This window comes from Ixodes scapularis, unplaced genomic scaffold (assembly GCF_016920785.2).
Source record: "Ixodes scapularis isolate PalLabHiFi unplaced genomic scaffold, ASM1692078v2 PGA_scaffold1__304_contigs__length_218370807, whole genome shotgun sequence".
Taxonomy (NCBI): domain Eukaryota; kingdom Metazoa; phylum Arthropoda; class Arachnida; order Ixodida; family Ixodidae; genus Ixodes; species Ixodes scapularis.
The window spans coordinates 3,191,437-3,263,525 of record NW_024609846.1 but is presented as its reverse complement, the minus strand read 5'-3'; the positions used below and the strand labels follow the sequence as shown (position 1 = coordinate 3,263,525).

Sequence of the window (72,089 nt, the reverse complement as noted above, 5' to 3'; positions counted from 1 at the left end):
CTAGGAGGTGTTGAACATGCTCTTCCGTATCTCTCTCTCCACTCGTTGAGTTCTAGCACATCGCCTTGCTGGCACCACGAATCGTAAATGAAGAATCGGCACGAACGCTCCTTTCTGTATGCTACACAGAATAACACCTCACTCCCATTGAAAAAAAAAAAAAAAGAAAAGTGAGCTTTTAATTTAGATTTAAATTGAATATTGCAGCACCTTCCCGGTTTCCCAAAGATTTCAATCCGAAAAAGCTGAGTCATACACAGTGATGTCAGTCAGGTGCCCTCGCCACAGACACCAGGCTCGAGCAACTGATCTTGTGTCTGATCTTATGTCTAGTTAAAAGTTGAAACTATTACATTTTGTGTGAAGTGTGCGACCTATTTGTTGTCATGCTAATTTGTACATTTTAAGCTGTGCGTGTGCTGTTTCTTCTTTTTGTTTTGTGTGCGCCAATGTGAAGACCCGCGTGGTTGTTTTTGGGCACATTCAATAAACAAATTATTATTATTATTATGTCAGAAAACCTGTACGCTCATGTCATTAAGCCTGTCGCAGAAATCCGATACACATACCTGGCCATTAAGAAATACGTCGCAAACTTCCCTCTGCCTTTCGCCATATGGCTGCTCTAACCGAGGGTGTAGCGAAGGGTCTGGCCCATGCGGAGCGCAAGTTCGTCTGCTTCTTGTACAGAGGTTGTGATGATGCCAGAACGCCAAGCTCTTATTGGCTGATTGAAATAAGTATTGGGTTGACCGCAAGGCATCTAGCATTGGGCACATTCAGTAGCTGCTCCCTCAGCTCCGAACGGAGTAACTTGAGTCGGAGTTCTTGGAGCATTTATTGAATGGCAAAAAAGCTAGCGCAGCTCTTCAGCTGCTCCTACGCAGTTTCTGCTTCCTCCCCTGCGGCAGGCGGTCTCCGGGTAAAATGAAAGCAGACGGCGCCAAGCACAAGCACTTTTATTTGACACCGGCATTGAAGAAGTCTAGACACGCTCGTTTGAGAGAAAGCGAGTGACTGTAGACATCAATGCTGCTGTTCGAAGCAATCCAGGGTGATTGAGCCCTTTGTAGGGTGGTGAAAAAACATTGCGACACATGCAAAATATGTGGCCGAGTGAATCTACGCCGCCGGTTACAATACTCTCATACGGCCGGACGTTTGTTCTGCACTTTTTTACAAACTTCCTATAAAATGTATCCATATTCACACGGGAAGTCGGTCGTGTTGGTGGTCACGGTTTTGTCGGCTGAAGCAAGCATCAGCCACTGTCTCATTAACCCCAATTCAGCTACGCAAATAAAACATTATTCGGGATTATTTTCCGTGTGAGTGTCCAACCGCACACCAAAGTCACATTTATACCCTTGCCTTACTCTCTTCGGTACGGAAAGGACTATTGTCGAAAATCACGGGGTTTCCGTCCAAAGGTGATCAAAACACGGCGCCGAATGAACGTTCACGCGGTTTATTAGTATATCCAAAAGAAACGAAATACGCTTTAGGACATTTCCCATAAAGAGTTTGGGCTGGAAACGAAATCTGAATGCGTTATTCGTCTTACCTCGAGCACTTTTCCTTTAGAAAATCGAGCAAACCGCAGACCCACACCGCTGCCGACGTAGCTTCTCCCACTATTTTGTTTGTTTTTTCTCTTTCAGCACTGGAACTTCGTCAGCAATGCGGAAGTATCTTATTGCCGTGCTCTTTACAGTCCTCGCGCATTGTCTCAGGACTTGTTCTACGAGAGCACAACGCCTTTACTCCGAAGTAACGTGCACCAGAAGTTGCTTTTGCCGTCTAGTAGAAGGAGTGCGAGCTCCCTGACTCCTGGGGCGGCTACTGAACGCGCCCATTGAGTTCTACCCACTTAGTATTTTCCCAATCGAAGCCAATCAGAACTCGGCGTCGTTCTGACGCCACCGCAACCCCTGCGCAGCAAGCAGACGACTTGATCTCCGCATAGTCAGGTAACAAGGTGGAAATAGCAGGGCGTTTTTTTTGAACGCCCTGCCTCCAGAATGCGCTCGTTGCCGTTCGCTCACGACACTCACGAGACAACAAAGCGTTATCTAGGCTAGGAAGCTCGTGCTGGGGGCAGGAAAACCGAAACAACCCCCTGCCGTTCTCATCCTGCCGGGGACTAGAGTGGTGCTGACAATTGGGAGGTAGTCCGAGCACGTTGCCTCCCACAGCTTGACGTGTCAGTGTGCTGAGAGGATGCAGCACGCGGGGCACGATTGAGAGCTTCGAACTTCACGCAAAATGGAACCAGGGAAACGGAGCACGAGAGATGTGGGTGGAAGAGATTAGAAGATGATGAACTGATTTTTGCGGAAACTCGGATGGCCTCTTAGACGTACTGGAAGGTCGTGCCTATCCCGCCAGGATGCGGAGCACAGAGAGAAAAAGAGGGGTAGAAAAGCAAAAAGAAGAGGGCGGCGGCGACCAAACGATTTATTGTGTTGATTCGGCCACGTTGGGTAGTACGTAGTATTTTGATATAATAACCGAGAAAGCAAATGTGGCAAGCAAGAAATTGATAAACATATTTTGATGGGAGTTCAATGAGACCGACTTTTATGAATGCGACGGCCAGGGAAAGGTATCGGTGAGGTTCGACCGTAATATCAAATTAAAGCTCAAATAGAAACTAAACATCAATCTAAAAGAGTGAGGAAGATGAATGTTGCCGGTACCCAATCGACAGACTTCATGCCGTCTTTGTGCAAGTGCCATCAGTCAGCACCAGTAGTTTAGTGTATTAGACCCCCGCAGCTTGGAGCTTGGGGTGCAAATGCTCATTCCGCAGAACTCTGTTTGGCCCCCTCCTGAGTCTGTTTCAATGTGAATGAGCAGAGATTTGAACCAGCATCCTATTTGCTTTTGCTTTATCCTCTTGACTTCCTATCACACTCTGTGCCAAACCACCCGTCCCATTTGACTAGTTTCCTTGACCGCTTTGCACGACGCCGTCAACTTCACTGAGGTACTTGATCTCCATTCGAGAGCATGACTGTAACTGTGGTGAGTTGTGTGCTGTGCAGGTCTTGCAGTGGTGACAGCGCAGATCTTCAAGGAGCCGGCCACCATCAACTACCCATTCGAGAAGGGTCCCCTGAGCCCCAGGTTTCGAGGAGAGCATGCCCTGAGGCGCTACCCTTCCGGAGAAGAACGCTGCATTGCTTGCAAGCTCTGCGAGGCTATCTGCCCCGCGCAGGTAAGCAGGGAGACGTTCACAGGGTGCAATGAATTGGGGAGATCTTTGTGAAATGAGTTAAAGGAATTGGTGTCAGCGCTCAAATTTTAACCGAAGCCGCAAGCCAGTGAGCTGGCCTACAGATCCCCGGATGGTGGGCTCAAATCCCGGCTAAGGTGGCCACAGTCTGACGGAGGCTTATTGCCGAGAAGGCACCATGTAACTAAAATTTCAGGTGCACCTCGAAAGACTCTAAGGAGGTTCAAAATTGAGGCGCATCGGTAGTTTAGCCTCATGTTGCGGTACAAAAAACTTTGTTCAAATTGCGAGCTAAAAACACACTTTTTACGTAAGCCCCGTCAAAATATTAGGCACTGGAGAAATTCTCTGATATGCTTTAAGTCCTTATTTCCAACACTTTTTGTTCGCCTTTCGCCCATTGGCTGGCACGACACCACTAAAATACATGTTTAACGGAAGTTTGAGCTTGTTACATGCAGGCACCAATCTTTTCTGGCTCAATTCACGTCGAGCCCCTCAAATCCTCAAATAACACTCTCCATGTGTGGGTCTGTCCGCTTCGGGGCTTGGTATTCGGCGGGACTTTGGAGAAAGCGTCGGGTGCTGCTTGGAAGCTGAGATTTGAAGAATACGGTGGTGAAAGCGCTGCACCCTTTGCTCCAAATTGTGCCATGAACGCACGTCTGCTAAATGTTGTGCCAAAATGCCATTTTTGCTCAAAACTGTGCCACACCTGTGCCAGGATGAGCCCGAACAAAGCAAAAGATAATATAATATTGGTCAACATTATTATTGAAAGTAGAACGAAAGAAAAACGCTAAAACATCCATTTTGCAGTGTCTCTACTCACTGTAGCTACAATTAACTCATCTACCGCGCTGGCTGCGCACGTCATCGTCTGAACCTTCAGGTGATGTCTGTGATATCACTGAGCTAAACTCTATCTCACTAGTTACACGCAGCGTTGCCAAAGGTACTGGGGTGAGAGCATAACCCGAGCAGTTATTACTTCGAATAAATATCTTCTGCAATACTGCACCCAAGATAATAAGAATAGTGAGAAAAATTCTTAAAAAAGGGTTGTATGACGGCTGCTCTGATAAGACAGAACCAGGATCTCATACTCCTGATGAGATCTGATTTGCACCTTCGCCATATGCCTCCACGCCTTCGCTCAATGGCCGCTCATTTCGACCTTCACCACTTCACACAGGGCATGGCTATGTTGCTTTTTGCGCCATTAAACAAATTAATAATCAATCATAATAACCAACCACCTCACGCAGGCAAACATGCGTCGAGCTTCGCCGCGTCGCATCGGTACGTTAGGAGAAGTGGATTACGTGGGGGAACACCTATCGGTTAGCTTGATGGGCTCAGAAATGATGCTCAGTACTATTGCAGGTCGACCTTTTTTTTAGTCTGGATTGTAGGTCGACCTCCAACTTTAAAGAGTGGTGCCGACAAAGAAAAGGAAACAAGAAACGTGTACCAATATTTGAATAAGCAGACGTGGTAGTTCCCGCACAGCAGTCGATCGAAAGATCCCAAGCTCCACACAATTCTGGCTGCAATGCTGCTAACACTGGCAGAACTAGGAGTGTCACTTTTAATGCTCAACTTTAATTTTGGGTAACATTGTGGGGGGGGTTCCAGTCTATGATATTAGGTACTTAAGTTTTGTAGGTTCATAAATCTTTCTGGAACACATTTTTAATGATCGAGGTTTTAGCGGATACACTATGCGTCGTTTCATCTTGTGTTGAACTGCAGTGAAAGGCTAAGGGCCTCCACAGCCACTCAAGCGTCAGTTTAGAAGTGACGTCATGTGGCTCCTCGGGCGTGTATCAGTGCGCGAGTTAATTAAAATGGTGCTGGTTGGAAGTCCGGCGGGGACGCAGTGCAGATGAAACGTTCTTGTCTGCTGCGTTCGAGAAAATTCAGACTTCGTATACGTTCCTCGATTTACTGCGCAAGTGCAGGCATCTTTGGTGATCGTGGCTGGAACCTCTTGATGTACCGAGGTCGACGCGCAGCCATGTAGTCTCCATTTTGCGAGTGGGATGGGCGGAAGCAGGGACCACAGAAACTCTTCCCTTCACTTCTTGTGCCACAGAGAAAATGAGAAACTTTTCCGACATGCAATGGATCAGGGCCTGGAGAATCAAATGTTAACTCCAACCTAATGCCCTTGCCAAATGTCTCGCTCACGTGTCGGATTTGAAAAGCGCCAATGCCGGCCACTAACACTCCACCACAAAGAGCTGTTGGGAAGTGATTGACGAAGCACACGTGGCACAACAATACTGTTTTTGTCCCAACACCAATAAAAGCATGCGGCACTGACAACTAAACTTCTTTTTGCCGACAACACCAGACGTGCTGCCAATGACTTACCCTCCACATTCACCACAGCTCGGATGTTGTTTGAACAGGCGCTCTGTGCGACTCGCTCGGAGACTCACTACGAGGTTTGTAGTGCATGTTTAGAACAATTTACTGCGCTTCTCTTCCGAATGTGGATTTCGTTTGCAAACACTGTCTGGAAGCGACTTGGCGAAGAAATCACGGGAGACGCACCTGCTGATTCCGTGGCCATTACGGGGTGAGCGAAAGTGAGAGCGCAGTTACATTTGTCAGGGGACATTTTAAAGAAACAGCGAGGTAATTTTAAGGTCCAAATTAATACTTCCAATAAATATTTAACTCAGGTTTAGTTTGTGTCTAATAACTAGAAAACTTCCATTTTGGAGAAATCTTTTTTTGCAATACGTCACATCGGCCGTGGTGCCATGAATGTTGAATAAACGAATGTGACAGCAACGATAGCATTTTGCCAGCCAGAATTCTAATTCCTCCAAACGTGCTTCATATTTATATACTAAATACCAGATTTCAGAGCTTCATTAGAACATAGATTATGTTTCACTGGTATAAAACACGAACATTGCACTAAGGACAAAGGCTACACGCCTTCTACTACCAAAGTTTTTGACGCACTACTTTGCGAAGCATAAGGACGCCGTGTCAGGGCCGTGTCACAGCGCCTAGCCTTCCGCCGTGGTTCAACACAAGATGAAATTAAGTATAGTTTTTGCGGGAATTTTACATACGTATTGGTGGGCTACATTAAACATGAGCGTAAAAGAGGGAGTGTGAAAGGTACTTTATCTCAACTGAAGTATCTTGCTAAAATTAATTTTTCCACCATTTTTTTTAATCCCCATGGTGGACAGAATCTACTTCCTCAGCCTTATTTTTAAAACGACAGTTATGTGTCATGTTGTACTTTGTATGATTATTTATATGTATTATAATTAGAAAAGGTAATAATTAAAACATATCAGTATCAAAGATAAACCCTGCATTATTAACAAAGATTGGCTCATTTAGTTGTGCAATTATTGAATTTTGGAGTGATGTGCTAACTTACCTTGGGACCTGCTCCTTGGGACCTGCTCCAAGCTACTATTTTACCTCCTACAAAACCTGCTACAAAAAGTCAAATGTTGCTTCCGTCACTGGGAATAATCAGATCATTCGGCTGGTAGAAGTCGGGTGCTCTAAGTATATTCGGCTGGTTCTTTCAGAGCAGTCACAGATTTTCGGATGGCACCGTCCTTTGTCCACCGGTTACGTGACTCCAGTCACTTCAGCTGTTAGGTTGAAAGAGAAAGAAGTCGATATTGCCAAGATATTTAGTGTCAGACACAGCAGCGATCCTGCTGTGCTGCGCAGGGAGTACAGGAGGTGCTTGGTGCATGACAAAGGACCGCAAGACTGCCATTTTTTGTGTGGGCAGGGGGTGGAGGCGCTGGATGGACTAATGATCATTGGCTAAATCTTTTGTACTGGGCGGTAGCTTACCCCATCGCAGTGGAGTGGTTGCAGAAGTTGCCCTCGGTATCCAGTTCCAGATCTGATTCAGAGGATTGCAGTGCTGGAAAACGACTAGCCGAATATGCAGTGAGTTTCTTTGAAGAGATACTGGAGGCAGTTTCAAGATTTATATTGAAGTAATGCCAATCTCTTCAAAACCACCATTTATTTTCTGTCTCTTTCCATCTCCCTCTCTTTCTAAGTAAAATATAGCTCTCGAAATCAACTGATAAGTCAACCACCGAAACTGAAATGTCTACTAGAAGTTAATGTGGCAAACCAACCAAACTTGATAAGTAGCCAAAATTTTCAAACTAGGACTTCTACGGAGAGATCAACAGTGCTAGTGAGCTTGCGCAGTTTTGAATGCACCTGGTGTTCGCTTTTGCTTCATACCGATTAGCCTCTGTGTTTAACAGCCTACCTTTCTTTGTTGTTAGTTACTGAACAATCACAAATGTTCCACAGGCTATGCTCTTACCCTCTTCTCCAAAGAAAGGGCTAGCCATGTGATGTTGCAATTTGTGGTTCCGAAAATTTCTTAGGTGCATTATCTGCAGTTTGGTGTTACCAAACAGAACAGTCCTCTTAACAAAAGACTCAGGAGAGGACAGTAAAACCTCCATATCATTCTCAAGAAAACGCACATGTAGTTTCTGCTAACATCACAAGCTTGGAACACAAGCCTTGTTTCATCTGTAGCTTGTAAAACATTCCAGATGCTTGCACAAGACTGGTACTCATTGGCAACGCAGTAAAAGCATTAGCTGACAACAAGTGCTTAAAAAAGTGAAGCCCAAATATGTCTTATGACAGGTATGGAGTATTTAGGTATTTTTCTGCTTTTGCCGAACAAACTCTTCCCCAGAAACATTGACTTACCGGTGGCTCATCGCCGTATACCGGACAGTTCAGTCGTGTCCAATACCCAGTCAAAGAATGTCTGCTGGACCTATTCAGCTTCTAATGCTGCACATCCAACACCTGGTGTAGATTACAGGGAAGCTGTATAGCATATTCATTGGGACATACTGTGCCTTCAACCGCTCTAACTTTACACTAGGGCTGAATGACAGCCTACTTGCGATGCTGAGTCTTACGGTGTATGTTTAGTCCACTTTTAGGTACTTAAAAAGTTCAAGGCTTAGTATGTGCTCATATTTTCTTGTAGATTGCAATAATTTTAGTTTAATTAGTACACTGAAAAAACAACTTTTTTTTCAGTCCTACATGTAGAGCAATATGGAACCTTTTCCTCCGAATAAGCGGGTTTTTCGTGTGGTAAGACGTTGGAGATGTGCTTGACCAGTGTCCATGTGTCGTGCAGGCCATCACGATAGAAGCAGAGGAGCGTGCAGACGGCAGCCGGCGTACCACCCGCTACGACATCGACATGACCAAGTGCATCTACTGCGGTTTTTGTCAGGAGGCCTGTCCCGTGGATGCCATCGTTGAGGTGCGTTGTGGGCTAAAGCTGTGCTGAAGTATCGCCCAATACTAGGGCTATAGTTTGGATATTTTGACTAAGGCTCGATATCTGCCAGAATTCAGGAATGACCCCTACATGAGATAGAGGAGTGCTAGAAGAGCTACAGGGCAGCAAGTCGTTTGCCACCAAGCCTTTCTTTCGGTGTGGTGACAAAGATGTGTCACTACAGTCGCCGACCGATTTTTCAGACTTCGCAGGGACCGAAAAACGTCGGAATAATAGAGCAGTGCGAAAAATCTTCAGATTAAAAAACTTGCCTTTATTACGTCTAAGCAGGCTTAAAGAAGCCGTCAATAGTGCCTTGCTTCAGGTTATGCCTGCACGCCTAGTTTCAGGTTATGCCTTCATTTGCGTTCGGCAACTTTTTATTAGCTTGAGAATCACTGCTCTGTTTTCTAGCGTTATGGTCGAGTCCTTTCTGCGCCTCTTAGCGACACATCGCGGTGGCGGAAGAACATATGAGGCAATAATGTCCAAGTTACCATAGTTCGAAAACAAAACTCACCGAGACGAGATTGAAATGAGAAGTGCAAGTCCACAACTGCAATGGCGAATGAACAAAGCAAATTGGTAACAACAATAATGATGATAAGATGCGCAGCTAGAGAAAAGAAATTCCGTAGAGCGTCACCTAGTGGTAGGACTTGGCAATATTCAAGTAGCGCTGCCAAACCAAGCCAAATCATGTGCAGCCAACATAAGATCCAAAATGGCCGTTTCTTGGTGATGTTTCCCGCTGATTACTCGCGGCGATTTTATCCGAAAAATCTAACTTTCGGACTACAAGTTGTCTGAAGCATCGGTCATGAATATGCACTATTTCTATCGGGTCGGTCACAGTTCCTCCTTTAGGTCCGAAATATCGAACAAGTCCGAATTATTGGTGTCCGAAAAATCGGTTGACGACTCAAAGAGAAAGTCGTCTGCTTCTTGCGCAGGAGTTGTGGTGACTTCAGAACGACGCCGAGCTCTGGTTGGCTCTGATTGAAGGATAGTGGGTAGACCTCAAAGCGAGCTAGCTGCCTTGAGGTCTACCCACTATCCTTCAATCAGAGCCAATGAGTGTTTGGAGTTCTGATGTCACCGCAACCCCTGCAAAGCGAGCACTACTGAAAAAACGGGGCTGCATTTCTCTATTCCGGTGCTTCGCTGTAGGCTATGCTGAAGTGTAATAGCATTCCGAAGTTTCTTTTATTAAGGCCATATTCCACCGATTTACAGTAGAACCTCGTTGATACGTTTGGAGAAACCGCGAAACAAAAAACGTATGATCCAAACTCACCATTTTCAAGCACAAAAAAGAGAGAAGTTGCGAATGAGATCGAACAGCGTTTAATACAGCGCTTCACTTGCCGAAAGCGTCTGTCAGCTTCTGCTGGCGAGTGCCTTGACCTTTTGGAAGAAAACCTCCTTCTCCAGCGTCTGCAAGCTCTTCTCCGCACCACAGCTGCTCTTGTGGTTGAAGAAGCTACGAAGAACATCCAATGCAGTGAAGGCCTGGGTAAACGTAGTTGCCGGCAGCCCCCCCCCCCCCCCCCCCCCCCCCCCCCGTTCCTCGTTGTCGTCGCTTCCCGACACTTCACCTTGCCGTAGCTCTGCCACGATGTCCGAAACAGTTTGTGGGTCGCATGTTGTGAGATCATCATCCATTTCGACGAATTCGCCGAACGCGACGTTGGTGCCAGTGGACCGGAGCTCTTCGTCCATGTCGTCCTCATCGTTCACACACGGGTCGCAGTTGTCGCTCATACAGGGCTCGGCGGCTCCACTCGTGCATGGCTCCAACTCCTCTGCTCGGTCGACGGGTCCCGGTCGACGGCAGCAAGAATGTTCAACGTTTTCTTGAGGGATAGCGGCTTACGCTTTTGCGACGCCATCGCAGAACGAAACGAAAAGGGCACGGGCTTGGGTGGAACACGAAACCGAAGCGCCGAAGCCACCAAAGAAGGCTGCCAACGCAAAGAAAGAAACAAAGAAATGCCAGATTTATTCATTTACTACAATCGCGCTACTGCCACTGCTCCCTTGTACGTCATAGTCTAGAGTTACTCTTGCACACTCTTGCAAACGGTGCTTTCAGCCCTTGGAACAGTGCCTCAAAGAGCTTGCTGGAGTTGCCGAGAGCGACCCATAATCATGTGTCTACTTCGGAAACGCTTCAAATGAAAAGCCATAAGCGAACATACTGCTACGGTGTTGACAACTGAAGAGAACATGAGCTCGCACGGGCAAACGATCAGTAGACAGCTGTATTTGAGTTTATATTTTAACGCTGTTGCTTCGGTTGCTCGTTACGACAGCACTCGTGCCACTTTCGCCAGCGGTGGCACTTGAAAAAAGGAAAGTGAACGACAGCGTCAGATGGACGCGCTGTTGTCATGAGCGGTTAGTACGCTGCCGCCGGAGTTACAATCGCTCGGAGTCCTTATCGCTCGGAGTCCTTTGTTATTATTTCATGGGAAAGATTCTTTGATGAATCGAATAATGAGCTGAGACAGTAAAACCGCACTGTGTGTTCTGCAAACGACCTTGTGCACCCGGACGGCTCTCGGAAGTTGCGGAGAACAATAGACGCAGCGGTGGCATTATCAGCAAGCACTGCCAGACCGTTCCGCGCGCGCGCGCCGTGTATGCCTCGGCGCTGGTTTGTCGAGACCGGATGTTCGGAGCTCCGAATATGCGAGTGGAACGTTGATTGCCAAGAAAACATATAATCCGATCGACATTTGGCAGAATGTTGAGCTTATTTTCCAGGAAATCGTGTTATCCGGGAACGTATGAACCAGAAAAAAAACAGCGCAGCTCTATGGGACGTTTTCCGTGCCCTCCCTCGCGAACGTATAAACCGGGAACGTATCAGCGAGGTTGTACTGTATTTAAGACAAACATTGTTCCCTCACTCAGCCCTCGGCCATATCGGAGCAAGGCCACCTTGGCTCTGTTCCTGTCCAAACACTCTTCTCTCTTTTCCGGCCTCTCATTGGCACGAAGAACACATTGAGCTTTGGTGGGTCACCACTTCTGTTCGGCAATGTCCCCTACAGTCCTCTCTTTTCTCTTGCGAGGCATTGTGAAGACGACCGGAGCTCCTCCAGTAAGCCCGTGACTTCTGTCATAGACCCATTTGAGAGTGTGTTCTCTGTTGGAAGCCAGCTGTGGAATCCCCGCACAGTGGTGCAGACGAGTACAAGTGCCTTGCATTCGATAGTGCCCGGCAGCGTGAGCCCTCGTGCGGCGGGGACAGAAGTCGAAGGTACCCACTCGTGCTACTTGCAGGTCCCACGGCGTTGGTTGGCGAAAGATAAGTTGTCAGATTTGACAGCCATGGCTTCTCAAGCCTGCCCCTTTGGCACAGTGGTCGAGCGTCGGGCTCAAAATCTTGGGGTCCCCACCTACTAATCAACCGCACGTGCGCATTCGTTTCATGTTACCAATCCGAATTTTCCTGGGAGAGCTGCCGAAAGAAAGGCTATCCCATTGAAAACTGGATAACTAAAAAACGACCAGAGTATGATTGTGTCGATAAATTTGTCATACGAGTCAGCTTTTCGTCACTTATTATACCCAAATGTAGGAATGGGTTTAAGTGAAGGAAAATTAAAACCAGATTTTTCCGCCCCTCCCTTTTAAGAAAATGTATATAGAAATCGGAAAACAGTCTAACCCGAAAACAACCCTCGTCATGCCAGTAAGAGGTTTCCATTTTCCCTCCTTTCTTTTTGTATCTGTTTTCTTTAAAGGACCAGTTTGCAGATGCAAATAAAATTAAAGATCCAAGTTTGAGTCAGTAGACATAGGCTACACACATAATCACTGAAACATTGCACAATGTAACATTTTATATTTTATAGTTTCAATATATAAATATTGAAGTCTTTCTTGGCACATTGCATGCCAGGTGTGATCCCTGGAAAAACCTTTAAACACTAGCTATGCTCGGCGTCGACTTCTTTGTGCTACGTTGTCGAGGCTACCATAGCCGCCACAGAACCGTCCTCCTGGACTGCTGTGAGACTGTGCGACTCAGTCTCGCATCTTATTCATTTGGCGTTTCCTTCGCTTTCGTGCAAAGGAGATGCCAAACGAAGCCATGCACTTGCGCTAGTAGGTTTGACGCTGTCAGAGCACTGCAAAAACCAAGCTAGCCTCGACAACATGTCACAAAAAAGTTGATGTCGAGTGTAACACTCTGCTATTGCATTATCCGTATCTGTTTGTACACATTCAGCCTCGTTAGTTGCAGGAACATCGTACCACGGCACTACTAGCACATCTGGTTATTACCATAAAACTTGCACGAAATGCTCTCTTAGATGTGCATGTATTACAGGTCACACTTGACTTCGACAGTTTTTGACATAAACCTAGCGAAGTTTCAAAGCCTTCTTTCGCTTTATGTGAACTAGGGCTCATTGTTTTTGGTACGTACCGTCAAACCCCAAAGAGGAATCCCCACCCTATCCAGTTTGATCAAAATCAGGGAAAACCGAAAGACCTTGAATTGGAGATATCTTTGGATGAGAAACACCCGGGCTTTATGGGAAGAAATCTTTATCTGCAGCTGTATTTTGTGTTGATGCAAAACACAGCTTGCATCAAACTGTCCTTATCTCATTTCCTTGTCTTATTGGCACCGGGATGTTTTCCAGGTATTTGGGTCAAGCTTGTATTCCTCGGAGCTTGAGGAATCTTCTGGCCGTGTTTCCTAGACATAGCCTCCGTAAACGCCAATTTTAATCTGACACCGAGGATAATGCCTGATTTTTTTCCATGGAATAGTAAAGCACCAAATTGGAGGGAAAAATTAATCCTGAAAGGATACCCCCAACCTTCAAGAAAAATAAACCCAACAAACATGAAACCTTAGATCTTGAAGCCTCAAAATAGTCAATGGCAGCAAAACTTGTTACTTACTTAGTAATTGGTAGATGCAAGTTTCCTTTGATGTATGAATATTTGTGCGCTGTTAGGGTATTTTGTCTTTCTATTACTGCCCTTAGAGCAAACGTTTTGAAGCCTCCACCGCTGCAGCTTGTAGAAATCCCTATTTTTGTTTCATTTCTGTGGGGATCGCAATATTGCGTGCATCATTCATTGTGGCGTGTGCCCGCGTCCCACCCATATTATTACAACCACGCAGAAATTAGGAGATAACTAAACAGTCCGTGCCCGCACACCTGGCCAACATTGCCCGAGAAACAACAAAATAAGGATACGCTTTCGTATACGAAAGATGGCTTCAGGCTCGACTGTTCACAAATTGGATTACGGGACAAACCGTACGATAGCTAAACATTGCAAATTCATAAACCAGCTAAGGCATGCATAACATAATCCATTATAACTTCCGAAATTAATGTGGCTCATGACTAGGGTTCCGTGTTTTCAATAAATACCGTTAGACCATGAGAAATAACCCCGAGACAAGTTTATTGAAATCAGGGAAAATCTTAAAGCCCAAATTAGAGCTGTCTTTCAGTGAGAAAAATCCAAGCTATGGGGGGGTAAAAAATTCCAGCTACAATTCAATGGCACAGAAAGAATAAAACATGAAGGACAGACAAAACAACACATCCATCCTTCATGTTTTATTCTTTCTAGTATTCAAATTTAATTGCAGTTTGATACTTTAGAACCATGTTCCGGATATTAAAAAAACGGTGCAGGATGGCCAAAAAAGCATGCTTTTTGTGTAAGGCTCGTCAAATTGTGAGGCGCTGGAGACAACCAGCCTTCTGCGTTAAGTCCTTATTTCAAACTCTTTTTGTTCACGTCCCGCCTGTTGAAAAGCATGCGGGAAGCGCCTCAGCACGCACTTTGTATTGCTGTGCCGCAGCGTTCTTCCGCAGCATAAAGGCCGTCTGCTTTTGTCACCGTCACCGCAGCAACGAACGCCAAATGACCTTTTCGGGCGGCGTGTGTATCCCTAAGGAGCGTGGTAACACACACCACCCCCCCCCCCCTGCCTGTATTTACGCCGCTTCGCGGCGACAGTTTCGGCTGCTCAATACAAAACTTAAACTTTGGCTTGCAGACGGCATTTGGAAAATCGGTGTTCGTTGCTATGGTGACAACGATGAAAGCTGACGGCCTTTATGCTGTGGAAGAACACCACTGTGGCACAGTGATACGAGGTGCATGCTGAGGCCCTTCCCACATGCTTTTTCAATGGGCAGAATGCAAACAAAAAGAGTTCAAAATAAGGACTTAACGCAGAAGGCTGGTTTTCCTGAGCGCCTCATAGTTTGACAAACCTTACACAAAAAGCACTATTTTAGACCGAAGTTTGGAGATAGTTTTTTTTTCACAACATGGGTCTAAAGTATGAATGTGCCAATTTAATTCGGTGTTTACCTTGAACACAGCCGCACCGATTGATCCGTGAGGCAGTTTCTTTGTTTGGAACCAGAATCCTTATCTCACTTCGTTATTTTATCGGCAGCAGGTCGTTTTGCAAATATTCGGGTCACGCGCATGTTTCCTGGAGGTTGAGAGATCCAGTAAGCGTGTTCCATTTTCCTCAATATAAGCACCAACAAACACACTTCTTATCTTTTCCGACATTGAAAAACACTGAATTAGTGAGAAAGTAATAAACCCTGAAAAATAAGCACCGAATTTCAAGGAAAATGAACCCCTAAAACATTGAACCCTCCTCATAACTAGAACACCAGTGAGCTGTCATAAATAGTAGAAATTGGTTCTGCCAAAGAGTGAATCAAGTTGCTTAGATACACTATGAGCTACAATGTTGATATAATGATGTAATCACAATCTTCGTTAAAGTCCCACTTTTCATACTGAGGGCACTCTTTTTAGGGGTAGCTGCTTACCCTGATGGTCTCTCACAACAATAGAAGTTTGTTGCGGTAGACAAAAGACTATAAATTGTGCTAATTAGCTCACTGTTAATGTGACAGCAAATCTTGCCATTGTCTTCTGCTCTTAAATCCAAAAACTTTCTAAAATGGTACAACAGCCAACTCGAACTGGATTTATATTGGCAATCAGTTGTCTTGAAGGGACATTATGCCTAAAGCATGATTGACCTTTTATGGAACATTTGATTGCACACACTGATTGCATACATGATGTGAAAGTCCATCAGCATCGGAAGAAATCTAAAGGAATGACACACAATTAGGAGGCTTTCCTTCAATGCCATGATCTTGGGGTCATTCGGCCGGTCAATAGCAAGGCAGTCTTTGATCCCCATGTTCGTGGCGAGGACCTGTTGACCGCTGGTAGCTTCTTACCGCCGTCTAAATTGCAGCCTGGGCAGTCGCTGTTACATTGTGTGTTGAATCGGGTCCTGTTGCAGACGGAGTTGGAAGTTTGTTGCCGGATTCATACTGGATTATGTTGCCGGTCTTCTCCCCTTTTTCCTTGTTCCCGCCATCTTCGCTGTTCGTGGTAGTCGAAGATGCTGCATTGCGAGTCGCAGGACCCATTGTTGGGATGAGCGGACGATCGTGTTACGGTACATTCGGGAAGTTCGCTGTTGATTCCACTTCTGAGTTGTTTGTGCCGGACATGTTTTAAGGAAAATAAAACTGGGTTTATTACTTTAAAAGGAGGAACGGCGTAGGTCGGCATGGGGCCTCCGCTCCCGCGGCCTGAACAAGAGTGTCTGGGGGTGTTCTAGTCCTACTCTTCTTGGGGTCGTGCTGCGTGCGTGTGTGCCCTGTGGGCTTCGGGTATGTGATGCCATCTTGTGCACTGGTGGCAAACCGTGGGCTAAACAAGTTATTCCAGTCTCGTTAATCTCTACAGTAAGATAAGCAGCTGAACTTTGAATATGGGATCAGTACTCCCGATTTTCCTTCAACAGAACTTCCCGAATTTTGAATAAGTATTTGGCATCGGTGCTTTGCCATTAACACTGGAGGGGCAGTCATGTCGATCACGGTTGCCGAGAAAGGGTGAAACTGGGACAATACCTACAGCAGCTGTAGGGGCAAAACCCATCAGCACCAGTTCTGTTCGTTACCTGCCTTTGAAGTTGAAAGACAAAGACATTGATCTGTATATTGTTGTTGTATTTTCTGACTGCATGCTAGCTCGAGTGGTGCAGTTGTGATAAGTACTCGGGCAAGCTAGCGATTGTGATACAAACGGCAGACAAACACAAAGGGAGCTTCGTGAACTCTAGAATAAAATGTTTTCTGGATGCCCCTGCAGATATTGTCCCATCTCGAAGGACTCGCTAAATGTGACTCGCTCAGTAAACACACGATGCGGGTCCCTCAAAGAGGCTTTAAGGTTACATATCCGGTGTCCTCCGTGCACAGGGTCCCAACTTCGAGTACTCGACAGAGACCCACGAAGAGTTGCTGTACAACAAGGAGAAGCTGCTGGACAACGGAGACAAGTGGGAGCCCGAGATCGCCGCCAACATCCAGGCCGACTACCTGTACCGATAGACCCACCGTAGCCATGGCGGCACCCCCTTCGGGGACTTCTCGCTCTAGGCGTGTACATACACGAGGATGCATTAAAAGTTAGACCTTCCAAATCCAATTTTTGTTTGTGCCCCTGGTCTACTTTATTTACTATCGGTATGGTGCCTGAAACGCATCTCCAACTTGACTGTTTACTCAATCCTCATTTTTGGTTCCTCGATTTTCGCCTGATGACGTCATGCTCGTGTCACGGTGCTGCCTGCCACGGTCCCGGCAGTGGCACGTCGGCGGAGCTGGATGCAGTGGACGCGTTTTCTACCGTAGGTCACTCCCCAACTTCACAGTACACGGAAGCTTCGGCCACCGTGGGTTGGGACGCCGTGACGATGGCGAAACTTTGCATTTGTTTGTCTTTTTTGCTAGCGCTTCTGTGACCAACTGCCAGGTTCGTGGCACCCAACAGAACGACGCACCGGCTCTTGCGGTGAGCCATTTTGGGACCATTTTCAATGCATGGGTGGAAAGGACGCTGAACACGCAGGTTGAAGACAAGTTTCGTCTTCAACCTGCGTCTTCAACCTATGAGCCCCAGTTTTTATGTGCCCGTTTATTTAGTGGGGAAACTGAATTGGAGGAGAAGAGGATGGAGGAGAAGGAGGAGGGGCATACCCCCTCCGTACCCTCTCCTCCTCCTCAAGGGCTGCGCTGTAATTTCGCAGCACAGAGATATTTTGTTCTTTTCTACGTCCTGCAGCAAGTTTCTAGGCCCATTCCTTGGTAGTTGAACACTGCGGTTTTTCTGTTTATTGTAGGTCATGTAAGATGAAGAGGGTGTACCTCTATCATACCCATTTCTTTTAAAGTTGTTTTCACTGGTAGGGAACTTATTTTAAGGGTTTGCTTTCCTACACAGTCATACACAAATTCTATGTCTGTCAACAGATTAGTATGTTCAGTTGTGTAAAACACACGGTCCGGCCTATTGCACTATTTTTGACGACCTTCATGGGCGTTAGCCTTGTGCAAAAAAAATGCACAAGGCTAGCCCTTTTGAGTCGTCTTACGGACATTTTAAAGCACTAGGTAATGTTTTAATTTGCCTAGACGCCATGCAAAATTATCATCTGAAAGTTCTTACATTCCCCACTTTTCTTGAACATCAACGCCTTGGTGCATGCACTGAAATGAGAATGTCAACTGAATAACAACGAAGATCGCAATGTTCCCCGGGAATATTTTAGATGACAGTCATAAAAAAATGAAAGCTAATTACAACACCCTGTAACGCCGAATGAGAGCGCAGCTCTTGAGGAGGAGGAGGGAAGGGCACTGAGGGGAGGTTGTACCCCTCCTCCTCCCCTCCTCGTCCTCCCCTCATCCTTTAAGCTCCTTATCCCCCTCCTCCCGTCTTCCCTTCTCTTCCCCCTCCTCCTCCCTCTTCCTCTCCCTCCTCCTTGCTCCTCCCCCTCTCCAACCCTCCCCCTCGTCCTCCTTCCCTCCACCTCCTCCCCGCGCGGTGCATTATGGGATATTTCCCATAATGCACCGCGCGGTGACGCCGACGGCGACGCCGCTCAAGCCGGAAACGGGCGCCTAAGAGCTGTGCTCTAATTATAATATCATTAAGCAGTAATTAAAGAGGCCATGAAATGAATTTTGGGCTGGGATAAATGAATTTAGCTTGGGATTTTACTAATAGCATATAGTTTAGTGAGTCAAAAGAAAGAAGGTAGAAGAGCCTGCTTTTCAATACCAAAACTTGAAAACAGCGGACTATTTCATACCTTCTTTCCTTCGAAAGCCCTCCGCCTTTTCACTGTGATATATCCGCGGGACCCAAAGCACGTCGGCCGACCCCAGCTCACTCATTGGGCACGAGCGTATCTCGCTGTACTCCGTTCACCCCTAAGCTGAAAAGTGCGTTTCTGGAACGACGCGCTTGCCGGACCAGTCAGCCGCCTCCTTCTCATCCCGACACCATTCTCTGCGCGTGGGTATGCGCGAGGGAGCGTGATCACGTGGCAAAAGATAGAAGTGTGGCTTGCCCAACAAGCAAGCAGCTTGCACTGTCAGCTTAGGAGTGAGCGGAGGATGCCGTATTTACTCGAGTAATAGCCGCTCTGTTTATGAAGAAAACCTGAGAGTTCTCTTTTCCGCAGATTGCCAATCACCGCGATCGACAGCATGATTCCAGCGGTTTACAAAACAGAGATAACGTCTTCGCGCGAAGATACCATCTGTGAAGATCGCATTTGTATGGAGACTCCTGTTCTCGATCTAGTTATTCGCTATGTTATTTATGCGCAACGCGATGATTGGCTGTATATGTGCTTTGCAGGTAACTAGAAGCAAGGGCTTTGTTCATAAATATTTCGGCTATTACTCGAGTAAATACGGTAGTTGCTCGTAGTACACTCAAAAATGAAGTCTGCGCTGTGGCATTACGCAATGCGAAGCGTCATGCTTTCATTGCGTAATGCCACAGCGCAGACTTCATTTTTTGGTCTAAACAGATGTTACGCCTCATCATTAGCTGAGCTGATTTCGTAGATCTCAGAGAAAGGCTTTTCGAGTGTTTTGCGGGTAAGTAGACGTGCAGGCATTTCTTACAGTGTACTGCGGAAGCCACGGGCGGGAGGGCGTCTTCTAAGGGGAGAATGGTGACGTCCAGGTACATCAGGAGGGAAAGGAATAAAGTTCCTCCTTTGCCTCTTCTTGAACTGTTTGGTAACGCTGTGCGATTTGTGAGTTGGATAAGAGAAAGAATCAGCTCAATATAGGCTTCATAAACATGCAGGGAGGTAGAAACAAAATAAAGTGGGGATTGGTGAACAATTAGATGCTGAAAATTTCACAATATATGGGGTAGCAGAAACTCACCTTAGAGATCAAGAGGAATCACCGTATATTCCAGGCTACTCCTGGATGGGGTGCAACCGGAGGGGAGGTGAGCGCAAAAGCGGAGGTCTAGGCATGTTAGTTAAAGGGACAAGACTGGGAAAGAGAGAAGGACAGCTGCAGAGAAGGCTTACTGCTGAAAGGTAAGGTAACAGGTTTAAACACTCTTCCGATGTTTGCTGACCTGAAAACAGGAAATGACCCATGGAAGGAAAATACAAAACACTTTACATGCATATCGAGAAACGTCGGAGAAATTAGCCTTAATTAGGAAATAATTATCATAGGAGACATGAATGCCCACTTAGAAGAGTTAGAAGGATTTACAGATACAATCGGAAAGTTGCTAGAAGATTTCTGTGATGCCCTGGACCTAGTGTTAGTTAATGCACAAGTAAAATGCGACGGGAAAATAACGTGGGAACGAAACCATTCACACTCAACAATAGACTGCTGCCTCATGTCCCACACTGTATGACAGGCTAGGAGGTATGAAAATAGATGAAGGTACAAAAAGCTTAGGGAGTGACCACAAAAGAATTGGAATTAAATATGGCGCATCCGAACCAGAACAATAAGCTCAGAAACGAGCGGGTAAGCCAAAAGTGAACCTCAAATACAACAAGTACTATCTAAAAGTATTGAGAATATAGTGTCCTAACAACCAGAAAGAGAATGGACGCATGCGAATCTAATAGGAATCCTTAAGAGGGAATTAGAGAAGCATCGAATTAACCAAAGAGGAAAGCAAAAACAAAGACACAAACCAAAACGCTGGTGGGATGAGGAGGTCAAAGCAGCCATGTTGCGGCGCCAAGAGGCATCTAGGGAGCATAGGTGGGCAAAGAAAAGAGGATTCTTACGAGCTGAAGTAGCACCAAAATGGGAGAACTTCCATGAGCGGAAAAGGGAAACATCAGCTTTAATACAGGACAAAATGGGGGGTGCAGGAGTGCAGTGGATGATGGAAATAAATTGAAAATAAAACAAGATAGGTATGCGGCACAATGGTTTTGGGGGCACATTAAAGTGACAACCCCCAAATTTTTATTATTATTTTTTGCCAGGTGATTTATTATGGTGACAGAAGACTACCCAATCAATATTTTGCTACAGCGTCACATATATTTTTAGTAAAGTAAAAAAAAAAAAAAAAAACGCAACAGCTCGAAACCGGACTGGGGAGGAAAAAGAAATTTAGAGGGGGAGAGAGGTGGGCGGAAGTCACGGTGGCTGTAATACTGTTTCCTTCCCAAACAACGCATTTGCACCTTTTTAGAAGCCAGAAACAATGAGTATCTTATTTCTTTTCTATCTCTAATTTTATCTGTGCGCCTTCGATGACCTACGACTTTGATTACATTTGGTGGTCATGTCTAAACCTTAGAAAACGGTCCGTGACCACGGAGAAGAGTTAGCGAGACTCAAACCGGCCAGTTCTCGATCGGCGGTTTTCGGGCGGAAAGAGACCGAATTTCGAGCCGCAAATTCTGTTCTGGATAGTGGGGCTCTCATATGTCATGTACAACTAAAAACCTCGGCGAGCATAAATACCCCGTCAGTGTCCTTATAAAGAGCATGGAATACAGGGTTTCCAACACGTACTGACCACGCAGGAGGGGAGAAAAGTAGAGGAGAAAGAAGCACGGGAATATATTAGGCGGATAGTCGAAGATGTTTCTCCCAGCTTGAGCAGACGACATGCCCATAGAACTCATTAAGACGCTATGAAAAACAAGCAAATTGAAGCTACGGCATGTGATTAATCAAATAATTATGGCAGGAGAGGTACCCATTGGTTGGAAACTAAGTGAGATGATACTAATATATAAAGGCAAAGGAAACAAAGTCGACATTAAGTCATATCGCTCAATAACGGTAACTTCAGTTCTATACGGATTAGCTATGTAGATAATAAAGCGGAGCTAGGAGTGGGCAGAAGATATGCTAACACTGGGTGAGCTCAAAAACGGATTCCGAAGAGATAGAAGATTGGAAGACAACCTATTCGTCACACACAATGTATAGAAATAGCAATGAAGGACCAAACTCCTTTATGGTTAGCTTATTTGTACTCAAAGGAGCGTACGATAATGTGAGCCAGGAGAAACTCTGTGGTCAGCTGAAGGAGTATAACTTAGATGCAAATTTGGTTAGGTTTCTTCAGCAGTTGTACAGAGACAACAAGGTAGTTGTAACATGGGAAGCAGAAACTACACAACCCGCAGCAATAAAAAGAGGGCTCAGGCAGGTCTGTCCACTGTCACCTCTAATCTTTATAATATATCTTAGTGAACAGGAAATGTTTTTTTTTAGCAGAGCAACCTAGGTTTTGATGTGAGTTGTATGGAAGGAAAGAGAAATATAGTAGATGTAATACCAAGACTATGCGGACGACATAGTGCTTATGGCAGATAATCAGGATATAATACACGAACTAGCTGGAATATGTGGAGAGGAAGGGAATACCTTCGGCATGAGTTTTACTAGTGACAAGTCTGCAGTAATGGTGTTTAAGAGGGGGCGCACCTCAGAGCCCCATAGAGAATACATGAGGTTTTTCACCAAATTAAAAAAATTCTCAGATAATAACGGAGTGGTGTAGGCGCTGATTGTCTTCCTCCTTTGTGGCTTTTGACAGACGCACAACGAGAGTGGCAGAACAAGCGCATGATTCATTTCTTTGGATGGAGGCGTGTATGCGAACATGATTTTTTTCCCCTTTTAGTAGTTAGTTGTTCTTGCCTTGACTCGGGTCCCAGTGCGTGCGTTGTCGTTGTATGCCCACTATTTTTTTTTTTTTTTTAGTTTATGGTAGTTTTTGCGCTGATGGGGTATCAAGGTAGACAAAAAGAAAAAAAAATGAAATAGCGCCTCGACAAAAAAAAAAAAAAAAGTTGTTGCGATCAGGAACGTTTTCAAAGCGATTTTAGGAGCCTGCAGTGTTACCACAGGTGCAGGATTGAGAGCGTAACCCACGCACTTGAAGAGAAGGGGAAGCTCTCGTCTTATTGGAACTCTCTTTTATGGGTTTCCACGTCGCGATTGTCCTTCAAAATCAACTGTCATTTATTTCTCGCTCGTGGCTTCCAAGTACTGGAAGCCACGACTCGAGCCACAATAGTTTTGCGAAATCAAGGTTTCGCTGAAATGGATAACTCTCACGTACAGTTCGACGCGCAATACCTTTGCCGTATTGACTCGCGAGTCGCGAGAGATGCCCCCAACACGGCTGAGTATGGCGGTGCTCCAGACCTAACATCTAAATTTTGTTGCCTTACCTGTTACTATTTCGCGCCCATTTTGAGCCATATCAAAATGAAAGCGCATGATGAAATAAAAATGACACTCGTTTTCCGCTCGATGGAAATTTCACGCCAGCTCGCTGTCTTTGCTGGTACCTTGAGCGTTTCCCAACGATGCGGAAAGTTAAAAAAAAAAAAAACACGTACGATGGCATTCTTTGCACACTCATTACTTCTATAACACTGAGCCACCTCGTATCCTTTTGCTTTTCTTTCATGGTACTAATTTCTTTCTGCGCATTACGGCTGTTACGACGCTAAGTCTGCCTGCCCTTCGAATTTGAACCTAGGCTCAGATCAGGGACGAACCAGTTTAAATCAGGAAAATATAATTAACACTGTAGCAAAGTAAATCTATCATATCGATCGGAAATACGATTTGGCACATTCCATCTGAACAGATATTGTGCACAGCGAATGCAATAGCGAGTCAGCGTGCAAAACGCCGCCACACTGAGCTACCATAACATCTCAGCGATTTTTGCATAGCACTGAGCACGGAAAAGAGAAAACAGTTATTCATTCACATAAACGAAGCAAATTTATTTAAAGCCCGGACACTCCGTACGTCCAATCTAGCTAAGGTTATCAATAGACTCGACCATGTCATTTGTCGAAACAGATAAAAGACGTTGGCAAAAATGATTAGACTGAATAAGTGAATCTAACGCACGTATTTTACCAACCGACAGTCGCGCGCCTTCAATACCCTTTCCAATTGTCATTGCGCACCTTGGACACACTTTGGGGAGCAATGCATATTTACATCGCCGCCCGAGGTCTCCATTGAACGTGTAGTGCTGACCCAAATAAAATGCTAACCTGACTCTCAATCGCTCACCGCAAAGGACGATTTCGAACAGGCGGTACTGTAGGTCACTTGAGATAAAAAAAAGAAGAAAAACAAGCTATAGAAACGAGCGTCGTAAAAAAGGGGACCGGCATTTTTATTCCTACCTCCGAACAGAAACGAGCGCCACCCACTGCATCACACAGCGCAGAGACCGGACTTGGCCACCGCGCGTACATACCAAGCGCGCGCGAGGGAGGGAAAAACTTCCTCCGCCGGGAGAACACGGCACATTTCGGGATCTATTTCACGCAGCGGATAACGCGGGCCTTTTCACACCTCGATACTGGCGCCATCTAGAAGTTGCGCGTTCAACCACGTTTCGAGCCGCGCGCCATCTGGTGGCTGAAACGGACGAATAAATAGAGGTACCGCGCCCTCTTAACGACAAAACGAAGGAACTCCTGAGGATACGAGGCATTGCAATAGACCACGTAGGAAAATACAAATATCTGGGAGTCTGGCTCAATGAGGGAATTATATATAGAGGAACACGAGGACAGTATAATTAGAAAAGGGAAAATAAATTAATCGATTATGAAGCTCAAGGCACTATTGAACTATAATAAATATGAAGTGGTCAGAGGCATATGGAAAGAAGTGGTGGTACCAGGACTGTCTTTTTGCAGTGGGGTGCTGTGCATGAAATCAGAGGTTCTATCAGGATTAGAAATTCGACAAAGATGATATGCGGTGTTCACGGAAGGTATCCAAATATTTATGCATGAAAATTTTAAACACAAAACGGACAAACCGAACCCGTTGGAACGCAGCCGTGCGTGTTCCAAAGAAAGCTCGTGCAGAGAAAAATAAGCAAGGGACCAGGGATGTCAAATTCAGGATATAGAAAAATACCCCACTGTAATAAAAACGCCACCACATACGATATCTCAGATTGATGTACAGGCCTGGAAGGCGATCCCACCGCCATCTATTGGTTCAGAATCACACTAACCAAGGGTGGGGTTGCACTTTAAGGGGTATTCACGCGAGGGAGAAATCCCGGGGATTTCTCCACGGCACGCGCATCCCACGACGAAAACGCCAGGCTTTGCGATGTGCAAAGCCAAGCGACGTTGCGCGGTGCCTCCTCCTCTCTGACTCCGCTCCAGCTGTGCGCGTGACATTGACAGAAACAAAAGGGCTCGTTTTGACAAAAGCCCGGTGGTGTCTGTCAGTTTGTCAGCGCCAGAGAGAGACGGAGAGGTTGACGCGTGCTGAAGTCAGCGCCTCGTACCAATGGGAGCGTCGCGCGCGTCACCCTCTCCCTTTCCTTCTTCCTCTCTCCCCGGCGCTGACAAAGGGCACCGCCGGTTTTTCGTCAAAACAAGTGTTCTAATGCTGACGCATCAAAAAAAAAAAATAAAAATAAAAAAAACACCGACAAAACGTTTTTCCAAGATGCGTTGCCTGGTGCGGTGGTCATCTCGGTCTACTGCTTCCCTGCAGCGCATTCGGCTTACACGGGGAAAACGCCCGTCCGGTGCAAGCCTGCGCTCGGCTGGAGTCCTCTTTATTGTCGTCATTCATGTTGTTGTCGTCCTTCGTGTTTTCTGTAAATAAAATGTGAAGACTTGAAAGAATAAAACACAGAGGACAAGTAAAGGACAACCACTTTCTTTCAAAGAAAGTGGTTGTCCTGCACTTGTCCTCTGTGTTTTATTCTTTCCATTTTAAGTATTCATGTTCAACCCGCTCGGCCTTCACCAGTCCAGACAAAATGTGAAGCTTTCGCTGTATATTAGACGACCAGTAGACAAAACTATTTGTTTGTTTATTTACTTATTTATTTATTTACTCTCAGGGCCGTTAGGCGTTACAGAGAGGAGTAGTAGAAAACATTTGAAAAGCATGCAGAGCAAAGAACAGTTATGATGACAAGTGATAAAACACAGCAGACTTAAAGTAATCTGGTCGCTGAAGGAGACGATGAAGGCAGTTAGGTGGTTCCAGTCCACGGTAGTCTTAGGGACAAAGCAGTTGAAGTACAAGTTAGTCCTACAACTGGCTGCGCGAACTTTCAATCGGTGATAGGAGCGGGATGACACATAGAAGGGGGCTGTAAAAAGGGATTGATAAAGACTGTCGTTGCTGTACTAAATTTCATGAAACAGGTTGATTCTAGAGGTGCGACGTCGAATAGAGAGTTCGGGGAGATTTAATGTTTGTTTCATTTGAGAGACGCTAGCTAGACGGGAATAATTAGACAAAATAAAACGGGCAGAGCGTTTCTGGATATATTCAAGGATTATAAAAAGCGAGTTAATATGTGGATTCCATACAGATGAAGCATACTCATTTTCGGAGCTCACAAGTGTATTATATAATAACAGTTTTCATGAAATCGGAGCTTGGGAGAAATTGACGAAGATAACCCAGCGTGCGGTTAGCATTATTAGCAATGTATTCAATATGTTTCTGCCAGGATAGGTTAGAGGTAATGTGAACACCGAGATATTTATACGGAGAAACGAAGACAAGAGGGAACATTTAAGGAGATAGGGAGGCAAATCGGATTGATTAGTTGCTCTTGTGAGTCTCATTACCTTGCATTTGTTAACATTGAGTTTCGTAAGCCAAGTGTCATACCCAGGGGTTTTCCCAGGAATTGAAATTAGGGGGGTCTATATTTTTAGGGGGTTTAGGGGGGGGGGGGGGGGGGGCCGCTGAGAATATAGGAGTCATTGCGAATTAAAGGGGTGCCTTCAAAAAAACAAAAGGGGAGGTGCACCCCCCCCCCCCCCCCCCTTAGGGGGTGTGTAGGGAAATCACTGATCACGCCTCACGGAAATGCTGTTAAGATCGGTTTGAAGGATAGATTCATCAGTTAGAAATTTCTCTATATAAAACACAATCATCAGCAAAAAGCTTAATAGATGAGACAATGGAGTCAGCAAGGTCATTAATGTAGGTGAGGAAAAGAAAGTGTCCTAGGACCTTGATGACGCAGAGGAAGGTTGAGAGTCATGATCGTCAGTTGATAGATACTGGGTGCGACCATGCAAAAGAAAACACCCATTCTGTTTAACGCCCGTACGATTATCTGTGCGGAGAAAAAATGTGTAGTAATATGCGTATTTTTTTACGAGGTTTGCTGTTTGATGATTGAAGCGAAGTCAGAGGAGATTGCGACAAATGATGACGCCCTCTCCTGGTCTGGGAAACTGGAAGCACGGTGTGTAAACTGCAGCTGCCGGCCATCAGCGTCCGGTTGTGCGATGCTCACATTAAAGAGTTTAGAAATCGTTTCTGACTTCTGATAACAATACCCGGTACTTCGCCGACGCCGTTGCTCGTGTGTCATATCGTTATGGGAGCGGCGCATAAACAATCTACTACCTTTTTTTTTTTTTTTTTTTTTTTTACAAACACAAGCCGTTTCTTGGCTCCAAAGAAACTTCCGGTTGCTCCGTTTCGGTAGGCCTTCTGATGTCAAGATTTCTGAGACGACGATGCATGTTCTACGGAAATTACGAAGTTATTATTTAGCCAGGTCCTTGTGTCGTGCTTTTCAACGCATAAGAAGGGATCGGTCGTCTTTTAATCTCTCGCTCGCCGGTCCTTTAGCTAACCACCTGGACAACTATTTATAAAATATTACTTTTGCGAGCATGACTTCCCGACTGGTACACCTTGTGTGCAAGCTCATGCAGCTTCCGCGTGAAGATAGCTTTGACAGGCCCGCCATTGCACGTGCTTGCTCACACGAGGAGGAACATGACGGCCGCCAGATGCCCTTGGGGATTGTTTGTCCTCTTATTTGACCGGAAGTTTGCGGGGGCGTAAACTGCCAAAAGTGCCTTCCAACGCATAAAAAAAAAGGTATATGGATCTATTGCTATATTACTCAAGCATTAAGGAGAATGCAGGGATTAGTGTTCCACGCGCCACACGCGCACGCCTTACCCGTTCGAAGTAAATGACCAAAATAAAGCGTTGACGAACGCGCGTGCAAGATAAAATTTGTTTTAGGTATTTGCTTTAGAAAAATCGCTACTGCTGAGGCCAGCACGTGCGGCGCGTGGAGCACCAATCCCTGCATTCTCCTTGATGCTTGGGTTAGGGTGACATTGAGGCACCCTAGCTTGGGTAATATATCAATAGGTCTATGAGCTAAACGCGCTTGCCTGGCACGTGCAACTGCCAGCTTTAAAGTTTTGTGCACCATCACAAGAAGTGTCTGTATGTTTCCCGCCCTCGTGCATTTTATAGGGAGTATTCACTGGCGGCCATAGCTGTGTGCGCGATTGCTGAGCGCGTGCTGACGGCGAGCTTTTACAGTTCTTAGCAGCCTATTAATGTGAGCTCGTTCTGAGCATGCGCTTGAAGCATCGTCCTCAAATATGGCGCCCAGTGAATACCACGTATAGGGCTCGGCTATCGATTGATTGAAAGGGTCATGAAACAATATCGGGTTGGAATGTTCGTGACTTTGCGGAGGCAGACTGGTTTTATAGTCTGGCCCAAGGAAACTCGCACAGACCGCCACTGGTTCAGGAGCTTCTTTGTCGCGGGGAAATTGCGAGGATTATATGGAATATTTCTTTCAGTTTTGGCTTTGCAAAGCTTGATAACGTAATTGTTGGATCGAAGCCACCCGTCTGACCAGAGTCGAGCGCGGCTCGTGAATTGGGCACGAGAATTGCGTGAGCACACGACTTCGGCTCGTAACAATCCATGCCTGAGCGGACACTGGGGTAGTGAGTGGCTCGTGTCCAACCACTGGCGGTGTTGAGATTAACCGAACTCTAACAATACCAGGAGCTCAGCACACGTTTTCAGCATTGTAAACCCCAGCGCGTAGGTATGATTAACGTCGGCGGCATAGGATAGGCACCAGGCCACGTGACTGCTTGTTCTGGCTCCAAGTTGAGGGGATGAACGATACTCATATTTTTCGAATTTTTAAGGCGACTGCCAACGCCTAGAAGGAAAAGCTAAGGCGATTTGATTTAGTTACTAACGTTAGGGAGTGATTCTAAGTAGCATTTATCGAAAGTAGAAAAATCGTTTCATGACCCTTTTAACTTTTACTGCGAAGCTGTTATACGCTAGGACCTGGGAAAAAATGTGTCCTCACATGTCGGCAGAAACCTCCCCATTGGTCGTGGCAAGTATGAATAAATAAAAACAAAAAGAGGGGGCAACCAGCGTGAGTTAGCCTTCCTTGGCATTATTAGATAGGAGGTCCTGATCTCTTGTTATCATCTCTAGGTACAGAGGCGCCGTCGTGTGACGACAACTGCGATCTAACCACTTTCCCGACCCCCCTCTTCTACTCTTACCTCCACCCGTTCCCCAGCCCGCCTCAGTGCCCGCACTGCTGTGACCGTCCCAACCTTGTTCACATGGTCTGGCAGTGCCAGCTTATTCCCGCCATTCCAGCCAATACATATCCCACCCCCACCTCCTGGGAGGAGCGGCTGACCGATGACACGGCCACTGGCCAGGAATCGCTGCATGGTGGACCGCGCTAAGGCGGTCGCTGCCATGTATGGGGCCCCGGACTAGGGGCTCCACCCGAGGGTTAGTCACACGTCGCTACAATGAAGTTTATTCATTCATTCATTTGAGGCATAACTTTATTTTCCTGGACGATTTGAAGTGAAATCGCCCAATAAGCATTGGTTAGATATAATAAGACAATATAAGGCGCTCTTAAAACAAACAAACATGATCTGTAATTGAGATTATGGGCGCAGGAAGGTAGTTCCAGTCACAGGCTGTAGATGGCGTGAAGGTGAAAGAGTTTGGTGCGAGCATATGGGATGTCAACCTTGTCTTGATCGTCGAGCCTAGGTGAATTATTTCCACCTAATGACATTTGTGTGATCAACGGATCAGTTCGCGATCCGTTGCGCGTACACGCTGCACCAGGAGTGGCGCACGCTGATATGCCGATCCCTCAAATGTCACTCGATGAAAATAAGTTCACATGACAGTAACTTTCCAGCGTGACAGCATCAGTATAAATGTAATCTCAGGGCCCGTTTGCTCGAAGCCGGTTAACTTAAACCGCGGTAAAAAGTTAACCGCCATTCCAGGTACCTACAAGTACCTAGCCAATTTTGACGAGGGTTGGATGAGCGATAGCTCCGTGTCCTACTATGGGGTGGTAGCTGGTGTCACCTACTGGTTGTAGCGAATATACGTGGTTTTCGTGTAAGAGTTCCCGTAAAGGGGTGGGCCCAAGAACGCGCGCTACCGGGTTTTCGCGACGCAGCGCGGCATTCATTTGATCTTCAGAAACACTTCTTGTTGCTCGCGGTACAGATCTTGGGTAAGGTAAAACTAAATCAACCCTTGTTTGGAAAATTTCTAAATGTTTGGCTGTCTGAAGTGAAGACAAGCCTCGTTTGAATTTCCTTCCAAGTTTGAAAGAGGACGATTATGTTCAGTCCTAGAAACGATAAGGGAGAAGTGAGCAGTGAAAGGCGGGCGTTACACCGGCAACATGGTTGGCCAGCATGTAATGAGCTGCACATAACACCATCATAAATTCCAAACCGCGTAATGGCCCTATTGCTGAATTACCCAAGTATCAAGGAGAATGCAGGGAATGGTGTTCGCGCCGCAATAGACCCCTCTCACTAGCCAGTTTGACTACGCCACCGCTGCCGCAATGCATCGAGGGAGCTTTAGTATTTCAGCCCGCGTCCGAACCTTGCTGGAACTCTGCGCGTGAAAAGCACGAGACGGCACGCGCCATCTTGGACACTGCCGCCTGCTTCTTGTGAATTAAAGTTTTGTCGGCTTCACGCATGCGCCGAACGCTTGGTGAGATCGGTCTATTGCTGGCGTCTGCAGCACTGTTCTAAAGCAAAAGCCTAAAATAAATGGCATCCTGCACGCGCGTTCATCAACGCTTCAACGTTCATCCACCATTGTAAATGGGAAATAAAGACGTTATTATTATTATTATTAATATTATTATTATTATTATTTATTTTGGTTATTTACTTCGAATCTTTCATACTGGAAAGGCGTGCACGTGCGGCGCGTGGAACACCATTCCCTGCATTCTCCTTGATGCTAGGTATATTCGGCTCCAGTAAAAATATACCTATTACTAAGTCATCCAAGCATCAAAAGGAACGCTGAAAGTGTAATTCTACGCTCCGCGCGCGCTGGCCTCCCCCGTATAAAAGATTCGAAGTAAATAATCATAATAAGGCTTTGACACACGCGCTTGCAAGGCAAAATTTGTTTTAGGCTTTTGCTTTAGAACAGTTGCCATTGCTTTCTCTATACTTACAAAGCCTGGCAGATCGCCACGAGAAGCGGCCGCCGAAATTGAAAAGGTAGATCGGCAGACAACGGATGAGAGGAAAACCACGTGACGGGCACCCCGCTACGGCGAGACGCCGAAACACACTTCTCCCGAGCGATAAAATGTCCACTCGTGGTCCTCGCGTTCCTCGCGCTACCGCTTCGTTTCTCGTCGGGTTTGAAAACCATGTTTCGGGACCTCGCCTCTGCAAAAGCTGTGCGCTGACGTCCAGCTTCCCCGAGAAATGCTCTGTACTACCAGATCTTTGCGCTCCAAATCTCCGAGCGGGCACTCCGTGGCTCCGTCATCGAACTGCCAGGCTTTGTGAAGAGTGGCTGTTGTGAGTACAACGCCGCTTTGATGGTCGCGTCTTGCAGACGCCGAAGCGAACATTACATGGTCGCGTATTCTGGAAGTGCTCGCGCACCCTGGCCGTGTGCAACAAGCTTATATTGAGTCAAGGCAATCTACAATATAATAATACAAAGACGTTGCCATGTCGACAATTACCGCGTAATGGCCAGAATCGAAAGAGTATCTAAAAATGAGGCGAAGTCATTGATCATGCTTTGCGATGTAAGTGAGGTAAGGCAAAGCGAAAGCCTCTTGGACCATTCATTGCTGACTAACGGGCCCGATATCGCCGCTACAACGACATAGTTCCGAAGCGAGCGACGCTTAATCGCAGGGACACCGCCACGTTTCCCCGCCGTCCTTCCTCTGCCGGTCACATGACCTGAAATTCTCCCTCGTAGGGAAATGCGATTAACTTTTTACAGCTGTTAAAGTTCACCGGCTTCGAGCAAACGGGTCCCTGGTGGAGGATTTCTTCCCAAACAGATTTATACAAGAGCGAGCACGAGGCTTTCAAGAAGTCCATGTCGTGCACGCGCACTCGTGCCAATAAAAGGGTTGCTGAGGGAACAAGTGTACCCTTATACGTAGCTCGCACGAGACACCACTACCTCGTGCTGGTCGTCATTTTGGGCCATTCCTACTCGTTCTTTCTGCGAAAAAAAAAAAAAAAATCGGTGTTGCGAGATGTGCGAGATGAAAAAGGTACGCGCTCAGCAGCGAGGCCACCACATTAGCCGCTGATGCGACATCAGCGCGAGCCATCTATTCGCGACTCCAGCAAAACAGACGGCACACAGCAGGAGGACACTCAAGAGCTAGAATCTCTCGCGGCCCCTGCTCGGCTCTCTTAGCTTCCGTGATTGCATGTTGTCGGCGGTTAACGCAATGGCCAGTGAAGTAAAAAAAAAAAAAAAAGCGAGGGAAAGCGAGTTGGTTCTGTCCACACAACGAAGACAGCAGCAACGGCAGGGCCGCAGGGAAAACCGTAACTCATAATGGCCTCAGGAATAAGGTGCCGTCTTGCAATGTTTCTCACATTGTATAGGGCGAACAGTTGTTCCGGTGTTTCTGTCGTTACTGTCATGTCGGCGTGCTGCCCAGGTTACTCTGAACAGAACGCGTGAATCAGACATTGTGCGTTTATCAACGTTAGTAAAGTATGAACTCAATTGAGCAAATACGCGGCGAAGAAGCTACGAACTTCGCCCGATGGCGCGTTCGCTTTGCGCGTAGCACAACAGCCACTCTTCTGACACCACGCGCAGCGCGAACACCGACGGGCGAAGTTCTTCGCTTTTTTCGCATCAAGGAGTCTAGCCCTTAGCGTGGTACAAGGTAGACAGTCTTTTCATCGCTTCTCTAAAGAAGGCTAAGCCTCTGGAAGCTCGCTTACGTCAGCACACCGTCGTAGGTTTTGAACGTACATGGATAAAACATTAGGGCAAATCATTTTGAAGCTAATGCTTGCTGGCTTAAAGGGGCGGTGCAAAGCCTATTCAATTGGAAGAATTTTCACTTCACACGAGCTTACTGGCACTAGAGGGACTCAGGGATACTCGGACGCAACGCCACTGGTCAAGAGACTCCTTTGTTACGGTGTAATTTCAAGGACAAAAGCGAGCGTTTTTATTCAATCTTCGCGAAACTTGATGACGTATACCTGGGGGATTGCACTATTCTCCCGTGACGGCATTTGAATGTGGTTCATAGGTTGCACCCGAGAATTGCGTGGGCACTCGATTTGGGCTCGTGATAATCGATAGCTCGAGAAACATTCGGGCAGTGGCCCGTGTCCAATCGCTGCAATGACGACAATAGCCGAACCATAACAATGTCTGCAACTCAGCGCGTGTCCTCTGCCTTGCCAACCCCAGCGCGTGGATATATGATCAACATTGGCGGCATATAATCGGCACCAGGTCAGGTGGCCGCTTGTTCAGGCTGCGAGTTGAGGGGGTGAATGCTACTTGTTTTACTTTATTTCCTGCGAGTTCGATTACGTGTGGTGAAAAACGAACGGGTGTTCGACAGGTCATTAACGTCAGAGATCCGTTATCTAAGCGGTATTTACGCGAAGTACAAAAATCATTGCATCGCCCTTTTAAGCCCGAGCGTAGTGCTTTGAGCAGTCACATGGTACAACATGACCTGTTTTCGGTCACCATGTTTGTCGAGAGTACCGACCCAGGTCACTGGAGTTGCGAATAACTCCGGCTTTGCTTACACTTATGGTGACGTGAAGTAGAGTATGTTACTGTCGAGACGGCAACTTATTAAAGTTCGCGTCAACCCGCTCGATATTTCGGCCCGTCCATGATAATGTGCAAGTCATAAAACGAGCATACGCATTTTCGTGTTTTTATTTGTTTCCCTTCTCGGTGCTTGTTTGCATTTTCACCGGCTGGTATTTTGACTCTGTCGGATAAGAGGATGCGTGGGAAAATCTCCACTTGAGACCCGACCGACTGTTTGTCGGGAGCCGGCGTCAAGCTGGTGGGCTCGTTGAAATGCTTACGGGTGCAGAAGAAAAGCGGAATTGTGAAGTCTCCCAGCTGCGCGTCGCTTCTTAAGAGGCGGCGGTCGGAGGCAGGACCTCAAGTCCGCACAGATCCAGACGGTAGTCATGTCCCGCTCCTTCCTGGTCCTCTTGGTCCTTGGCCTCGCCTCCTGCCAGCGACGGAAGCTCAACTACAGGGACTGTGGTGAGCACCTTCAGGACTCGCATTGTAGGCAGGCCCCGTGCATGTGCATAATCTGCGATGACCGGAAGATCAAGTTATAATCACTAAATAAGCTTCAGTAACGACACGCCGGCCATCTCGGTGCTTAAAATAATTGTCGCCAGTTCAAAGGTTTGTCTGAAATCGCGGGAGGCGCTTTTTCTCTCCCCAGAAATGATCAAAAGTCTGCGACAGCAAAGCAAATTGCTGTGTGTATGTTTATACAGCCGGAAGTTAGTCTGCCTCGGTGGGCGTCTGGCGTCTCAGCTGTAGATGAGCAATTTAGCCAGTGCGGTACAACCGCTAACCTGGGGTCTTTAACGTGCACCACGCAGTAGTGATACACGACCGCACGCCGGTACGATGCTCATCCAGGTCGAAACGGGCAGGGGCGGGGATTGAGCCCAGGATCCTGGGTTCTAAAGCGCGAGCTTTCGCTCTACGTGCTCCGAGCTGGTGTGCGCTAGACCACTCGGTCACCGATCCCCCTAGTCCGCGACAGGCAAAACGATATTTCCTCAGCTTCTTGGCAGCGAGCTCAGGTGTTTCGAATTGCCCGCTCCGCACTAAACACCAAGATGGTGGCGCCCACAAGGAAATCGGAGAAGGGTGTGCCGATGCTCGCGCTTACTTACTGGCCATAGCGAGGTCTATGCGACATGTATTGTGACGTAGTCCCTTCTTTCTGGCACTATTGTAATTTCGTCACGCTAGTCCATTACCTGAGACGGTATCCAGCTGGCGCACTCATGTGCTTGGCTTTTCCGAGAAAACGGCGCTTAGAAGGGCGTGATATGGGACCTATACAGCTTTACAGTGTCTTAATAGAGAGTTTTAGTAGATCGTTCCTATACCTCCGATAGCCGCGATAACGATACTATGCATGCGCGAGGAAGGCGATGGCGAAGTATCGAGTATCGTTATCGGAGTCATGGGAACGATCTACTAAAACTCTCTAATAACATCACCGGCTTTGACCGGCGGGCCGGTCAAAGCGATGATATCACGGAGCGCTGCGTGTATATCAGCGAGAGTGAGCGGGTGAGCAGAAAGCCCTGCTTACTTTCACTAGAGTTTTAGTAGATCGTTCTGATGCCTCCGATAGTGATACCCGATAAACAATGCTTGCGCAAAGGCGTCGGTTGAGTATCGGGTATCGTTATCGGAGTCATCGGAAGGGTCTACTGAAATTCCCCACTGATAACGACGCACCGCTCCCTTATTGTTGCGCTGACCGGCACATCAATCAACACTCTCGTATATATCATAATAAATAAAAAATGCAGAGCTGCACATTACGGTGAATATGGGCGCTTTCAGCATCTGCTCCCTCAGCTCCGAACGGGGTAACTCTAGTCGGAGTCCTCAAAGCTCCTACTAAACTCGGGGGAAAAAAACAAAAAAAAAAAAAAAACGCGGCTTTCAGGTTGTTTTTACGCAGTTTCCGCTTTTTCCCTCGTGGCTGACGGTCTAAGAATAAAATGGAAGCAGACGACGCCGAGCACGATCGCTTTTATTTGACGCCGGTATTGAAAAAGTCTTGACAAGGTCGTTAAAGAAAAAGCGAGTGACTGTACACATCAATGCAGCGCTGTTCGAAGCGATCCAACGCGTTCGAGCCCTTCGCAGGGTGGTGCAAAGCAGTGTTGTACAAGTTCCTCAAAAAAAGGAACGAAAGCTCGTTCCTCGTTCCTTCTGATTTTTGGAACGCGTTCCCGTTACAAGTTCCATATGTGAAAAAGGAACTCGTTCCCGTTACAGTTTCAAAAATGGAACGTATCGTTACATATACGTTACATTTGTATTTTTGCTAATTACCATATTTAGTTAAATCAATCAGAGTTTTTTTATCTATCCCATTAATAGTCAACATACGAGTTTGCATGTCGGGATGGAAGGGCACCAGGAGTAGAAAACACGCGGAAGTAGGGTTTTATTTGTTGATATATGCATGTTAAAAATCCCAGCTATTAACCATGTCCATGTTTGTAGTGGACAATTCAGACGAGCCAAATTTAATGTACTTTTACCCAGGGTTGCACTAGCATTTTACAACAACCTCGCACGCTTCAATTTAACAGAGTCCCGTGTTAGAACTTGACAACAGTTGCTTCTCCTTGTTGCTGTCCGCAAGACAAGCAAGTGAAGGAGAGGGTAAAGCTTCTGGAAAGTCAGTATTGAAAGCTACAAATACTTGGTTGGGAAGGTTAAATTTGTTGTTCAGTTTAAAGCTGGGGGACAAGAGAAGGAATAAAGGCTATTTTTTGTGTATCTTTTAAGTGAATAATGTTCGGGATACAAGGGTGAGTCCGATATCTCGCAATCTGTGATCTTGTTGTAATTGTAGGTCTCGTTATTGAAGTTCAAAAATGGCTGTAGTCGCAATAAAATTTCTGGGTGTATGAGGATTTGTGGAACCAAAGAAAGTAGCTGAGTTTGAAACAACCCTCTTTCTTTGTCTTTTCCTACGACTAAAAGTTTTGCTTTTTGTGCCGCAGTTTCGGGCACTCAAAAATATATCGACTCCCACCAGCTCTCCTGCACCCGAAACTGTTAGCAAGCGAGGACCATACAAAATAATCCATAAGATTAGTAGCCAAAAAGTTAACGAGATCCTGCACTTCGTAAAGATATTGTTTGTACTTTCATACTTTCCCTGTTAGAAATAAAATAAAAATCACCCCACTGGACGAAAAAAAGGAACGCCGTTACTCTTTCCGTTCCAGCAAAAATGTAACGCGTTCCCGTTCCAGTTCCAGCGATGCAAAATGGAACGGCGGCGTTCCTTCGTTCCTCCTAAAAGGAACGCGTTCCAGGAACGCCGTTCCTTGGAACGCCGTTCCGTACAACACTGGTGCAAAGGCTGCTTCTGTTATAAAACCCGACATAAACGACGTCAGCACACGCAAAATATGGAGCTCGGCGAATCTACGTCGCCGGTTGCGATACTTTTATACGGCCATGAGTTTGTTCTGCCCTTCGTTACGAACTTCCTATAAAAGGTATTCGTACACACACGGGAAGTTCGGCCGGGCTCGGCAATACAAGGTTATGTCGGCCGAACGAGCGTCTGCCCACGTCTCATACTCGCATGCACTCCGATTTAGCTACGCAAGCAAAACATTAATCGGGATCATGCTCCGCGCGAGCGTCCAACCGGCCACCAAAGTCGCGTCCGTACTCTGCCTTGCTCTGTTCAGCACGGACGCCGAGTTTCCGTGCAACGGCGATCAAAGCACGGCGTCAAATGAACGTTTACGCTGTATAGCATATCTGAAACAAAGAAAAAGCGCTCCACTGCATTTTCCGAAGAGAGCCTGAACTGGAAAAGAAATGCGAAGGCGCTATTCGTCTTACTCTGAGCACTTTTCTTAGACGAAAGCGAGCAAACCGCAGACCCGCGCCAAAACCAATGCAGCTTATCCCGCCATTTTTTTAATCTCTTTCAGCACCGGGGTTTCGTCAGTGATCCGGAAATATGGCATACCGCTCTCCTCTCACTCCTTGCGCATCGTTTCAGGACTCGGTGCAAGAGAGCGCAACTCCTTTACTCTGGAGCACGCGGAGTAACGCGCACCGGAAGTCGTTCTTTGCCGTCTAGTGGAAGGTGCGCGTGCTCATTAGCGAGTTTTAGTAGACCATGTTTCCCAAGCCGCTAAGCCCTTCCGCTACCCGGAACTCTAGAGCCAAGGCCATCGGCGCGCAGGCGCAGTGGCGGTTTCTTCGTAGCGGAGGGTTAGCGGAGGGGGAAATACGGTCTACTAAAACTCCTTATTGACTCCCGGAGCCGCTACTGAACGCGCCTGGTTATGTCCTCAGGCATTTTCGAGAATCAGTGCTGCTGCTCCGAACACTGAGCAAAAAATTAAGTCTACGAATGGCTGACATCTCGATCATTTAAAGCCTGATCCATTTTCCATGTTTCATTGCAAATTGTTCGTTTAGAATTTTCCGTCATTTATGCATCGGTGGAAAGAGGAATCCGCAATAAACAACCGCAGGTCATGTGTAGAATCTACTACTTGCTTTATGTTATATCTGCAGTTTGAGTGAATTGTCAGCCCATTCATAACAGTCGTTAACGATTGCGGAATATCCCTCACGCGTATTTCAGTCGCAACTATTTTTTTTAACTAGAATAAATAAATAAAGGTATGCGCCCGAGGCTTTCGGTTGAGTTGAGTAATTTAAAGGGACCATGAAATGATTTTAAAATCGAGTTTCATCCACCGCACGTCGTAAAAGGTGTGAAAAGAAACACAAAAACACAAAAATAGGGAGCCAAAAAAAAATTATTTGCTATAGAACTTTTAAAAGAAAACTGGACTCTTTTGCGCCTTCCTTCCTTCGCCTGTTCACTACGATGCATCCGCGGAAATGGAGCACGTCAGCCAAATCCACGTCGCCTATTGGGTAAGAGCCTACCTCACCAGCACCGCGATCGTAAACAATAAATAGCCGGCGAATGTTTCCTAAACGTTTTGTTAAATAATATTCAGATCCACATTTTGTAGCATAATTAGAGATATGTGGCGAAAATTGCCAAATTTGATGGATGGATGGATGGATGGATGGATGAATACGGCTGAGCCCTTTGGATCGGGCGGTAGCTTACGCCACCTAGCCATTTTGTTTTACCATTTAAGCTTAGAATATTTAAATGTGAAATCTATATTCACTCCGCAGTGCAAAGAAAGTGAGGCTATGAAACCCCCTTGCCATCAGTGGATAAGAAAATACCTAGTTTTCTCTCGATTTCTGCCACCATTCACTTAATCTTTGCTTGGTAATCTCTACAGTCTTGAAATCCACTCTCCCTTCGCTGTCTCTAAAACCCAATGACTTTATTAAATCTATGTTGTCTTCGGTAGGCATAGGGTGAAGCCCTTTACAGTAGAGTATCAAGTGCTCAGCCGTCTCGTCCTCCTCTCCACAAGCAGTGCACACTGTATCAATTTCCTGGTACTTCACTCTGTATGTTCTGGTCCGCAGAACACCCGTTTTTGCCTGAAACAGCAATGAGCTTCCCCTAGAATTGTCATAAATGCTTTCTTTGGCAATAACTCTTTTGTTTAATCTATAGCTTTCCAGAGCCGTCTTTGTCTGCATTCCCTCTAGCCACCAATCTCTTTCTGTGGCCTTAACTTTCTTCTTAACTGAGACTTGCTCTTCCGTATCTTCGCTATAGCCCAAAAACTTTCCTCTTAATTTCCTAGTGCGCTGTCTCCACTTTGTGTCTACACTCCTCATGTATAAATAGCTGAAAACCTTTCGTGCCCATTGCTCCCCGTCCATTTGCCTCAACCTATCCTCAAATTCTACCTTGCTCACCGCTTCCCTGCTCTCAAATGATGCCCATCCCATGTCTCCTTGTACTCCCTGGTTTGGCGTTTTGCAATGTGCCCCCAAAGCCAGTCTACCTACTCCGCGCTGTTTTATTTCTAGTCTCGCATGCACTTCGGATTTCATGCATAGCACTGCGTTTCCAAAAGTCAAGCCAGGCACCATGACCCCTTTCCAAATCTCTCTCACCACCTCATACCTGTTGTAATTCCAAAGTGCTCTATTTTTCATTACAGCTGCATTTCTGTTTCCCTTACCTATTATATACTTTTCATGGTCTCTGAGATATTCTGCACCATTACATATCCATACTCCTAGATACTTGTATTTACTAGCTCTCTCAACTGTAATATTCTGTATCTTCAGCCTCTCAACTTCATCCTCGTTAAAAATCATGACTGCCGATTTTTCGCTACTGAATTCTAAACCTAATTCTTCTCCTTCCCTACCACAGATGCTCATTAATTCCTGCAACTCTGTCCTGTTGTTAGCCATTAGTACAATATCATCCGCATACATCAATCCCGGTAAGGATTGCTGAATTTTTTGGTTTAGCTTACTGTAAGAAAGGTTGAACCCAAGCCCACTCTTCTCTAGTCTATCCTCCAATCCTCTCAGATACAACATAAACAGCAAAGGCGATAACGGGCACCCCTGCCTAAGGCCTCGTCTTATCTCTATTTTCCCTGTCGCCTTTCCTTCCCATGTTATAATCACCTTGTTATCTTTGTAAATGTTCCTTAATAGTGCTGTTAGTCCTTCATCTAGGCTTAAGTTCTCCATTATGTCCCACAGGTTTCTTTGGTTCACATTGTCATAGGCACCCTTGATATCCAGAAATGCCAGCCAGAGCTGTCTGTTTTCTTTTTGCGCTATTTCTATACACTGTGTTAGAGAAAATAAATTGTCCTCCAACCTTCTTTGTTTTCGAAACCCGTTCTGTAATTCGCCCAGTATGCCCTCGCAATCTACCCATTCCTCCAGTCTGTTCTTTATAATCTGCATTACCAACCTGTAAATAACCGGTGTCACAGTTATAGGACGATAATTCCTAATATCAGACTTATCTCCCTTTCCCTTATATATCATACTCATCCTACTAAGCCTCCATTCATCTGGAATATTTCTTTTGTTATCATGGTACTCACTACCTCCCTTAGTTTTGCCTTAGATTTAGGACCCAAATTCTTCACCAGCTTGATAGGGATACCATCTGTGCCTGTCGAGCGCCATCTATCGTGTGGTAAACGAAGCAATCGAGCCAAGTGCCATCTATCGTGTGGTAAACGAAGCAACTACTGCGCGTGCGCAGTAGGGCAGGGCCGACAGTTACTTGGGTGGCAGCGACCGACGAATGTTTATTTTCTTTGTTTGCCTTCCTCTCAAAACTCTGACTGACTGAACGTTTATTTTTCTACGTGTTCTTCCCGCGCGTGCCGACTTCAAGCAGCAAGAAAACAGTACTTAAAACAGACCACGACGAACAAGAACGCTGGATCCACCGACTCCGACGGAGCGTATAGGCCTAGCAGGCATTCCCACTCGGCGCTGCGTTGCTTCGTCGCAAGACCGTCTGCCTACGATCGGCTGGCGTGCTAAATGGAATATGCCCCCGCGACCCTTGTGGACCCTTCCCGTATTATAGTTTGATCACTGACCTCAATTCTAGATTAAGAGGTGAGGTCAATCTCTTCCCCTTGTTTTCCGTGGCAGTGTTGACGAACACTCGTCGAAAAGGGACTCTCGTCGATTCTATCTTCTTGTTTTGTGTGATATAGAGCTGAAATAAACGCCGTATGGATTACCTTCGTAACACGGTATGTACACTTTGTTATTGGTATGCCATTTTTATTCTGACAGACTGCACGTCACTGTCGAGCTATAACAGTTCGTGGGAGGTATACGTACAACCACGGTCCAACCTTTCTTTGCCGAGTGTCGCGTCAGTATCGAGTTGCAATCGTAAAAGAACGGTCCCGAAGCGCTTACCAACAGCGCGAATACAGCACTTCCATCAAGCGCGCGTCCGCTCCGATTGTAAACAGGTATTTACGTGGCTCTTGCTGACACTCGTAGTTCAAACGTATCTTTTTTAACGTCGGCTCGCTCCTGCATCTCCGAGGCCGCGAAAAACGCCATCTATGTCGCTTTGCAAACGACTGACACGGGCCGGCCCTTCTGCCAACAATGACGGGGTGGTTGACTTCTGGAGTCTTCACCGGAAGACTCGCTGCACTTCCCAACAGGCATACCGGCGTATGGGACTAGTCCCATGCTGTCGCTGTAGCGCAACATATCTCATTGAATTTCGCTCAGCTGCGATGCGGCGATGAGAGGCGCCGATTCAGGAAATACGTCGGTGACATCAGCGCAGTAAAACCTACCGGCGCACCCCAACTCTTTGCCGCTAACACCACTAACACTCCCATTCTCCTACTGCCGAGAGAACTTCCGGTTCCGGAAACGGTCTACGTCACGGCTTCTTTTGCGGTCAGTTGGAGAGAATGAAAAAGTCGATATTTCAATAATTTTTTGTGTAGAAGTTAATAAACCGAGACGAAAACGGATGCCTGTTCGGCATTCAGTGAACATTGACGGTTTAATGTAAAAGTTATCTGGAAAAAGTAAAAAGGTCATTTCATGGTCCCTTTAATTGGCACTGAAAATACAACGACACAAAGGCGCTCCAAGCTAATAAGGCGGGCGCATATACAGCGTATGCCAACGAACCAAAAAGCAAGAAGGTGAAAAAAAAATATGCTGGCATTGAAGAGTATACTTACTTTGTCTTTGATTTATTGATGTTGGGAACGCTACAAGCAAATATTATTAGTACATTTTTCCTCGTCCATACTTTGCGCATAATAAACCACGCAGAGGAAAAAGAAAAAAGAGTAGAACGAGGAATGAACGCATGAGGGCAAATATTGGCTTTTGGTTGAGTGATTGAATTGTTGAAGCACGTCGCATTAACGACATATTGTTTGAAAAAGCTTCGATGCATCAACTCAGCCTTTGAAATTAACGTCACACTGAATACATTGTTTTTTGTTTTTTCTTCTTCTGATGTTCTACCCGCCTATCGAATTATGACAAACTAAAGTTATGTTTAGAGCTGCAAACATTTTTTTAAGCACCTGGTTATTAAGTAGTATGTATGTTCACGCTATTTTTTCTTTACTTATTGAATTTAAGCCGATGATGTCAGCCTATAAAATTTAATAAATTTCTAAAAGCATTTAAAGATTATCACACACTCGCGTTGCATTTGTATACTGTATTGAAATGCTTTAAGAAAGTGTAACTGATTTGTAATTAAATACAGTTTTGTCGAGGTATTTTGTACTTGTACTTCAAAACATCTTTGCTTGTATTTTTCGCAATCCTCTTCGGACTAAAGATATTTGTAGTTGTAATTTGATTACTTTTTTAGCCGGACTAATTGCAAAAGTGTCATTCACCGAAGCCTTATTAATCTTTGGGTCCAAGAAAAAATTATCTTGCGACTTTGATTTTAGTTTTTAAGATTTTGTTGATTATTAAGTGAATTATTTTCATTCTTGATAGAAAACATGGCCGACCTCCCATGTACCTCACTGAATATGAAAAATGGCTATCTTAATTTTTTTTCTCGTGCTTATCACAACATAAATATCGATATTTTTTATGGATATAAATTTGCAGTAGCACGCCCTTAATTGATGAAGATAGTTTTTGTTTTCAGGCGAAGAAGCATTTTGGTAAAAGCTGCCAATTCGCAAAAAAAAAAAAAAAAGTACCAACCGTTTTGTCGGGAATAAAATAAAATTAATATTAAAGAACAATTTCGTTTTATTTCTTATTAACACATGCACGTTCTGTTCAACAATTCCGTATCTTTACAAAAAGATATTATATCCCAAAAAACAAATATAGAATCTTTTTTCCCCCACATCTTTACGGAACACCGCGGCGTTCCTTTTTCTTTTTCTTCTTTTTTGTTCTATTTGTTTAAACGGGCGGCGGGGAGAAAGTGAGTTATTGTACTCGGTAGTTCTCATTAAAAATAGTGTTTCTAATGCTGAAAGCTGAAAGATCGATTTCGCAGAAAGATGCTGAAAATTATTTTGAAAAGACAGTAGACAGTTAAAAAAAAAAAAAAGGAACAAAAAAATCGATTGTGTGCTCAGCGCACGTCATGGTGTTTTATTCACGTTTATGATGATTGATACTCAGACTTTTACCATATATAGGCCTCCTGCGCTGAAGCTTTAAAGAAACTGTAGCGCCCTCATTCTGGTATAGTACAAGCTCACCACATTGAGCCTCGCACTATGTACTTATGGCACGTTGGTTGAGCTTTTTTGTTTCGCCGATGTATGTGGCAGGGCAGTCCGCACAGGGAATCTGGTAAATAACGCCTTGCGAAACCAAAAACTTTAAAGAAAGACTTCGCCAGCATAAAACCGACGTGCGAAAATTCGATCATGAGCGCAGCGCGGTTGCGGAACACTGCGACTTGAATGACCACCGCATCGACTTCGACAACACACGCATCCTCGACATCGAGACCAATTCCCGGCAAAGGCTCTTCGTCGAGTCATGGCACATTCAAACCACACCGCAAAACATCAATCGGTCGCTGGGCGCTTTACCGTCGGCTTACGTCAGCGGACTCAGCCACATTACGATCGCGAAAACATCACGTCCACCGCCGTAAAAGAAGACCACTTGCTCCTCGCGCACACAGTCGCCCCTGAAGAAGAAACGAAGCAGGTTTCGAAACGTTGGGCTCCTTTTTATTTTTGGGTGGCGTTCCTTCCTCCTCTTCTAATTGTTCTTACCCAACCAGGCAGATTTCTGCCAAATGTTTACTTTAAAATGTATATATTGAGAATTGAATTGACTGACGCCGGGACTAAATAGGGTAGCATTAGGGTTAAATTGGATGCCGCTTGAAATAAATTAGATAATAATAATAATAATAATAATAATAATAATAATAATAATAATAATAATAATAATAATAATAATAATAATATCTTTATTTCCATCAATCTTGATGGGGGAGCCCGAGGAAAAAAGCGGCGATATGCAGCTTGTCTGGTCCTCGGTTTAAGGCCTGTTCAGACATACAGCGGAGCGCTACGTGAGCGCTCCAAGGAGCGCTAATGTGGCGCTTCCTAGCGCGTGACTTAGTTCTAACATAGCGCGCGATTAGCGCTTCTGTAGCGACTTGTTAGCGCTCCAGTAGCGCTTTGTTAGCGCTCCAGTAGCTCTCTGTTAGCGCTCCAGTAGCTCCTTGTTAGCGCTTGCGTAGCGCTTCTTGTACCGCGGTGCTGCGGATTAGCCCGTGCACTGCCGTACCGGTTCCTGTGGTTGGGTGTGCGTCAGCAGCATCATGGCGGACATGTGGGATGCTGAAATAGAAATGCGACAAATGTTCTTAGATACGTAATTAGTGCATATGTGTGTGGACGGCTTAACGCCCAGAAGAGCCTTCTGGGTGCGCGAAATCTTTCGCCACCGAGATACCGACGGGTACCCGGCGAACCTTGTTCCCAGGCTGAGGGACCGAGACGCAGAGCTCTTGCGAAGGCGATTATTTTTAACTGCGTGTCTTTGAAACTAGGGTCACGCATATCGAATAGAAAGCGATGAGGTCGTACCCAACCAATTGGTTGCTCAAAGTCCATGACTCTGGATCGCCTGCCCGACCCTCTGCTTGGAGAGCGGCTGTTTTACTTCTTCTTCTTTCAATGCAAAAAAAAAAAAAAAAAAAGGAATCGGCGTGCACGCGCTGTTTCGCAGCAGCAAGCACGTCGCAAGGAGCGTGAGAGCGCTAACAAAGCGCTTCTGTGGCGCTAACAGAGCGCTTCTGTGGCGCTAACAGAGCGCTTCTGTAGCGCTAACAGAGCGCCACACCACGCGCTAGGAATCGCCACATGAGCGCTCCTTGGAGCGCTCACGTAGCGCTAACTTAGCGCTCCGCTGTATGTGTGAACCGGCCCTTACAGTGGTCAACGGCAAGCATCGAGAAACAAATATGAAAATCACATTCAGTAGCAGCTGAAGGTATCGTTAACAGAAAAAGAAAACAAAACAAATAACGTTTTATGGAAATAATGCATCATATACAAAAATATCCACGCAAGTCTTTGAAAGTCAGGTTTTCAAGGGAAACATTACTACTGCACAAAGTATTTAACAAATTTGGAAGAGTAAATTGAAGCATTTGAGAGCCATAGTTCGTTCGCTGGGTAACCATCTTCCACTTTTTCGCGTGACGAGTAGAGTACACTGGCAAATTTTCCTCCAACAATGCAAGATTTCGTAAGAAACATGGGCCCTTTATTCTTTCACTCTTAAAACTGGTACAAAGTCGATATGAATACAACATCAATTATCCTATAGGTTTTAAATAATTCAGCAGTGTGAAAATCAAAAGGTACATTACCTATACCTCTGAGTAATTTCTTTTGTATACTATGAACAGTTTTTCAATATTTGTTAACGTTGATGTTCCCCAAATGAGGTAGCAGTAGGCTAGGTGGGAGTAAAACAAAGAGTTATAGATCAAGAGTTTCACATTTGTTGGCAATGTGTAACGGTAGCGATTCACAATCCCTACCACGCGAGCTAGTTTTGGAATAATATAGTTTATATGGCTATCCCAGGACATATTTTCACTAAAAAATACTCCGAGAGTTTTAAAACAACTGACTATTTCAATTCGAGACGAATTAAAACGGAGAAGCTTAGACAACGCCACAGGTTTATTTTTTGGACGAAAAATAACAGCTTTTGTTTTACTACTGTTTACTGTCAACGAGTTACTATCACCCTAAGATTTAATTCTAGAGAAAGTTAAGTTAGCCATATCGATTAGCTCATCAGCGGTTTCGGAGGAAAAAAAATATGCTTGCATCATCAGCATACATTAAAAAGTTTGCCCCCTTATTGATGTTAATTATATCATTTATGTACATGTTAAAAAGGAATGGCCCTAGTACACTACCCTGTGGAACGCCTGACGTAATAGGCTTAATAGTGGAGGAATTACCATTGATGGATACATATTGCTGTCGATGCTCTAGATAAGATTGCAGAAGTAATAGCGCCTGCCCACGGATACCGTAAACTTCAAGCTTTTTAAATAGGACCTTATGACTAATACAATCGAACGCCTTGGTAAAGTCTAAATACACCCCAAAACCAAGTTTTTCTTTTCAAAGTTTTTTAATATAAATTCTTTTTGACTAAGTAAGGCTCTTTCAGTTGAGCAATTATTTCTAAAACCAAACTGCGAGGAAGTAACAAGGTCATGTTTATTTGAAAAGTCTACCAAACGGCGATGAATTATTTTTTCTAACGCTTTAGTAAAAACGGGCAGTATAGAAATGGACCTGTAGTTCCCCAACTCATTCTTATCCCCTTTTTTGTACAGAATGGTTACTTTCGCTACTTGCATCCTTCTTGGAAATACACCAGACTCTAAGGAGATTCTTGGATTAATTTGACCGTCGTTTGGATTACAATGAGCAGAAGAAGCTGTAGTTTCGCGAAATCGGGTGTCAGGAAACAAATGCTCCGTGTGAACATGACCGAAAAGCACGCGCGCCTCCGAAAATCTCGCTTCTGGAGCGAGATTTTTCTGAAACCTCACTGAGACCTGCTAATCAAAAACGCGGATGCAAGAGTGACCAGCTTCGCAGCAGCGCGCCCAAGCCGTCGCAAGAGGCCTAAAAGCCGGTCTTGTCTCAGTCGGTCCTACTCGGTGACCAGTGTGTGAACGGACCTTTAGCAGTACGGGTTGGGGTAGTTGTTGGTGGCGCGGTGCAGATTTCTTAAGAGTTTTCACGAGTGCAAGCACTGCATATAAACATGATGACTGGGTATAAAACCGTATAATTGATCTTTTAGCGGTGCAAAAATGTTCGAAATACTCCGAGATCATCTCCCTGTTCTTTGACGTTAGCGGTCTTTCCCCAGTTTGGCAGGCCTACTGAATCGAGGGGGCGGAATCCGACGAAATTTATCGAGTGGTATTAATAAGGCAGACTGCCTCTTCACGCTGTGCATACTTCATATAATTTTGATGCGAAACGCCTGAAATTCCTAGTGTACATGACAAGGCTCGGCGAAATTCTCGTCGTGAGTCAATACCGTCACAGGTTTTTCGCGTCAAACTCAACGTGTGAACGGGCCGATTTCGCGGAATCTCGGTTTCGCTAAACCGTTGCGCGTTGAAAACACGCGTCGTGTGAATAAACCTTTACATCGAAGGGACTGCTCCAGGACACCGACAGTGGACGCACAGCTGAGCAACTGTAGAAGCCCAGCCACGGAGGGGCACGCAAGATATGCCCCACACGATCGAGGCTCCGAGAGTAAGGCCCACCATAGTGGAGATAAAAAAAAAAAAAAAAAGCTCGAGGTGCACCTAAGCATTTCTTATGAGTTGTGAATGCGAGAGCAAGCAAGCCGCTCGTCCGCTCCCTTTGTCGTCTGCTGCGTACTAGCGCGCGCACGCTTCGGGATCTCGGAGGCCGCGGAACCTAGGAGCCGTTTTCGCGCTTCCTTCAAACTGATGACGTCAGCTCGCTCCATGCAACACCTCCTAGATAGCTTTCAAGCCTGCGCGTCACGTGACATGACGTCACGTCCGGGAGGCCGGCACGGGCTCTGATTGGATGCGAGTGCCGCGTCAGCGTTCGCGTGGGACCATGATAGAAAACGAGCCCCCCGGCGACCACCGACGCGGCACTCGCATCCAATCAGCGCCCCTGCAGGCCTCCGGAACGTGACGTCATGTCACGTGACGCGCAGGCTTGAAAGCTATCTAGATGTTGTTGCTCCATAAAACAGTTAATGCTTTCGCATTAAAAAGTCCCGTGTGCATGCATAACACTTTTCACGACTCCCGTGGGCCATATCCAGAAGAACGCTTGGACCTTCAATAGGGAGTATTCACTGGCGGCCATATCTGTGTGCGCGAACTCTGAGCGCGTGCTGATGGCGAGCTTCCACAGTTATTTTTCAACGTGCATTCCGCACCATCGAGAGTGCCGGTCTTAGCAGCCTATTGATGTGAGTTAGTTCTGAGCATGCGCTCTAAACAGCACCCACAAATATGGCGTCCAGTGAATACTCCCTACAGGTGCCTTTGAGCGCCTGCTAACCTTGATTTTTTTTTTTTTTTTAAATGGGGAAACTTAAACCATCGAAAGCGTTTTCAATTTAATAACGGACGCCTCCTGTGTCCATTGGTCGTAAGTGCGCACGCGCTGCGTTGTCGGGTGGCGAGAAGAAAAGCGGACAGAAAGGCTGAAATGCTTGAAGACGATAAACGCTTTTGTCACCTCCTCGCTCCTCGTGTTGCGAACACTGCCCATAAACCAAGTGACGTCGATCCAGCAGTTGGAAACTGTGAAATATAGGCTCCCTGTAGTCGGTGAGCGGTTAAGAGTTCAGGGGAAGCTCCTCCCACCTATTTCCACTTTAGCAGAGCGATCGCTAGAGAGGAAACGACCTCCTCTACAGCGTTTGCTCTACTAAAGTAGAGAAAGGTTTGAGGAGCTTCGTTCCCCGGCACCTGGTAGGCGTATCCCGTATGGGCGAAGAAAAAAATAATAAAACATATCAACCTGCAAATAGCAAAAAAAAAAAAAAAAAGCCTTTCCACTCTGGTGAAGAAGGAAGAGTAGCCGAGCTGGTAGCTTCTGTTCTCGGCGGTGGCTTTCCAGGCGAGCGATCTGCTCTTCTTTCGCAAGGGAATCTGAAGCGCTCGACTCAGTGGCACGTTAGGCGATAGCGGCTTCGCGGCGGTTGCGGAACCATTCGCCGCTCGTTCCATTCCCGCTCTTCTTCCTCCGACGAAAGTTTGCCGCCATCTATAAGCGACGGCGGCAACCAGTTGTCTGGTTGCCGCCGTCGCTCATAGATCGCGGTAGCTGTCCAGAGTTCGGTGTTATCATTTTTAATCCGGCGGACACGATCCTGGGGAAACTAGCCCTTAACAGCTCCGCTGTAAAAGAAAAAAAAAAAAAAAGAGAGAAGACAAAACGAGAATGGGTGATGGTGACATTTATATCCTATTGGCGTGGCGATGACAAAACAGTGTTTTCTCCCATACTGGAATTAACGATATTTCAAAATGCCGGCGACCTCGTGAAATAGATATATAGTGACGGAAGACAGCTGTCAATATCGGTGTTGTTGCAAACAAACTGACTCGTATGACATCCGAACTTAGAACCGTTAAAGTATCATTAATGAAAGAGCGATTGAAACAAAACAGCACAAAAGGTGTTTTGTAGCTGTCGAAGAAATGTGGTTGTAAAGTCGTCCCATTCATTTTGGAATTATAATGCGTTATTTTTGTGCGCTAGTAATTCTGATTGTAATTAACTACTTTTGGGGCAAAGTATTTCAAATCGCAATAAAATTCCGTTCACAAAGGAACTTTCCAAGTGTGCCTGTCCGTTCTCCGACCAGTTCTTCTCTCGTACAGGAAGCACCGCCAAGCTCCTGGCTGTCGAGATCGAGCCCTGCGACTCAGACCCCTGCGTCTTCAAGAGGGGAACGGACACCAAGATTTACTTTGAGATGATCTCCGGTGAGTCACTCATTTCCGCTAGCTTTTAAAAAATCCAGGCGCGGCAACACAAGTAAAATAAAGGGGGAAAAAAACATATTTTAGGGCTGTTTTTTGTTCGGAAACAATGGTTTAGCTTGTTTCAATCCACTACTGATGGTCCTGTTAAGTTAAGAACGTTTGCCGATGACTGCGTTATTTACACTCCTGTTTCTACAATATTGGACCAAATAAAAGTCAGGGATGTTTTGGCTAGGATCGCGTCTTTGTGTGATGAGAATAACATGAAGATTAATATTAGTAAAACTCAATACATCCATATTTCAACCAAACAGAAATATCTTAAACTTTGTTATTGAGGTTTACGGCGTACAGCTGACGAAAGTTGACAATTATAAATATTGGGGAGTGATTTTATCGAGTGACCTAGGATGGAAAAAGTATGTGGAGTATGTAACAAACAAATTGTGGTACCTGAGAAGAACGCTTGGCAAATCTCCTCATTCTGTGAAAATTCTTGCATATAAATCAATCATTAGACCTGTCGTAGACCCGTTGCAGCAGGGATGGTCAAAATACATTCAAATATGTATCGCAATACAAGTACAAAATACTTCGTCAAAAATGTATTTAAAGGGGCCGTGAAACAAATTTTGGGTTGGGATGAATGATTTTAAATTGGGACTTTACTAATCGCATATCGTTTAGTTTCCTAAAAGAAAGAGGCTAGAAAGTCAAAAGCCAGCTTTTTGGCGCGAACGTTTGAAAATATAGCGGACTATTTTGTACCTTCTTGCCTCCGAAAGCTCTCCGCCTTTTCATTATGATACATCCGCGGTTCCAAAAGCGCGTCATCGGCGCCAAACGGACGTCAGCGGAGCCCAGCTCACGCATTGGACACGAGAACTGCGTCACTTGGACGTACGCTCTCGTCAACAATCAATCCGTCGACGAATATTTGGGTTCGCGTTCGTGGCCAATGAGTGCCCTGACGGAATTCATCGTCACTGGGGAATGACAAGTTCTATATATCAGTATTAATTGGGGGGCTAGTTGGTTGAACATCTAGACGGTGGTTTTAACAGCGCAAAGGACTAAGAAGAGAAGGAGGGGACAGGACAGAGCGCTTTCCTTCTTCTATGATGTGCATAAAAAGCACGGTGGAACCTAGGAGTCATCGCACCGGTGCCGAAGGAATGTCACGACCACGTGATTTCACAATTCGCATTTGAGTGTAGGATTAAAGCTAAGGAGGAAGAAGTAGAAAAATCGTTTCAAGACAGCTTAAATTACAAATCTAATTACATTTCCAAAAAAAGCATTTAAGTACAAGATACAAATACAACCAAATATATTTGGTCTCCTCCAAATACTTTTCCAAATACATTCCTCAAAATTTGCGTCAGCGACTTCAGGGCACCTGCAACGGGTTTCTGGGTATCTCATTTTAATTTTGCATCGCACGCTCGGGAGTTAGTGTGCGAGGCTCTAGTAACGTAATAGAAACATAATCACAAAAAAATATACAATCAGCTTGGACGTAATAGGTTAAAAAAGTACAGAGCTTCAAGCAGCTTTTTTTGTCGATTACATTTTGGTATAGACCAACAAAGAACCGAGACGACCAAGACGCGCAGCACTAGCTAGAGAATTTTTTATTGTTGTAACTCGCACCAATTACGAAAATCTGGACGACCCGCACATTTAGAATGTTCCAGGCAAAAATATGAATGGAAATCAGGCTTGAAAGCATCACAAGTTGTCACAGGCACTTATTTAGCCAGTCTGCCTGTGAACGTCGATTTCGTCACTATTCTTGGACTGGACAAGCACCGTAATCACAAGGTCACTAAACGCTTGTGCTTGACTGAGAGACACTGCATTTGGTGCAGAATGTAGTTTTCTTCCTGCTCTGGACAGTGACAATAAATTTAAGGGAAGTATTTTCGCCCACAAAATTGTATTTAATTACAATTGTATTTGAGATACTTGCGTTTTAGTATTTAAATACACACGTCAAATACATTACTCAATTTGTAATTAAATATAAATGCAAAATACACAAAGTATTTGAAATACGTATTGCAAATACTTGTACTTGAAATACTGCCCATCGCTGGTCTGCAGTGTCAAGCCTAAAGAAGAACGCTCTGGTCAAAGAACTCGAAGATGTCCAATCACTAGCGGTATAATATTTTCAGATTTCAGACGAACCACGTCTGTCATGGGACTTAAGACGAGAGACAATATAAATCCTTTGGCAAACAGAAGAGCGTGCCAACTGGTCAAGTTGTTCTTTCAGAATTTCAAGAACAGTATAAAAATTGATAGCTGGAAATATTCATAACTAAGAGGCTTCTGCTCCGAAAGTTCGCATCACTCAATGACCGTATACCTCCCATTAATGCCCGAATAAGCAGTTGTTAACATTTTTTTTGTGCGTGCAATTGATTTATGGAGCAGTCTTTCCGGTGATGTCGTTGACATTGATTCATTCTCGACTTTCGAGAAAGCTTCAGAGATAATTTCTTCAGTGCTAGGAATGCTTTTGATTACTGTTTAATTATGAAGTTCAATGAAAACAGATGTGTGAGGCTTATTATTTTATATGTATATTACTATATCAAATGTAAAAAAAGGGGGAGAGGGGGGCGGGGGCAAAGGTTTCGTGCATGGACTGTATAGGAAGATGATTGTGTTGTTTTGTATATTTTGTTTATACGACATTCCGATGTCAGTGTGCCAATTGAAAATGTATCACCCATGCACTCCTGCCGTGGCCCTAAGCTGGGCTGGCAGTATTGATAAATCAAATAAGAGTACAGGAGATCGTCGGTGAGAAAGCCTTCGGAAACTAAAAATATAGAAATAAAATAAAACACGGGCAAACGAACGCGAATTGCGCCGCTTTGTTTGGTCGCCATTCAAATTTCTCGTCGTTAATAGACGGTAGGAACTGTTCCACCCTCGTCAACGCTGCAGTGCCAGCGAGAAAAAAAGCCGTTAACAACGGGCCAACTATAACGGGACGGCTAGAAAGAGACGGTTCATAGCCGGCCTTTTAGACGCGGCCTCAGATGAAGGGTGCACCGCGAGATGAGTCTTCTTTCTGCTTGCAGATCAGAACAGCGACACGGTCACCCTGGACGTCAGGGTGAAGATGTTCGGTTTCGACATGCCCGTCCCCGGCATCGAGACGGACCTGTGCAACGGCGTCATCAAGTGCCCCGTGGTCAAGGGGCAAACCTACAAGGGAACCATCATCTTTCCTGTGCGCGCAGCTTCGCCCCAGGTGAGTGACGTCACGCTACCTCTCGTATGTCGTCCTCGCAGTGAGCGCGCGGGAGTTATCGACACCACCTACGATATGTATAGACCTTTTTCGCTTACTCTCGTCCCAAGCCACCTGGAAGGCATATCCGGTATGGGGGACAAAAAACTAATGAAGCATTTCAACCTGCAAATAGTAAGAAAATTAGAGCGGAGACAAAACGAGAATGTGTGACGGTCAAGGCCTGTTCACACTCTTGCGACCGACTACGACTGAGAGAGTCGAGATGGTCGAGATCTCTTAAAACTTCTTAAATGTTTTTAGAATGAGGGCACACGCTGGCATTGTGGCGCCATCAATGCGGTGACCCTGGAACTGCATTTCACAAGAGCGAAGGTTTCGCGGGATTTCCGAAGTCAAATGTGCGTAATACCCATAGAAAGGCTCGTTTATAACATTGACAAAAGATTTCCGAGCCAAAAAAAAAAAAAAGGATAATGCGCGAGAAATAAAAAAAAAATATGCCGGACCGCCGAATTTACACTGCTCCCCAATAGATGGCGCCAGCGTGTTTTCTGGTTTAAGAAGTTTTAAGGAACCCAGGTTTAAGAGGTCGCAAGAGTGTGAACGGGCCTTTGGGCTTATAACTGAAAATGCAAGTTTTCTTGCATTTTCTCTATCTATCTACAATCTACAATCTACAAGGTGCCCCCCCTCCCCCCCCCCCCCCCAAAAAAAAAAATAAAATAAAAAAAACATCGCTTTTTATTTTTTTGATTTTTTGCAAAAATAAATCATGTATCGTCGAACGCTCATTCTCTGGCAAAATGTAGCGCTAGAGGTGCGAACCAGATGCTAAAGTTTCAGCACTAACCGTTTTCTTATTCAAAAGCTATACTGATTTTCTGATATTTTCCACGGTAAAATTGGGCCCATTTTTGCCCGTTTTCGGTAACTGGCGCCCATAGAGCTCCATGTATTCGAGAGCTCCGTTGTCAGTCAATTTTCCCATCAAAAATTGCAGAAAATCACTTATAGACTTATTTCGAAAGTCACGTGCTGATTATTAGAAGGTCGGAACTACCGCACAATGGCGGAACAACTGCATCGAGGAACGTGCGAGTCATTCCATAAAATGGCGAACGTCGGAGCGCGGCGAACACTACGAGCAGACGAGCCAATCAAAACCGCGTAAAAAGTGCAACGTCACTGCGCTCATCAGCTTTTTCCCGGTGTTTTTTTTTCGAGTGTGCCGTGACGTTGAGGTGTTAGTCCGCCATTGTGCGGGGATCGCACAGCTGCCAGCAGTGGGCAGTATTTCAAAAAGGGTCTATAACTTTCGACCAGGATAACGGTTAGTTGTGAAGCTTTGGAATCTGGTTCGTACCTCTAGCGCTACATTTGGGCCGAGAATGCGGGTTCAACAATCTGTAATGTATTTTTGCAAAAAAAAAATAAAAAAATAAAAAAATAACTTTTTTTATGGGGGAAAGGGGGGGGGGGGGTATAAGGTGTTTTCTTCCCACCCATATTCTCACGCCGAATCTATACTCCGTTTCAATGTGAGTTCGACCGCAGTCAACGGTACGGCCCGAAGGAGCCGATCAAACAGCGCCAAAAGTGCATAATCACGGCGCTCGGTGATGCTTATTTTTTTATACGTTGTAACCGGCTAAAGCAGTCACGCGCGGGAAAAAACGCAGGATTTCGGCGCCTTCGTTGCGCATGATTGGCCAAGTCGGTAAAGGGGTATCCACACGAAGGAGAAATCCGCCCCTTTCCTCCGCGGATCGCGCATCACGTGAGACATACGTCATCCCTTTTTGACGCCTCGCGGCGCCGTTCTCCTCCGTGGCGGAGGCGCGGAGGGTTCGTATTTTAGCATGAGAGCTTCGCAGGTGCACGCGGCGGAGCCGGGGACGGAGTTTCCCGGGATGTTGACGTCACAACATCCGTCCGCGGAGTTCTCCTTCGTGTGGATACCCCTTAAGGAGCGCCGCGAGGACATTAATTGGCTCCATCGGATCCGTCGGCTGCGATAGAACTCGAAGTGAAAAAAAGCATAAGCTGGGCGCTTCTTTTGCCAGGGGTTGGGGTGACGTCAGGACGCCGAGCTTTGACTGATTGGAAGCATCGCGGGTCGATCTCAAAGCAAGCTGCCTCAAAGTCTACCGACTATCCTTCAATCAGAGTCAATCAGAGCTCGGTGTCTTTATGACGTCACCGCTGCCCCTGCAGAAAGAAGCAGACGAACCCGCGCTGTTTCCAAGCGAGCCTCCACGAGGTGTGGGCTAGAGCCACTAAATGAGCTGCGCTTAGAGTATCGGCCTTCCGTTCCCCGAGATTGTTGTGGGCGCCGCCATTTTGGCTCATATGCAGAGCAGACGCAACTGCCGATCGTCATGATTCAAAAGTGCGACTTCCTCAACGTTAGGTTCGGTGTTAGAAAGGCCCTGTAACATTCCTTTGCTCCGTCGCGAACTGTTTAAACATTTGTGGAAGGCGGAAAAGCGTTTCCTGGGAATTCAAATAAAGCTTCAGATAAGTGGCAACCATGATTTTAAAACACATTATGGCCGAGTGTCGTTACTCTGAAGCGTAGCTTCTTTAGTGGCACTATAGTCAGTTGCAAGCTAAGAAAAAACCGGAAATGCCTCTCAGAGGAAAATGTAATCCTACGCCGAGAAACGCCAGCCAATTGTTTTCATGACGTCACGATTCTGTGGACCAATCGCGATCCTTTTGAAAAAAAAAAAAAGCTCAACATGGCTGCTGGCCTTAGCAACGCGATGCTATAATTTCTCGTGACAATTATTCTGCTTTTTTGCACCGTGTTTTACGTGCCCGAGGTTACGCCACGAAATCTTGATGGTATCGGCTTGCGTTTGCAGCAGTTTTTGCGCGACAACGTGAGAATCCAGCGACGCTATCGCCAACGAAAATTTCGAAGCGCGCGCGAGGCTTAGCACTGCTGAGAGGTATGTTAGACAGTATGTTAGACAGTATCTTGGACATAAAATGAATTGGGAAGACGGTACATTGGACATGAATTTCTTTCTTTCTTTACTAAACAGCTATTTCGTTGAAAAAACGTATTCTAACTTATTTAAATGTCCTGATTGAATTAAATAAATATTGTAGTAGTTTAAGACAGGTTTCTTGGAGGAAGAAAAAGCAACGTTGCTAGCGAACTACTTTCTCGACGGCGGAGGCACTTCAGATGGGCGCAATGCGCTTGTGGGTGCAGCTAAAAGATTGTTCTTAGGTTGCATCCGACTATAGTGTGGGCAAACGCGCAGTTCCTGCACGAGGAGTGTGCACGTGCGCGTGCGCGGGAACCAGAGTCGCGTGAAGTGGACCGTCTGCGCACGCGCGCCTGGCGCGCCACTGCAGCGGGGCGTGTCTGCTGTGTTCTATTAGCGCCGCCATGTTTGTTTACGCTGACGCCATGACACAGTAGAAGGCCTGCGCTTTTGGCAAGACTCCGGATGTTTTTTTTTTGTTTTTTTTAGAAGTTCTTGCGCATGTTGTAGTGAAAAACGTCAGAAATGCACACGAAGCTCTAAAAACAACGTCGATGTCAAGAGCGCCGTGAAAAAGCAGAAATCTAGTTTTATGCGCAGTCCCTTTCTTCGCGAGAGCCCGCGTCTGAGGTTATTTTCCATTTTTATCTCTGGAGGCTGCGATTTCGGACACTAGACTATATATCCTTGAATGATGACAACCACCGTCGTTCTTCTTTTTCCACTCAGATGAAGAGCGTCGTCACGCTCAAGGTTTTAGGGGAGCACGGAACCAGCGTCTGCACCAAGACCGACATCCTCGTCCAATGACCTCCCAACCCTGTCAAGAAGGGATGGCCCCGCGGTGGCTAGTCCTTTCGCAGCGGCGCTCATTTTCAAAATCGTCCGAGTCCTCAGAGGCACTTTGAACGAAAGAAAAGGAAACGACTACTGAGAAGAGTGCGTCGGGAGAAACATACTGCGCTGCTGGTTAAACCCCAATACTCTTTGATACTGCCAATAAAGCTACGTAAAACCTGAAAGAAAGACGTTTCATTTCAGATGGTCACTCCAGTTCTTCGATCGCGTTCGTTTCATTTTATTAGTTGTCTTTTTAATAACTAAAAGTGCCGCAGATCTCGCGAAGGGATTTTCAGTATGGGGGATCGGTGGCCGAGTGGTCTAGCGCACACCAGCTCGGAGCACGTGGAGCGAAAGCTCGCGCTGCAGAACCCAGGGATCCTGGGTTCGAGCCCCACCCCTGCCCGTTTCGATCTGGATGAGCATCGTACCGGCGTGCGGTCGTGTACCACTACTGCGTGGTGCACGTTAAAGACCCCAGGCTAGCGGCTGTACTGCGCTGGCTAAATTGCTCATCTATACAGCTGGGAGACTCGTCGCCCCTGTGAGGCAGACCAAGTTCTAGGCTGTATAAACATACACACAACCCAATTTTTTTTTTTTATTTTCAGTATGAAATCGTTTTGGAGGCGTTCATCGCCTCGATTAAACTCCAGTAACCAGACACAATCCGCTGAAGCGCTGTTTAAAGACCTGTGTACACCGTTACCTCGGCGTCATGAGTCAGCAAATAGCGGTGATCTTACAGTTGAAAACGAGCGTGTTGGTTAATAGATACAAAACTTGAAAGTATAAAACAGAGAGGACGAGGACGGGAACAGGACATCTTTCATTTAGCAACAACATAGAATGGCACAACGATAAAACCGCCCCCCAAGGGTCTCAACGTTCTCAAAGAGGGAAAGGAAATACTAGTTATAAAGGAAAGGGAATACACTAAAAGAAAAGTTTAAAAAGCGCATCAGTAATCTAGTTATTTTCGGTTACTTAGAATTAACCTTGGTCATTGTCAGTGATAATGCGGAATTATTCTTGTATGCAGTCCAAAAAGGGGAATTGTACTATAAATATAAAAGTTTAAAAAGCTGTAGCGTCACGACGAGGTGTCAATATTCTAGTCATCTCTGGTGTTAAGAATTCGACCTCTGTCTTTGTCAATGATAATGAAGGTGCAGAAATGTTGTTGTTAACAGTCCCCATGGCAAATGACTCGATGATTTCTCTCCCAAATCTGTTATTGTGCCCGCCCAGTATACTAGTATTAGAAAAATGAGGTGTACAGTCATCGCATGTGCGGCTGTGAACGACAATGGGGTGATACGACTCAGTTGAAGCCTTTGATGCTTCCAAGTTATGTTCTCTGAGTCGGTGGTTGACGCATCTCCCAGTCTGTCCAATGTACTGACTGCCACAGCTTAGTGGAATTGAATAAACCTTCTTTTCTTCGCATTCTACGAACTTTTTTGCATGTTTTACATTGCACCCTCGGGGTCTGTCGCTCCCATTAACCTTTTTGCACATCTGTTTGAGGCGCATACGACAAGAAAAAACCACCCTCGTGTCAAACTTGGACGCGATAGACCTTAAACGGTGCGCGGAATTGTGCATGTAGGGAATCACAGCGAAACGACCTTTCTTTTTTGAAACAACTGGCGGAAGTTGTGGTTTGATAATGAACCTCTCAAGGGTGGAGCGAAGTAGGTCAGCAGGAAAGCCTGCTTTTTCTAACCTCTGCTGCTGCAACTTAAGGCTACTTTCCGAGAAATGCTTGCACGACTTGGAGAATGAGGACTTGAAAAGTGACCTTACTATTCCATGCTTAACGAACTTGGAGTGAGCACTGGTGAAAGGGAGGACTGGCTTCTCCGACCTCTGCTGGAAGGCCCAACAAACACCTGAGGAATGAGGATGCAATCGCAAATCCAGAAATTGTAATCCTTCCACTGAAGGATTTTCCCGGGTAAAAGTAAGCCCTGCCGCACAGTCTTTGAAAACTTCAAAGATGCTGTCAGCGGACGCAGCGTCTGGATAAATGACCAAGTAATCGTCAACATACCTAAAAACTAGGCAACCCTGGAAGGACTTTTTCAACTGATCGTTGATAGCCCTGTCAACAAAGAGAAGAAATATTTCACTAAGGACAGGTGCAAGGCAAGAGCCTATACAAACTCCCTTCTTTTGTCTGTAAATATTTCCTTCGTATTCTACCAAAGTGGACTGTAAATAAATATCTATCAGGTCGATGAAGCCCTCAACCGAAACACCGGAGGAATTTTGAAAGTCGCATATTCCGTGTTCATGGATTGCATTAGTCGCAGAATCTAAGATGAGTTTTGGTTCTAGGCTGTAATACATATCTTCAATGTCGAAAGACATAACTGAGTGCGGGATGGAACAAAAATGAAGCGAATCGAAGCGGGGGATTTCCGCTCAGAGAACATAACTTGGAAGCATCAAAGGCTTCAACTGAGTCGTATCACCCCATTGTCGTTCACAGCCGCACATGCGATGACTGTACACCTCATTTTTCTAATACTAGTATACTGGCCGGGCACAATAACAGATTTGGGAGAGAAATCATCGAGTCATTTGCCATGGGGACTGTTAACAACAACATTTCTGCACCTTCATTATCATTGACAAAGACAGAGGTCGAATTCTTAACACCAGAGATGACTAGAATATTGACACCTCGTCGTGACGCTACAGCTTTTTAAACTTTTATATTTATAGTACAATTCCCCTTTTTGGACTGCATACAAGAATAATTCCGCATTATCACTGACAATGACCAAGGTTAATTCTAAGTAACCGAAAATAACTAGATTACTGATGCGCTTTTTAAACTTTTCTTTTAGTGTATTCCCTTTCCTTTATAACTAGTATTTCCTTTCCCTCTTTGAGAACGTTGAGACCCTTGGGGGGCGGTTTTATCGTTGTGCCATTCTATGTTGTTGCTAAATAAAAGATGTCCTGTTCCCGTCCTCGTCCTCTCTGTTTTATACTTTCAAGTTTTGTATCGGTGATCTTACATTATGCAGAGCTAACTTCACGCTACAATAGTGATGCACCGCCGATGTAGCGGCATCAGGGTTGTGGGATGCATTGAATTCCAGCAACGCATCAGCGGTGTTTCTTGTTGGGGATCGCTGCGATGTGTTTCTGCTTTCAAAAATACCTGAAAATACGCTGTTCGAACTAAAAAGAAATTCTGCGCGAACAAACTTCCAGCCTTGGCGGGCGTCAAGGATTGCAGGACCATACTAATTAGCGAGATAATTAACTAAACCTGACTCATTAATGTTTTTGATACTGAAAATAAACATGTGATTTCACTAAGAAACTTTCTAACCATCATTGAAAACCACTAGATCCATCCTTTTTAGAGAGAGATATAAGGCAGCTGGGGCAGCATTTTACGGCGTTCCGTAAAAAACAGTTTTGCTGCGTTCAGTGGGTTTCGGTTTTTTACCGGAGCGCATCTCTGCGCCCGCGGTCCTGCTCCTCAGTGGCCGAGACGTGCAACACGCGTGCGCCATACTTCCCTGTCCTCCGTCGAGGGAGGCGAGGCGGTGGCTTCGCGCTGCGACCACCGCGGAACAGGGCCACGGGCGCAAAGATGCGCTGACACCGAAACCTAGGAACGCGTCCAAACTAAGCAGGTTTTTTGCTGTTGTTGTTGTTCTTTTCTTTAGAACGTCGTAAAATGTTGCCCATGTCACGCGCGTTGGCGAGCGAGCGCGTGCGTGGCCGAGTGGTTACCGCGCTTGACTTTCGCGCGGAGGCCCATTCGATTTCTGGGAGCGACGCGTCTTTTATTTATTCTTCCAATTCAGATTTCTGGTAAATTCGAGAACCCTGTTGCATGTTCGAGGTCCGAATGTTCTACGCACCCAAGCGTCTACGCCGATTGTTCCAGAATCCCACACTTGTACATTTATGGCTCAGCGTGGCGAGCCGCAGTCAGTCTCGCGCCCCCCCCCCCCCCGCCTTGTTCGACCCTGCTGTTACGCCGACTTCTACGCCCACGACGCTTTATGGTTCTCTTCTTTTTCTTTTTTGTTTTGCACACAAGTTCGCCCCATTAAACGTTTAGTTTGTTTCAGTTTTTGACGCCTTATCCATTCTTATTTGTGACAATATATTTCTAGAAAGAGTTGGTTAAGTAGCTTTCGATGATGCTTGGCAAGTTTCTCAGTAGAACCAGATGTCTATTTTCACTAATAGACCGATCTCACCAAGCGTTCGGCGCATGCGTGACGCCGCCATAACTTTAGTTCGCAGGAGGCAGGCAGCAGTGCACAAGACGGCTCGTGCCGCCTCATGCTCCACACGCGCAGAGCTCCAGTGAGGTTGTCGCACGTGCAGAAAGACTGAAGCTCCCTCGATGGATTTCGGCAGCGGTGGCGTAGTCAAACTGGCTGGTGAGATGGGTCTATTGAAAACTTGATTAGTAAATTTTAGTTCATTATCTTGCTAATTAATGTTTTTGTAATCTTTGACGTCTGCCAAAGCTGGTAGCTTGTTCCCGCAGAGAGTTTTCTTTTTCTTTTCATCTCGAACAGCAGATTTTTAGGGTATTTTTGAACGCTTTCCCAGAAACACGCTGTATACATATGTTGCAGGCAAAAAGAACTTCTTAAATTTGATAATGATCGCAGGAATCGGTGGAGTCATTACCTCCGAAATAAGTGGCGCAGGTACACAAGCAGCACTTCTTTTTTTTTTTAATTAGAATATATAAAACAAACAGGCCTTTGGAAAAGTTGGGCTTAATAAGACACGGCGAACGGTGTGCCTCGAAACGAGTCACCGCGAGATCCGTGCTTCGAATGCCGCATGGCAATGAGTTCAAGGAGAAAACCTGGCAAGCGGCATTCGAACCGCGGATGTTGCGGTGGCCCGTGTTTGCATGCTGTCTTTTGTACGATGTAAGAGCCGTCTGAGCCCGGCTCAAGGGGGCTGCAGGCCCGGGCCCCCGGATGTCAGTGGGCCCTAGCTAGCGTTCTCGTTCCCTTCCGCTTCTTTCGACAGAGGATGCCATAAAGTTCCCGCCTTCAGACGAGCTGTCTTTTTACAAGAATGCCGAGCAACAGAATGTTAACGCGTCCTCCCATCTTCCTCGTCGGTGGGGGTAAATGTGCCGACGCTGGCGGTCCCTTTAAAATGTCTTCGAATTGAAATAAGATGGAAGGGTGGTCGTGGGGATTTCCTCTTTAGCGTTCTTAGCGTGTTTTGCCAGGAATGGGCAAAATACATGCAAATATGTATCCAAATACAAATACAAAATACTTCGTCAGAAATGTATTTAATTACAAATCTAATTACATTTCCAAAAAAAGCACTTAAGTACAAGATACAAATACAACCAAATGTATTTGGTCTCCTCCAAATACTTTTCCAAATACATTCCTCAAAATTTGCCTCAGCGACTTCCGGGCACCTGCAACGGGTTTCGGGGTATCTCATTTTAATTTTGCATCGCACACTCGGGAGCAGGGATGGGCAGTATTTCAAATACAAGTATTTGAAATACGTATTTCAAATACTTCGTGTATTTTGCATTTGTATTTAATTACAAATTGGGTAATGTATTTGACGTTGTATTTAAATACTAAAACGAGGGTATTTAAGATACAATTGTAATTAAATACAATTTATGGGCGAAAATACATCTTGTTTTTATGCATGTGGTTGTAAGATATAATCTCCATCCTTTATTCGGCCATGGGGCTTTTTTTCTTTTTCTCCTCCGGCTTTATTTTAAAGGCACTGTCCAGAGCAGGAAGAAAACTACGTTTTGCACCGAATGCAGTGTCTCTCAATCAAGCACAAGCGTTTAGTGACTTTGTGATTACGGTGCTAGTCCACGGCAGGAATATTGACGAAATCGACGTTCACAGGCAGGCTGGCTAAATAAGTGCCTGTGACAACTTGTGATGCTTTCCAACCTGATTTCCATCCACGTTTTTGCCTGGAACATTCTAAATGCGCGGGTCGTCCAGATTTTCGTAACTGGTGCGAGTTGCAACAATAAAATATTCTCTAACTAGTGCTGCGCGTCTTGGTTGTCTCGGTTCTTTGTTGGTCTATACTAGTGATGGGCCTCCGAATCGAAAGTTCGGTGCCGAATCTTGAGATTCGGCAAAGCCGAACTTTTGCCGATCTTTTCTAAAGATTCGGCAAAGACTCGGCAAAATTACATTGTTACCAGACTCGTTGATATTTCGTGTTTTTTTTTTTTTTTTTTTTTTTTTTTGCGGCGGAAAAAAAAAAGGTTTTATGTTTCTTTTTTTTTAACTTAAAGGCAACATGTTTACTAAATAAGGTGATTATCTGCAAGATAATTGTATCCGTGTCGTTTTTGTGGGTAACTGGCAATTTTAGTGACTCCTCGCAGAAGTGGCGTGACAACGAGGTTGGGTAGAAGCGAGCGTGGCGCAGTCACGAAACACGCTACGAGAGTTTCGGTTTTGAGGCGCCATCAGCGCAAGCGTGCATGTGTGTGTACCACTGGTGCGTACATTGTTAAAATGGAGGCTATAACGCTGCGTTCTTGCTTTCTTCGGGAGTCACCGTTTTGTGCGCGAAAACGAATGCAACGGTTGCTCAGCCTTCACCAGAAGAGAGAATAATAATATTGTAAATATGCATGTTCTCCGATTTGAGTCACTTGACGTCAGCTTTGCATGAAAGTGTGCGTCCCATATTCGCAACGTCTCGTTTTTAACCTTCAAAATGCCTGTTTCTGGTGTTAGGACACACACGAACGTTTCGGAAGATAGGGAGAGTGAATGTCGGATGTGCAACGCCGAGCATTATAGTTCTGTGTTTAGTTTTATGCAGGTACATGACAATCGCAAAATAACACTAATTGATAAAGCAATATTATTTTGTTTTCGCACAAACAATACTCGTGAGCCGAAAACAGAATTGTTATAATTGCGAGGAGTGCTTTATCGGCCCAAGTCTCAATGTTTCAGAAAGCACCGCATCATTTGTCACTTGCGCAGTGGACTCCGCAAATTACTGGTCGATCTTCTATTCTTGAGGCAGAGAATATTGAAAAGAATCACACTCGCTCACAAACGCACAGTTACCGTGCTCCCTACCGCACACCGCGCCGTAACCGCTGGTTGTACAACACTGCACGTTGGTAACCATACGACTGCACGGCGTCCATTTGCAATCCAAGGCTCCGTTAGCTCCGTCGCGTTCTCGCGCGTGCGCAGACATTTGCCGAATTTTCGCCGACTCTTAGCCGAAGTTTCCTGGAAAAGTTCGATATTTGCCGAACTTTGCCGAATCTGAAGTTCGGCAGATTCGGTCCATCACTAGTCTATACCAAAATGTAATCGATAGAAAAGGCTGCTTGAAGCTCTGTACTTTTTTCACCTATTACGTCCAAGCTGATTATATATTTTTTGTGATATTTCTATTACGTTACTAGAGCCTCGCACACTAACTCCCGAGTGTGCGATGCAAAATTAAAATGAGATACCAAGAAACCCGTTGCGGGTGCCCTGAAGTCGCTGACGCAAATTTTGAGGAATGTATTTGGAAAAGTATTTGGAGGAGACCAAATACATTTGGTTGTATTTGTATCTTCTACTTAAGTGCTTTTTTGTAAATGTAATTAGATTTGTAATTAAATACATTTTTGACGAAGTATTTTGTATTTGTATCTCGATACATATTTGCATGTATTTTGCCCATCCCTGCTCGGGAGTTAGTGTGCGAGGCTCTAGTAACGTAATAGAAATATAATCACAAAGAAAAAATGTAATCAGCTTGGACGTAATAGGTGAAAAAAGTACAGAGCTTCAAGCAGCTTTTTTTGTCGATTACATTTTGGTATAGACCAACAAAGAACCGAGACGACCAAGACGCGCAGCACTAGCTAGAGATTTTTTTATTGTTGCAACTCGCACCAGTTCCGAAAATCTGGACAACCCGCGCATTTAGAATGTTCCAGGCAAAAATATGGATGGAAATCAGGCTGGAAAGCAGTGTTGTACGGAACGGCGTTCTTTTTAGGAGGAACGAAGGAACGCCGCCGTTCCATTTGCATCAGTGGAACTGGAACGGGAACTCGTTACATTTTTACTGAAACGGAAAAGGAAACGGCGTTCCTTTTTTTTTCATCCAGTGGGGTAATTTTCATTTCATTTCTAAGAGGGAAATTCGAAAAGTATAAAAACAATATATTTACGAAGAGCAGGACCTTGTTAACGTTTTGGTTGCTTATCTTAGGGTTTATTTTCTGTGGTCCTCACTTAGTAACAGTCGGGTGCAAGAGAGCTAGAGGACATCAATTCCTTTTTCAGTGCCTGAAACTGCGGTACAAAAAGCAAAACTTTTCGTCGAAGGAAAAGACGCAAAAAGAGGGACATTTCAAACTCAGCTACTTTCCTTGCTTCCACGAATCCTCATACACCCAGAAATCTAAGGTCAATTACAGCCATCACTGAACTTCCATAAAGAGGCCTACAGTTACAACAAAAGAGCAGGTTACCACACATTGAACACACCCTTGTATCGCGAACATTGGTCACTTAAAAGATGCAGAAAAATTTACCTTTATTGATTCTCCCCTTGTCTTCCACCTTCAAACTGAAAGACGAATCCAACCTTGTAACTGACTTGTAGACTGACCTCCCAAAAGCCTTACCCTCGTCTTCACTTGCTCATCTCGTGGACAGCAACATCAAGAAGCAACTGTTGTTTAGTTTGAACAAGGGAACTTTGTTAGATTAAAACGTGTGAGGTTGATGTAAAACGCTTGTGCAATGTGGGGTGACAGTTCATTTGGCTAGTCTGATTTGCCCGCCACAAACATGAATATGGTTAAAAGCTGAGATTTTCAAAGGTGAATATATCAACAAATGAAACCCTGCTTCAGCCTGTTTCCTTCTCCTGGTGCCCTTCCGTCACGCCATTCAAATTCGTATCTTCCCATTTGATGGGGTAGATTAAAAAAAAAAAGAATGACAACTTTTCTTGATTTAACTAAACATGGTAATCAGAAAAATGCAAATGTAACGTAGATGTAACGATACGTTCCCTTTTTTTAACTGTAACGGGAACGAATTTCTTTTTCACAAATGGAACTTGTAAGGGGAACGCGTTCCAAAAATTAGAAGGAACAAAAAACGATCTTTCGTTCTTTTTTTTTTTTTTTTCTTTTGAGGAACGTGTACAACACTGCTGGAAAGCATCACAAGTTGTCATAGGCACTTATTTAGCCAGTCTGCCTGTGAACGTCGATTTTGTCACTATTCTTGCCCTGGACTAGCACCGTAATCACAAAGTCACTAAACGCTAGTGCTTGATTGAGAGACACTGCATTCGGTGCAGAGAACGTAGTTTCCTTCCTGCTATGGACAGCGCTTTTAAAATAAAGCCGGAGGAGAAAAAGCAAAAAAGCCCCATGGCCAAATAAAGGATGGAGACTATATGTTACAACCACATGCATAAAAACAAGATGTATTTTCGCCCACAAAATTGTATTTAAAGGGAAGATGTTGCACTTCTACATTTGAGAAAAAACACTTGAATTGCGTTCATTTGGCCTTTAGAATAACAGATATCAAAATTATATTTCAATGCGACGCGCCGGAGAGCCACAAGAGCAATTTCAAAATAGGGCTGAAGCCCCGCCCCCCTAGCCTTGGGCAGCCAAAAGAGCCGTCGATGACGTCATGGACAGCGACTGTCTTTCGCGTTCTTCTTGCGTTTAACAATACTTACGCAGCAAATGGTTTGGGTATTCGGGTTCACGGAGTAAAAATACACTAGAATTCACTTCTAACTCATTTTTTCCAAGAAGCTCCGTAGCTTCCCTTTAATTACAATTGTATCTGAAATACCCCCGTTTTAGTATTTAAATACACACGTCAAATGCATTACCCAATTTGTAATTAAATACAAAAGCAAAATACACAGTATTTGGAATACGTATTTCAAATACTTGTATTTGAAATACTGCCCATCCCTGTGTTTTGCAAAAAAATATGATGGGCCGGAAGTCAAGCAATTGTTGGTGTTTAAAACTATCTCAACAAAACTATCACACATGGTGCACTTTTATTTTATTTATTTTTTCAACTTTTGCATGAGGTTATATGGAGTTACATCCAAGCCGACCAGTTTAAAACAAGTAAAAAGATACTCGTAAATTCTCGGGATTCTTGCTAAACAAGCACTAATGAGCGTTTCAAGGTGACGCTCCTCAACGGTAAAGGCACTGACATACCGGCAACTGCACAGCCGGTGTCTGATCTGCCAGGGCGAGTGGACGTCCGCTCTTCCGCCGAATGGGTCAACCGACGTCTGAGATATCTATGGCCTATTCTTTTCTAACTTTCAGTCATACGTCGAGATGTACGTGCAGCCAGTGTGACTAGGGCTTACGTTGTCATCCTTACACACAATGACGAACGAGTCGAAATCCCGGGAACCGTCAGACATTAGAGAATTTTAGTAGATCGCCCCGACACCTCCACCGATCTACTGAACATTTTTATTTGGGAGGTTTAGTGGATCGTCCCAATGAATTATACTCCGACGACGCCTTATTTACGCATGCATCGTATTTTTGTCGGGTGTCGTTATCGGAGGTACCGGAACGATTTACTGAAACTCTCTATTCTCCAGTTGCGCGGTCGTAAAGATGACGGATGGCCGCTCCCGCCGTTAAATGTGAACTCACCTGAACCTCGTCGGAGACGTTCCCATGCCTGGTCCAGCAACGACACCGATAGAAAGATAAGACATTTTGCATGTGTACACAGTTTTGCGCTGCTGCGCCTTGAAGGTTGCGGCGATAAATGGAGAATTATCTTTGCTTCTGCTCATTTTTCGTCGGTCTGGATCGCGAACGAGAGCTTTATCTTAGTATTCATTATTTTTTTTTTATAAAATTTACCGTTGTGCATATGTAAAAATTATGAAAAATTATGAAATAGTCTGCATTTAGTAAACCCCAACCCTGTTGTCGCTCCCTAGTTCACTTTCAAATCGGCATTACCCTATCACCGGTTCACCGGCCCAACCTAAGGTTTTTATAATATTTTCTACGTATTTCATGACAAACTGACGCGCACGCATTTGTGACGCAGAGCGTCGCTTTTATTTGTTTTTTCCCCAAATAAAACATGTACGCATTTGTCACATTGCATCGACCGCTAGACAAAATATAATTATATGCCGCAAGAGGAGCACCAAAAAGACCACACCAAACTTGACGTTCGTGTCTAAATAGCGTACGGTCGGTCTGCCTTTGAAGTGTATGGCAACACTGGTTTTCTTTATAATAAGAAATTTAGCGAGTGCAGTGGAACCGCTAGCCTGGGACACCGCCGCGTCTCGGCATACGACGCCCGTCCCGATCGAAACGGCAGCCGAGGATTCCTGGTTTCTGCAGCGCGAGCTTTGGCTCCACGTGCTCCGAGCTGGAATGGGTGCACCCATAGCCTCCTCTATACTCACAAATCCTGGCAGTTCGAGGACGGAGCCATAGAGTGCCCGGTCGTAAATTTGGAGCGCAAGGATCTGGTAGCACAGAGCACCAAGGAACCATTTCTCGGGGAACCTGGGCGTCAGCGCACAGCTTTTGCAGCGGCGAGGACCCGAAACACACTTAATTGTTCGCTCGGGAGAAGTGTGTTTCGACATCTCGCCGCAGCGGGGCGCCAGTCACCTGGCTCCCCTCTCATTCGTTGTCTGTCGCTCCACCTTTTCCATTTCGGCGGCCACTTCTCGTGACAAGCTGCCAGAGGCTTTGTCAGTATAGAGCAGGGCTTGAAATTAAAGAATATTGCTTTAATTTCAAGCGCCCGCCCTCCTAAAAAAGCCCGTGCGTCTACTTTCCCGCACAACACTCGGAGAGCCAATCACCGCAGCTTACGGAGGCAGCTCAGCGAATGGCGATGCCGAAATATTTGTTTAGAACAAAAACTTACACACCCACAGGGGGTGTAAGTGCTGCCACATATACTACACCCATAAAGGTGCACGAGTACACCTCAAAACGAGGTGCATATATACACCCTCTTTAGGGGTGCATATGTGCACCCTTTTATACACCTTCAGCATTCGGGGGTGCACAAATACACCCCATACTGGGATGTGTCACTACTCCCTTCTTACACCCTCACTGTCGTTTCGGTGTGCAGGTACACCCCAATTTAAGGTGTACAGGTATTCCCTTCTCTACAACCACCAACAGGGTTTGCTATTACACCGTTGTTTACACCCACCCCGCTCATATGGAACAGAGATACACCCGCCAACAGGGTTTACTATTACACCGTTTTTACACCCACCCCGCTCATATGGAACATATATACACCTCATCCAATGATGTACCATTACACCTCTTTGTGCACCCACCTCAAGGAAACCTGTAAAAAATGTACGCGCCCAGGTGGTTGCAGAAAGGCAGGTAAACAGACACAACGGATTTTTTTCAAATCTCCTATAAGTTTATTAGACAGCCTATTCCGTAAACAAGTGCAAACGTGCAAGCAATCTGTGGTATGTGAAGATGTACAACGAAGCTGTTACACAACTGAGGAGATTACTGAGCGAACAAGAACCGGGGTGATTCTTAGGTAGTGTCTATTCTCTCAGCAGCCGGCAGAATTATTTACCCGAAATCGTGCCGGCAGTCGTCACTCATTGGCGATATAATCACTTCATCGAACGACGTGTCATTGACAGCTCAGGTTAGCTTTCCTCTGTAAACATCTCTTTATTTTATTTTTATTTTTATTTTTTGTTTTGTAATGAGCCGCTCCATGCTATACGCGCGAGGTGATAAATACGGGTATCACAGGTAGGGTGAACATTTTTTTTAATGAGCCGCCGCATACTGTCGCCACGAAGCGACGTGAACGGGTGGGCTGGGTCGGTGAGCACGCGCCTCAGAGACACACGCACGACGAAATGTCCCTACAGCGTGTATTTCGCGTAACGAGTAACGGTGAAACGTTAGTGTCGACGAAACGTGTCTAGAAAACGTGTATCAACGAAAATGTGTCCATGAAACGCGTGTTCACAAAACGCCGGGAGAATAAGAAAGTCACCTGCAGTTATCACATGATTGTAGACAGCTAATGGCAGGCGACTGCCGATAGAATTTCGGGGAAATTGTTCTCCCGGCTGCTAGGAAATAGACACCGCCTAATTTTAGACGTAATCAGGAACGGAACGGTCAATTGCTTCAAAGGAGTGGGTTGCAACGCACTTACGATGAAAATATCGGACTTGAAATATATAATCCGAGATAGATGTTGACACGGGCGCTGCAGAACCACACAAACACAAACACGGAAAGAAAAGGGTCTGTGAAGATTCAAGACGATGTGGCAGAAGAAGTAATTTGCCAAACCGAACACTAAACGCATCACATGAATTCCTTGGGCTTTTCTGAAGAAATCGCTTGTTGCCGATGTACGTTGGACTTTTTAAACACTGGAAGCCTTGGTACGCTCGAATACGTTGTCACGGACGAAATCTCTGGCCGCCCCGCTGGTCGCAGCACAGCACACAAGAAACTAGGCCGGGAATCACATTCCCGGATCGGAAAGAGCTACTACGTCACCCATGAAACCTTTGCCACATGATCACGCTCCTGCCATTACCCGCGCCCAGACAGCGGACTCAAGGCATAAAAAAAGCCTCCGGTTCATCGGTCCGACGGGGGAGGAAGTGGCCGAGTGGGCTAACGCGTCTCAGCTCGGAGCGTGGAGCGAAAGCTTGCACTGGGAACCTCCTGGGTTCGATCCCCGCCGCCCCCGCCCGTTTCGATCTGGATGAGTTTCGTACCGGCACGCGTTCGTGTGATCACTACTGCGTGATGCACGTTAAAAACCCCAGGTTAGCGGTTGTACCGCACTGGCTAAATTTCTCATCTACAGCTAAGAGGCCGATTACCCGTTGAGGCGCATCTCCATCAAGGCTGTATAAACATAAAGAGCAAGCCAATTTTTTTCGGTCCGACGACTGCGTAGCTTGTTCCACGCTTTCAGCTTAGGGAGAGAAAGAAAACAGAGGAGTATACGAAAATAGCAGCTCCTTCAAGGCCAAAAGTGGTCGCCCTCGCGAAGGCTTATCTCCAGGGTTATCCCAACAATGACCGCAGCTAGAGGATTTGTCCCCTATATCCTCTTGAAACTTCGACCCAAAGTTAATAGTCCAGTGGATGCTACCCGTGGCCTTGACCTTCAGGCAGGTGCCGTGCTCTGCCTTATCGCTCTAGCTTGGAGACTGTAGTCACGTGATCCTACCCGGAGACCCGATTGGCCTAAAATAAGCATAGCGTCTACTCTACTGTCAATACCGAGTGAACAAAACAGTTTCATACTTCCTAAGAAACTGACCAACCCAAAAGTGACCCCCAAGAGGGCATCCAAGCACACGCTGGTCGGGGCGCGTGGCTAGCGTGGCGGTGCACTGATACACCTAGAGATTTTTAAGGGGAGGAGGATGCTCATTGTCGGTGCACAAATACACTGGCTGGGAAACTGAGGGTGCATCTTTCAGGAAAGGGGTGCATGTGCTGCTGATACACCCGACTACACCCGTTTTTTCTTAGAGTGTGGGCACAACGGGCAATGAGAGAAAATCTATATTTTCTTGTTT

At 45.6% G+C, this 72,089-nt stretch overlaps 2 protein-coding genes across 2 annotated transcripts in view; both read left to right on the top strand.

The window, feature by feature from the left end:
• Positions 1–17,108, top strand: part of LOC8035813 (NADH-ubiquinone oxidoreductase subunit 8) — a 20,421-nt gene extending 3,313 nt beyond the window's left edge. Inside the window, exons 3-5 of the mRNA XM_002400792.4 lie at positions 3,048–3,220; positions 8,427–8,555; positions 16,880–17,108. Coding sequence (XP_002400836.2) covers positions 3,048–3,220; positions 8,427–8,555; positions 16,880–17,011 — 434 coding nt within the window. The 3' untranslated portion in view covers positions 17,012–17,108. The remainder of the gene's footprint in view (positions 1–3,047; positions 3,221–8,426; positions 8,556–16,879) is intronic.
• Positions 17,109–34,242: 17,134 nt separating this feature from the next.
• LOC8035814 (mite group 2 allergen-like Ixo r 2) lies at positions 34,243–57,625 on the top strand. Its single transcript, XM_029990724.3, has 4 exons — positions 34,243–34,372; positions 50,226–50,330; positions 53,429–53,601; positions 57,333–57,625. Exons 1-4 carry the CDS (start codon positions 34,294–34,296, stop codon positions 57,411–57,413), a joined length of 438 nt encoding a protein of 145 aa, XP_029846584.1. The 5' UTR covers positions 34,243–34,293; the 3' UTR covers positions 57,414–57,625.
• The last annotated feature ends 14,464 nt before the right edge of the window (positions 57,626–72,089 follow it).

What these genes read in the sequence shown, in the direction of transcription:
- LOC8035814 (XM_029990724.3), top strand. Translation starts at nt 34,294, where the DNA reads ATGTCCCGCTCCTTCCTGGTCCTCTTGGTCCTTGGCCTCGCCTCCTGC. An exon ending in GCTCAACTACAGGGACTGTG is followed by an intron (nt 34,373 to 50,225) that starts GTGAGCACCTTC and finishes TCTCTCGTACAG; the next exon opens with GAAGCACCGCCAAGCTCCTG. An exon ending in TTACTTTGAGATGATCTCCG is followed by an intron (nt 50,331 to 53,428) that starts GTGAGTCACTCA and finishes TTCTGCTTGCAG; the next exon opens with ATCAGAACAGCGACACGGTC.